The 65,134-nt window shown below is 42.6% G+C and overlaps 1 protein-coding gene across 1 annotated transcript; it reads left to right on the top strand.

Moving 5' to 3' along the window:
* Positions 1-2,253: 2,253 nt before the first annotated feature.
* NINJ1 (ninjurin 1) lies at positions 2,254-56,679 on the top strand. Its single transcript, XM_020981271.2, has 4 exons — positions 2,254-2,625; positions 39,246-39,477; positions 51,241-51,406; positions 55,477-56,679. The coding sequence occupies exons 1-3, from the start codon at positions 2,551-2,553 to the stop codon at positions 51,393-51,395; spliced, it is 462 nt and encodes a 153-aa protein (XP_020836930.1). The 5' UTR covers positions 2,254-2,550; the 3' UTR covers positions 51,396-51,406; positions 55,477-56,679.
* Positions 56,680-65,134: the final 8,455 nt, after the last annotated feature.

Genomic DNA, 65,134 nt, shown 5'->3' on the forward strand with positions numbered 1-65,134 from the left:
TCAGTCTTGTTTTTTTTTTATAGGCAGTTGGGGTTAAGTGACTTGCCCAGGGTCACACACAGCTAGTAAGTGTCGAGTGTTTGGTCTGAGGCCGGATTTGAACTCAGGTCCTCCTGACTTCAGGGCTGGTGCTCTATCCACTGCTCCACCTAGCTGCCCCCATCATTTCAGTCTTGTCCAACTCTTCCTGACACCATTTGGGGTTTTCTTGGCAAAGATACTGGAGTGGTTTGCATCTCTTTCTTCCGCTCATTTTACAGATGAGGAAACTGAGGCAAACATGGTTAAGTGACTTGCCCAGGGTCACACACCTAGTAGGTGCTTGAGGCTGGATTTGAACTCAGGACATCCTGACTCCAGACCTGGCACTCAATCCACTTTACCACCTGGCTGCCCCAGACATGCTTGACCTACTCCAAAAATTCCATTTTCAAATTACTTTTCTCCCCACCCTTTCCTCCCAAACAGAACTCCTACTCGGTGTCTATCACACCTATGTGTCAGAACCAAAGCTGAAATCACATAAATGTGTCAATGGTTGATACCACGGCACATATTTATTTTTTTTTAAATGGTGCCCGTTACCTAAAAGGGCTCTTGAATGGCTTCAAGCTACCAGGAAAGAGAAAGGAAAAATGTGAGCATTGTCCAGCTGATTGAAAGAGGAATTTGCGGGCAGGGGGATCCTCTATCTGGGCAAGCCTGTCCTGCCTGGGTTACTGCCCAGGCCAGCTCCTCATCACTTCTTCCAGACACACAGAATCTCTCAAAGTTTTGTGGTTTCTGCAAGGGCTCTTGCCTGTGTGGGAGTTGGGTGGGGCAGGGGAAGAGTGGTAGTGCCTTATATGCAGTTGTTTTTTTAGTTTGGGAACTGCTTATATTGCCTTAGTGTCCCAAAGTCACAGAACTTTAGAGCTGGATGGGATATGAGGCCTGGTATTATTTAACTTTGCATGCCTCAGGGCAGGAGACATCTTTGTCTCCCCACCTCTAGCAGTAGGACAGTGCTAGCACCATATTGGGCACTCAGTCAGTTCTTGGGGAATGACAGATTGTTTCTGAAACATATCCCACTCTGACCTCTCATGCACTGGAAACCCAGGAACTAAACTGTTGGTTACCCAGTCCTAAGGGGAAAGCAGCAAGAGGATTTCTCTAAGAAAAGAGCTGAAGGCCATTTTCTGGTAGGGTCTGAGGCCCTGTGATCTCCTGTGACTTGGAAAGATAATCCAGTTTGGAGATCTAGTTCTACCATTTAATAGCTGGTGAAGTGGTTTGGACCTCCTCCTTTGTAAAATGAAGGATTTTGGAGGAGAATCTTTAAGGTCCCTGCTTGACATAAACAGTATTATGATAATATGGAGCAGTCTGGCAAAGGTGAAAGAACAGCAGAGTGAGAATACTTACCTTCTCTCCCACTTCCTTCCTGGGAGACTTTGCATGTATTACTTTAACTTCCTAGGCCTCAGTTTCCTCATGGGAAAGAGTTAGACTAGATGACTTCTTTTTAACTTTTAATAGTTTCAATTAATCATTTGCTTTCTTCTCTTCCTTTCACCCCCCCAAAAAAAAACCCCCCAACAAACAAAAAACCTGTAGACAGTACTCAGTCAAGCAAAACAAATTCTCACACTGGCCTTGTCCAAAAATAAATGTCCCATTCCGCATATTGGACTAGATGACTTCTAAGTCCCCCCACCCCCCCACCCCAGCTTGAGGTTCAAGATCCTGTGAGATCTTAACGAGTTTAGAACGCTTTGGAAATTTGGACTTGACGTGCCACACGCCCTAGGTGATCTCCGAGCCCCTTTCCGATTGTAACATGCCACGGTTAATGTGGCCCCCAGGGAGCTCCTTTTGCTCCCTATTCTGCGGCCCTGTTGCCTGACAACACGGAAGGCCCAAGTCTGCTTGGCTCCATTTTGCCACTAGCTGGTATCTAGGCAAGCCATATTAAGCTGTTAGGGCCATCCGTTAAATGAGGAGGGGTTTGGACAAGTTACTGTCTGGGGCTTCTTCCAAGAATCTGAACTTCTGTGCGCCTCTGAGGTGGCAACAGGTGGTCCCCCTGGTCGGGCAGGAATACACTCTGATGGTGCCCACACCAGCATTCGGCACCCTCCTCCTTCAGCCCTCAGCCCAGCCTCATTCCTCTTCCTACTCTTCCCTCCCGCTTCATTCACAAGCCTATCTAGCCCCGCCCACGATTTTTTCCCCCTCCCTACAAAAATACAGAACAGTATATTTACATTTTATTTTCTCCGCCCCCAGAGAAGGAGGTGGTGGGTTTGGGGCTGCGTCAACCTCCTCCTCCTCCTCCTCCTCTGCCGGCGAGCGGAGCGGGAGAAAGAGGGAGGTGAGGCAGGCCCGGGAAGAGAAATCCATCCGGGGCTGGTCCTGCAGCCTCGCCGAGCCGCAGAGAGCCAAGCGGGCGCGGGAAAGGGCCCCAAGCTGGACGGGAGCGCAGCCCAGCCCGGCAGCCCTGCGGCGGCCACCAGCCCTGCGGAGCGCGCTCTGCTCCCCGACGGCGACGGGGACGCGGGCGGCGGCATGGATTCAGGCCCGGAGGAGTACGAGCTGAACGGGGATGTGGGGCCCGGATCCCCAGCCTCCTCCGGGGGCAGGGTGAGTAGGTGGCCCCGGGCAGCGCTGGGACAGGGGCCAGAGCTGCGGGCTCCGGGGGAGACCGGCCAGGGGAAATGGGAGGGGGCGGCGCAGAGGGCTCCCCGGGGTATGAACAGACGAAATGGGAAAGGACAATACACAGGGCTCTCTGGGGTCTGGCCAGAGGAAATGGGAGGGGGGCAGCGTAGAGGGCTCCCAGGGATCTGGCCAGACGAAATGGGAAAGGACAATGCAGAGGGCCCCCCGGGGGTCTGGTCAGGGCATATAGGAAAGGACAACGCAGAGGGCTCCTTGGGAGGTCCAGCCTGCAGAAATAGGAGGGGGCTCCCCGGGGGTCCGGCCAGGGGAATTGGGAAAGAACAACGTAGAGCGCTCGTTGGAGGTCTGGCCAGGGGAAAAGGGAGGGTGCAGCTCAGCAGGTTCTATGGGGGTCTGGCCCAGGGCTTGGTGGCCCCGAGATTTGACAAGTACGCAGGTGGTTACTGGAGCTAAGGCAGGAGGTTGGGGGGGAGTACAGGTGGTTCCTAGAACCAGGGCAGGCGATGGCGGGGTGGGGTGGGGGCAGCGCAGCTATCTGGAGCCAGGGCAGTGAAGGGGCAACGCAGCGGGTTTCTTTATCTAGGGTAGGAGGTTGGGAGGGCATGGGGGGGGTGGTACAGGTGGTTCCAGAAGCCAGCTGATTTCTGGAGCCGGGGCAGGAGATTGGGGGCAGCGGTGTGGGGGGGGCAGGTGGTTCCTGGAGCTAGAGCAGAAAATTGGGGGAAGGAGCAACGCAGCTGGTTTCTAGATCCTGGAGATTTTTCGGGGGGGAGGGGGTTGGAGACGGCACAAATAGTTCCTGGAGCCAAGGTAGGAGATTGGGGAAGGTGGCAACAAAGCTGGTTTCTGTATTCAGGACAGGAGTTGGGGGGCAGCACAGCTGGCTCCCAGGTCTGGCGTGTGTGGGATGCAGGCCAGCACCCGTTAGCTAAGGCTGGCCCAGGTTAGACTCATCTTCCCTAAGGCTACGTCCGGTTGCTGTGCAACACTGTAATAGTGGGGTGGTGGTGGTGGTGGTGATAATAGTGGTAAGGAGAGGGGCTGTGCCAGACTTCAGCTAAAGAACTCTCACCAACATCTGTCCTTTCATAAGCACTTTTCAAGTTACTTTTTTATTCCTGCCCACTGTGGTTGAGGTTGGTACCTTTTCTCCCACCCCCACCCCCTTCTTGTGCAGTTCTTGAATTTCTTCTCTCCACACCTTCTCACTTACCCATTAGCACTAGTTTAGGCCACTTCTGCCAAAAGTTTTACAGCAAAGAAGAGACAGAGTTGGAGGAAGAAAGAAGCAGAGAACCCTTGCTGGGTTTTGGGGAAAGTAGCATTGGATTTGGAAATCTGGATTTGATTACCTGCCCTGCTACTGATTACACCTGTGGCCTTGGATAAGTCTCTTCATCTGTGGGGGCCTTCAAGTATAAAATAAGGGTTTAGATCACTGAATCCCTGCTAGCTCTAATATTCTGTGATTCAAGCCTGGGATTGTGACCCCTTTAAAAGAAACTCCTTAGTCTCTCTAGGTGTTCCTCCTGAGTTTTCCAAACATGATTAAGGTGAATTTATTTCTTTTAAAAAATAACTATGCAAGGGGCAGCTAAGTGGTGCAATAGATAGAACGTTGGCCCTGGAGTCAGGAGGACCTGTGTTCAAATCCAGTCTCAGACACATAACACTTACTAGCTGTGTGACTCTGGGCAAATCACTTAAATCACTTTGCCTCACCAAAACCCCCCCCAAAAAACAACAACCCAAAAAAACCAACCAAACGAAAAAACCCGAAGCTATGCCAAGGGTTTTCTTTTTCTTCTCCCCCATGAGGGGAGAGGAAGCAGAAAAAAATTATTAATAACTTTAGAAAGTAAAATTTATTCTAAAAATTATTTTAAAAATAACTATGCCACAGAGTTCTTTTCAAAGAAAGGTGAAGCAGGAAATCAAAGAGGGTTAGGGGCCAGGCCTCTACAGAGGCTGGAAATAACTCCCTGAAAAGACATTGCCCCTACAATTGGTGATTTTTTTTTTGTTCACTATTCTTTGAAGCTTTTGACTTTGTCCCTGACCTCTTTTCCCCTTGAAAAGCTCTTCTTTTCCCTTCCTGCCTAACCAAGAGCAGAAGTAGCTGGAAATACAGATTACTTCTGTAGCAAAGATATCAGTGCAGGCTGGAGATGGGCTTGGTTAAAGGTGAAACCAAAAAGGTCCCTTGTTGGGCCTTTGCTGGAAAAGTATGAGGAGACACTGAGCAAATTTAAATTAGCTCTGATATTATATATACCCATTAGGTGCCAACAATAACAAGACTGGGGAAGATCCCAGCTCCAGACAGTTTACATTCTTTAGCTCTTGATTAATTTGTCTTAGGGGTAGTCGAGTGGAAAGATTATTGGACCTGAGTCAGCAGAGACCTGGGTTCAAATGTTTCACCTACTACTTAACTAGCTGTGTGACCCTAAGTCCTTTCAGCCTCAGCTTCCTCAACTATAAAATAGAGATGATAATCCCAGGAGTATTTAGCTCTTCAGGATGTTTTGAAGATCAAATGAAATGCCTGCAGAATGCCATAGCAGGTCACCTCCCTTTATACCTTGCCCTCCCTCTGCCCGACTTTTCCTTACCTAACCCTTTACTTGCTTTATTGTCCTCTGGTTATGGTTGCCTTGATGGCTCATTTGTATCTATCTTGTGCTTGAAACTCTTTCCTCATAGCCTGCCCAGGAGGTAGATATTGCAGGTGGGTAACAGCTTCTGATTCCAGAGTGACTCCAGGGGGAACCACCGAGAGCTGGGTCCTGGAGGCCAGAGGATACTGAAGGAGAACCTGGGGAGAGGGTAGGGTGGAGGAATAGAAAGGAGGATGAAGAATAGTGAGCAAAGAGCGTGATGGTTGGGAGGGAGAAAGGAGTAGGCTCTAGGTTTTGAGTTGGAAAACTCAAGTTCAGGTTCCTGCTTCATCCTTTGTGACCTTGTGGCAACTCTCTGGGCCTCATCTATAAAATGAGGGAAGTAGATGAAATGATCTCTAAGACCTCTTCTAGCCCCTGTGTTCTGTAATTCCAACTAATAACATTGTCATATAATAGCTGTGTGACCTTATTGAAGTCATTGACCCTCAGTTTTTTCCTCTGTAAAATTAGATCAATCAATTAATGCCCAGGACCTCAAATTACAAAGAAGGGTAAAAACAGCCCTTGCCTTCAAGGAGTAATCTCAGAGGTACTAGCATCTGAGGAGACCTGGAAAAGCCTCCTGCAGAAGGTGGGTTAATTAGCATTTATTAAACACCTACCGTTTACCAAGTTGGGCAGCTAGGTGACACCAAAGAGTGCCAAGCCTGAAGTCAGGAAGACTCCTCTTCCTAAGATCAAATCTGGCCTCAGACACTTACTAGTTCTGTAACCTGGACAAGTCACTTAACTCTGTTTGCCTCAGTTTCCTTATCTGCAAAATGAGCTGGAGAAGGAAATGGCAAACTGCTCCAGTATCTTTGTCAAGAAAACCCAAATGGGGTCATGAAGAGTTGGCCATAGCTGAAATAACTGAACAACAACAAATGTTCCAAGCACTGGGAGACAGGCACCCGCCCCCCAAACCAAGGCCCCAGACAGCCCCTGCTTTCACAGACTTGAAAAATCTAATGGGACAGAAGGATTTGAACTGAGTCTTGAAAGAGGCTAGGGGTCAGAGATGAAAGGGAAGAACATTTCAGGGACAGGGCACAGCCAGTACAAAGACATAGAGATTGGAGATGGAGTCATATGCAAGGAATGTTAAGTAGGCCAGTGTAAATGGATCTTAGAGTGCATGGAGAGGAATAAAGTGTGAGAAAATTGGAAAAGGGGGACAGGGCTGGGTTATGAAGTATACCCATTGTACAGTTTTTATGGGGTCCAAATGAGATGGCCAATTTGGAAGGGCTTAGAATGAAAACTGAAAAAAAATGCAAGGGATCCCTACACCTTAGCCTGGACTCAAATTTGTATTGCTTCAGGGTTGTTTAGGTAGTTGTTCAGTGTTATCTCTCCATTGAGGAAAGTGTCCATCCTTTGTCTCCTCAGGGAAGGAATGCATTCCTGTCCCTTTGTGTGCCCTCTAATAACAGGTTGTAATGTCTTTCCTGTGGGAAGTCAATGGTGGGAACTTAAAATAATCAAATTTCAGAGCTAGTTCCTAGTCCTGCCATGTTGTTTTTTTTTTCCCCCAGAAGAAAGTGAAGCCCATAAAGTGGGAGTGTCTCTTCCAAGGTCACCCAGCTAGTGAGTAGTGAAGTTGGGACAGGAATTCAGGCCTTTTAACTGCTACAAGCCCACATCCAGAAATTTTTGTAATACTAAATATAAAAGGAATGGAAGAATTGCCTTAGGCCTGAGCATGTTCCTTACCCCACCCCCTTCCCTCTCTTATTCCTTCTTCACCCTTTCCCACTCCTCAGCCAGGAGCAGTGTTTCTACGCGGTGTTTCTACAAAGGCCTGCAGCCTTTGGCTGAAGCTTAGGCAATACTTATGCTTCCTAGGTTAGCCTCTGGGCTGTTCCCTTGGGAGTTTCAGAGCTGCAGAATACTGTATGTGCTGGGTTCTCAGGTTTACTGGGCTGGAGGGTGGCTTGTATCCCCATGGGATTCTGGTTCTATAGGGCTTTTGGTTCTCCCTTCTATCTCATCTGAGACTATGTGGCTCGAGGGTTAGGGATGAACTCAATAGAAGGGTCAACCTAAACCTGGTGATAAGGCAGTGATAGTAACACAGAACAGCCATTCAAAAAAGACTGACTGGCTAACTCATTCTCAAGGAGGTAAACACCTTCCATGGGTCTCTAAACAAGCCTTTACTAAGTGTGCCAAGCACTATGCTAGGTGGGGGAGAGACAAAGGCTAAGATGAAAAAAAAAAGATGTGTCTACCTTCAAGGAACTTCCTTGGTTCACAAATAAATAAATACAAAATAATTTACAGTCACAGAATTCCATACAGCTGGAAGGAGATTCACTTGTCATTATAGACTCATAGCACCTAGAAAGACCTTAAAGAATAGCATATTCCTATCCAGGGGTTCTTATCCTAGGGGTCTATAGATTTCAGGGTGTCTATGAACTTGGAAAGGAATGGGATTTACACCTTTTTTTTTACTAACTTGGGTTTCCTTTTAATCCTATGTATTTTAGCTTATGCATTTAAAAACATCATTTTGAGGCTTCACTAGACAGTCAAAGGGAATCCGTGATAGAATTAAGCTTAAGAACCCTTGCTTTAGATTGACTCTATAGGGCAGGAGTGGGCAACTTGTGGCCTTGAGGTCTTGAGGCTGCATGTTTTCCACTTTTGCTCTAGGGTTACAGCTCAACTGTAACTTTGATTCTTGTGGAAGATTTGATTAAAATACTCTGAAGCTTGTTTTCACATGACTATAAACTGCTGCATTATTTTTATGGTTTCCTATGACTCCAAACTATTTCCAGACTGTAAGCCCAGCATCCTAAATGAAAGACGTGTTCCTTGCCAAGTTTCTAAAACTGTATCCAAGGTAGCCATTTTGAAAAAGTAAAAAAGCTTAATTATTTTTGGTCAGTGAGTGCCTTGGTGGCTGGGAGGGGGAGGGGTGAGGAATTAGAATCTGCCCAAAGGTGTCACTTAGCTATGTATTACTCGCTCTCCAAAAGCCTTCTGATTTTGCGGTCCAGTTAAGTTAGTGCTCTTGGGACATGTTGGGTTGCTACAGCAGCTGTGGCTGAGTGGCCATCATGAAAACTAGGGATGAGGCCCCGCAAATTATCTTGGTCCTTCTGTGGGGCTGGGGCAGACGACAGTTAAAGTAAATATTTGTTAAAAACAAAACAGTCACAACTTAAAGTGTGTGTGTGTTTGTTTGTGTGTGAAAGAGAGAGAGAGAGAGCCAAATGAACCAACCAATGAAAAAGTACTTAAAAATACCACTATCTGGCCTGTGTACAAACATGTTTCTTAGAACACCCTCTGACTCATTATTGTAGGCTTGGAACGGTGGGACACTATAGAGGGCAGGTTAGGGTTTTGTCTATGTCCAGGCTTGTTTTAGATATGCTTAGATGGGGATGCATAGTAAGAGGATTCAGGAAGGTGAGACATCAGTGTAGGAAATAATCGGAGCATAGGCCTCCAACCAGAAAGGTGCATTGGGATACTGATGTGGTTCTGCAGGTCCCCTATGCCCCCCTTTAGATTGGTAGCTCCCACATTTGAGAGCAGAGTCTTTATCGTATTTCTCAGTTCCATCTACATTTCCCAGTCCAGTGCCTTGTACACTTGTTCAATACTTAGGATAATAGATTTAGAAATGGAAAGGACCTTTGAGATCATATAGTCCAAACCCCTCATTTTATTAAGGTCATGTTTTGCTCTGAAAAATCAATTGAAAAAAAGTAGATAAAATACCAATAAGCAAATTGGGACCTTTTGTTCTCTACAACTTTTAGTCAATTACGTGATTGTCAATATGTGGTATACTGTGGAATATTGATCAAGAATGCCTGTCCCCTTCTTTTTTGCTTTTATTAAACTATTTTTTTTTCAATTAACAAGAATGTATTTTCTCTCCATCCTCTTTAGCCTTTCATTGGGGGGGAAAAAAGAAAAAGAAAACCCTTGTAACAAATATGCAGTCAAGCAAAACAAATTCCTACATTGTCCATGTCCAAAAATGTATGTGTCACTCTGCATCTTGGGTTCATCACCTCATTGTCAGGAGGTGGGTAGCATGTTTCATCCTTGGTCCACTTGAATTATGATTTGTCATTACATTGATCTTAAGTCTTTCAATGTTATTTGTCTTTATAATGTTATTGTTCTCATGTAAACTGTTCTCCTGGTTCTGCTCACTTCCCTCTGACTCAGTTCATACAGGTGTTCCAAGGTTTCTCAGAAACCATCCCTTTCATCATTTGACATGGTGTAATAGTATTCCATTACATTAATGTTCCCCAATTGATGAGTACCCCCCCCTTTAATTCTTTGCTATGACAAAAAGAGCTGCTATAAACATTTTTGTCCATTTGGATCTTTTTCTTCTTTGGTCTTTTTTTGGCTATAAGTCCTATAGAGATATCACTAATTCTCAGGGTAATCACAGGTTGGTAACTTTTGGAGCATAGTCCTAAACCATTTCCCAGAATCCACAACTCTACCAACAGTGCATTAATGTGCCTCTTCCTCCCCCCCCCAAGATTTGTCATTTTTGCCAATCTGATACAACCCGTTCATTTTATAGATGAGGAAATGAAAACCCATAGTAGTAAGGTGACTTGCCTCCGATCACAAAGGTATAATAGGTATAAAGGAAGAACAGGTATTTAAACCCAGCTCTTCTGACCCCAGATCCAGCACCCTTCTCCATGTACCATTGTGCCTTACTGTTAGATCTGTTTCTAGGAAGATAGTTTTGGCAGCTATGTGGAGGATAGAGAAGGGAGAGCCTGGATGCAAGTAGGAAGCTATTATTGCAACAGTCCAGGTGAAAGCTGATGAGGGCCTAAACTGAGGTGGTAATAGCTGGAAGAAGAGGGGATAGATGCAAAAGGCTGAAGAAATGTCAGAACTTGTGAGCTGATTAGATAAGGGCAAATTTATATAAAGCAGAGGAAGAGGTAGGAAGAGCATTTATGGAGGATCCTGAAGGGGTCTGGGCACTTTCATGGGCAGAGGTGGGTGGCCCATGGATCTGTGATTTCAGTGATATGCATACTCCCTCCAGTGATGTAGGTCTTTCATTATGCATAATTCTTGCCTGTGCCTTTCTATAAATATTCTACAAGGGTATTTTCAATGTCAGGGCCTTCCTCTGGTTCCCTTCACAGTTTGTGGATACAAATGGAGCATGTAAGCCAGGCTTGGGCTGGTAAATATTTAACAACTGGCTTTCAAAACAAAAGCATGTATATATGACACACTTTTAGATTTAATCTGCATTATTGCCATTTTCTCCATCACTTTCTTAAGTCTAGACTATAAAAACTCCCCCAATAAATCAAGTGTGTCCTGATTTCTGGCATATACACATTCACACTGCAAATTTAATAGTTGGCTCTGCTAGGTGAGCTGGGTAAGCTCTGCATTGGTTTCCCTTTGCTTTCAACACGTGAGTACTCTGCCTTGTTTTCCAGCTATGTACCTCTGATGGCATCTCTTCTGTTGCTGCTTCTGGGCAATTCTTGTTTTTTTAATGTGTTGTAACTTGGTCATGTCCACCATGCACTCTCTGCTGCCTTTTGGCAATAGAATACCACACATAGTAGGTGCTTAATAAATGTCTGTTGATTTGAATTCTGCCAGTTACTTAAGCTACACACTCCTTCTACCACGTTTTCTTCTACCAAAGTTCCCTAAAGAGAGTCCTCAGCTCACTTAAGGACTTACTGTTCGAACTGCCTTTCCCCCAGAGACTTCTCTGTTACTCCAAGTTCCCTTTTTAAGGTGTAGAAAAATGAAAGATAGCCCCTCGCAAAGTAAGAATTGATAGCAATCTAGGCATGGCTATGACCTAGGACTAGATTGTGTAGTATATGTTCTGTAGGAACTCAGAAGAGGGAGAGATCAAAGTGGGATTTGAAGATGAGTAGGATTTGGATACTTGCATCATATTCAGAGCTGGAAAAGCCCTTAAAGACCACTGAGTCCAACCCCTTCATTTTATTTTATTTTATTTTATTTTATTTTATTTTATTATTTTATTTTATTTTATTTTATTTTTTAGGCAGTTGGAGTTAAGTGACTTGCCCAGGGTCACACAGCTAGTAAGTGTCAAGTGTTTGGTCTGAGGCCGGATTTGAACTCAGGTACTCCTGACTTCAGGGCCGGTGCTCTATCCACTGTGCCACCTAGCTGCCCCTACAATCCCTTCATTTTAAAGATGAGAAAACTAAGCAACTGAGGAATTTAGTTATTTTCCCAAAGTCACCCAGGTATTAAATGGAAAGTCAGTATTTGAACCCAGATTTTCTTGACTCCAAATAAAGTAGTGTTTCCACTTTGTCATGCTGTTCTTTCTATTATGACACACTGAAGGGAAAGTGAGGTCTTTCTAGTATAGAAGGCAACAGTAGCCAAAGGCACAGCATTGGAAGTCTCCCGTTCCAGTACTGGTGAGAAGACTGGCTTGTCGAAGGACTATTAAATAGCCTTTGCATGGAGGGAAGTCAGAGGAGGAGTTAAGATCAGCAAGTAGAGTGGGACCAGATGAAGCAAGGCATTAAAAGCGAAGCAGATTGGCCTTAGTTTTAGTCAGAAAATAGAGGGGCAATTTTTATAGAGTACAGAGGACTTCACAACTATGTCTCAGCTGTCTTCTTACCCTGGAATATCCCTCTGCCCCTGGGGGGCATCCCTTGGTGAATTCTTCTCAGGGCCTCCATTTTGGAGAGGGACCTAGATTGGCCATTCTTCATTCCCAACTCTGTTTTTGACTCTCTGAACTTTGCCACCATGCCTCCACTCAGGTACGTTTCTTCTTCCCTGCTCTCCCACCTTCTCTTCCCTTTTATGTACAGTATTATCTTCCTCTACTACAATGTAAGCTCCTTGAGGGCAGGAATCATCTTGCTACTTGTACGTTGTGTCCCCATTGCTTATCACAGTGTTAAGTCCCTAATAAATGCTTGCTCAGATCCATAAAGGCCTGCTCTTTTAGGACAAATTCAAGCCTCACTTCTGGTATATCCTACTTTTTGTGACTGTAGGCAAGTCATTTCATCATCTAGCATTTCTAGCGGCTCACTAAGACTAATTTACATGTGATTTGCCCATTCTACATCAGTGGAATTTCTTCCCTGGGAGTTCCCATTCTGATGTAATCACAAGTCCAGAAGCCATCGTAGCTTCTTGAAAATCCTTTCGACTGGCCTGATGATTCTACTGTTGTCAGCTGCTTCCAGTCAGTGAACTCCCCTACAAATATAGATCGATACCTGCTTAGCTGTTTGTGATTTTAGAGAGATGCCTGGGAACCTGAGAGATTAAGTGACTGATCCAGGGTCTCAGGACCACAGATTAGAAATAGGGCTTAAACCGAGGTCTTCCTGTCTCTGGGCTAGCTTTCTATCCTCACTATTCTGTGCCGCCTCTTGAGTCTTTCAATAGGGGAATAATGTTGTATAGGGCAAATTATTCCATTTGATTCTCATGACAGCCTTCTCAGATAGCCAGGGCAGGTATAATTATCCACATTTAACCACTTGAGGATATAGTAGACGTTTATTAAGTGCCTAGTATGTGCCAAGCACTGTGCTAAGCTCAGAATGTAGGTCTTCTGACTTCTATTTCAGTGTTTTCTCCTCTATCTCATGCTGCCCATAACTTGAGGAAAGAAATATTTTAAGAAGATTAATGTGGTAGTGATATGCAAAATAGTTTAGATGGGGGAGAGACTGGAAGTGGAGGAGTTTCCATGTAGTGAAGGAAGTTCAAAAGGTTTGTTTTTCTCCCTACAGTCACATTTTTTCCACCCTCTTCAAGTAAGGAAAAAAAAATGAGGAAGGGAAACTGTGGGTGGAGGGTAGGGGCATCCAGGGTTATTGCAATGTTTGTAATATGTAGATTTCTAGAAAGTAAGACTTGGTGGGTAGCTGGCAGCTTGGAGGCCAGGGCCAATGAATTCTGGGATTTTTTTCCCATTAAAATTCAGTTTAAACAAAATATTATTTCCTTCTCCAGACTTAGACTTCGGGGTGGTTTTTTTCCCCCATGTGTAACATAAGCAAAAACTAATGGAACCCCAGCAAACACAGGAAATCATGAAGAAGAAAAGGGTGGTGGGCTAGTAGGAGTACAAGAGTTAGCCCCTGGACTGAGGCTTTCTTTGGCACCCTCCAGAGGAAAGACCAAATGTAGCCCATGAGGCTGGCAGGAGGTGTCACTTTCTATAGGGCCATTTGTATTATGGAACACCCCAGGTACGGGGCCAGGAAGATACTAAAGAGACAAAAGGACAGAGGACCAAAAAATGCCTATTTTATGGAGACTCAAACAGGGTTATAACTACAAAAAAGTCAATTACCCAGGGCAGGTAAGGCAGAGACAGTTTTGACCAGTAACAACAGATTCTCAGCCTTTTTTCAGGATAATAATAATAGCAATAGTAATAATAATAATGAGTAGGATTTATAAAGTGCTTTAAGGTCTGTAAAGTGGTTTACATGTATTATCTCAATTGATATGACCCTGTGAGATTAATCAAACCAAAAGCATTTATTAAGGCCCTACTATGTGCCAGGCATGGTACTAAGCCCTGGAGATACAAAGAAATACAAAAACAGTTAGTTATTACTGTCAAGAAGCCCCAGCTCTTGTGGGAGATACAACATGCAAACAGCTTTGTACAAACAAGATGTACAAACAAATGGGAGAATATCTCAGAGGAAAGGACCTGACGTTAAGGAGGACCAGGAAAGGCTTCTTGCAGAAGATGAAATTTTAGCTGAGACCTAAAGAAAGCCAGGGAAACCCTGAGAAGGAGATGAGGAGAGAATTCCAGGCATGGGGGGAACAGCCAAGGAAAATACATGGAGTTGGGCAATGGAGGGTTTTGTTTGAGGAACAGCAAGGAGGCCAGTTTCACTAAATTATTGACTATGCGGAGGAGAGTTGAGTGCTATTATTTTCCTCATTTTATTTATTATCCTCATTTACAGATGGGGAAACTGAAGTCCAGTGCCACACTTCCAGTAAGTGTCTGAGTCAGGATTCAGGCTCAGGTCTGCCTGATTTCAAGTCTAACACTCTATTCCCTGGGTCACCCTATGAAAGGGGCTGATGGGAAGAACTCGTATGTCTGCTCCGATATCTGTCAAGGCCATTGAGTCTCAGAAGCACACCATTTGCAAACAGCCACTTTTCTTCAGGCCTGGCATTTGTTTGGTTTGGGTTGAAAAGCAGTATAGTTTTGTTTCTTGGAGCAGAATTCCTGCCGCTAGGGGCTTTCTCCAAAAATACTCTCCAAAAAATGGAGGTGCCATAAACTTAAGCGCAGAGCCACCTCCCTGGCATGGACGAGCCAACATTCATCAAACTGTGGCTCTGAGACAGAGGTGGGTCTCCTACAGATGCCATTCCTGGGAAGGTCTGTTGGGAAATGTCTTCAAAAAACTTCATGAACAGTTAGAATAATATTTGCTCACTGAGGTGAAAACCTGGGTAGTTTTGCAGCAGGCCACAATAGACAGTGAGAACAGACTCTTCAAGGATGAACCGGTGTCTGAGCAAGAGAGCCGAATTCTGGTCCCAGTCGTGCCACTGGAGGGTGACTAGGTGGCTCCATACAGCACAGAAGCTGGGGCTGGAGTCAGGAAGACTCATCTTCCCGAGTTCAAATCCAGCCTCAGACACTTACTAGCTGTGTGACCCTGGGCAAATCACCTCACCTTTTTTGGCTTCGGTTTCCTCATCTGAGCGGGAGAAAGGAATGGCAAATCACTCCAGTATCTTTGCGAAGAAAACCCCAAATGGGGCCGCAAAAGAATTGGACGTGACTGAAAAACAACTGAATGACCTGTCACAGATTCATTTCTTTGGGAAAGCAAAGTAGTACAATAGGAAAAGCCCTAGATTTAGACTTATACGGTCTTGATTCTAATCCTGCCTCTACCACTTACTTCCTTTTCAGGATGTTACCAGAAGGCAGGGGCTGGGTGAAGAAGACGGTGTTTGGGGAAGATTAAGTTTGGGACCAATACGATTAGAGAGAGGGAGAGTGACCTGGAGGCCCCTCAGTGACAGCAATAAGGATCCTAGATGGTGTGGAATCAACTTTAAAGGAGGGGAGGGCATCACTAAGTGATAGCATGTTAGGGAAGAATGAAGTTGTGAGGGGAACAGAGGAGCTAACTTCATATCCTCTTGGCTCTGTGTGTGTGTAGTGGTGTAACAGAAGGAGCAGCCAGCCTTGGGAGGGAGCCAAGAGATGTAGTGCCTTACAAGAAAACTGGATTTCATTGAGCATCAGAAGATGAAAGGCATAAGAGAGGAGGAGATTTGAGAAGGAGATAACGGATTTGTAGCTGGAAGTGACCTCTGAAGCCAGCTAGTCTCAGCACCTTATTTGACAGATGAGGAAACTGAGTCCTGGAGAGGTGAAACATCTTCCTCTAGGTAACATGGATAAGTAAGAGGCAGAGCCAAGATTCAAACTCAAATTGTCTAGACTCAAAAACCAGCAGTCTTTCTGCTGTACCCCAAGCTGTCGGGGAATCTAAGAGAAGTCCCACTGAGGGGGGTAGGTCATACCCTTTAAGCGCTGTATCATCCAAATGACTTTGTCTTGATCTCTGTGAATCTGGATTGAAAGACTGGAACTGGGGGGAGGGGGCGATTCTTTTCTCTCTCCATCTCTTAGGTCTTATCATTTCACCTCTATTCAATAAACATTAGGAACTTTCTATTGCATTGAAGATAAGTAGACTCCTTTGCTTGACATTTAAAGCCTTCACTGCCTCTCTCCAGCCTATCTTTTTAGGCTGATTTCACCTTAACTCCCATCGCTCTACAGTACATTGCAGCCGACTGGCCTATTTGCTGTTCGCAGTACGTCTAGGCTTGTCTTTGCATGGGCCTTTCCCAGTTCCTGAAAGGCTCTCCCTTCTCTCCTGAGCTTCTTGGAATCCCTATACCACTTTCAGCATCAGCTGGAGCACCATCCCCTATAGGAGGCATTTTCTGAGTTCCCAGCATCCTTAGCCCCACCGTCTAGTTGTTAGCACTCACCTTCATTTCTCAACAGATTACTTTGTATGTATTCATACTTATTTGTCTGTGTACATAAGTATAGTTTCAGCCCATGTAATGTAACCTATGTGAAGGCAATAGCTCTTTCCTTTTTGACTCTATATCTCTAACACCTAGCAGTGGGCCTGACCACAACAGGTGCTTTTACATTGGATTGAATTAATTGAAACAGAGGAAGATTCCGAAGAGGGAGGAGAAGAGTGAAAGCAAAGGAGGATACTGAGTGGGGAGTGGGCTAGGGCTGAATTTTCTATGGGAGGGAGGGGAAGAGGGGTACTGGTAGTCCATGAAGTCAGAGGCTGCTTGTCCTCCCAGCTGGTCCTGGCATTCCTGGCACAGGGCCCCAGTCTAGGCTGCTCATTTGCCTGGGGATGGCACCTTAGGAAGGCATGAAGGACACAGGACCCTAGCAGTAATGGGCCAAGGTTGATCAAGGAAGCAAACTGGTCAGAGGGTGTTGGTATTTAGAGAAGGGGAGGGAGGGGGTGAATCCTCCTCTCTAAGATGTATCTGAGATGCTGTCTCAGTTATTCTGCACCAGTTCCAGCTTTGAAGAGGTTGGGCTAAATCAGGGGTTCTTGACTGGTGGTCCATGAACACTTTTTTTTTTAATTTTGAAAGCTATATTTTGATGCAATTGTTTTCCTTTGCAATCCTGGATTTTTTAATTTTATGCATTTTAAATCATTGTTCTGGAAAGGGATCCGTGGACTTCTCCAAACTGTCATAAAGGCCCATATCACAAAAACATTGAGCCCTTAGACTAATGATTTAATAAAATAGCTAAAATTTATATAGTACTTATTATGTGTCAGGCACTGTGTTAATTAATGATGATGAGATCTAACATTTATATAGCACTTATTATGTTCCAGGCACTATGTTAAGCACTCTACTACTACTACTACCGCCACCACCACCACCACCACCACCACAACCACCAATAATAATAATGATAGCTAATATTTGGCACTTTCTATGTGCCAGGTATTCTGCTACGTGCTTTATAATTATTATTTAATGTGATCTTCACGACAATTCTGGGAGGTAGGTGCCATTACTATCCCAATTTTATAGATGAGGAAACTGAGATAAACAGAGGTTAAGGGACTTGCCCAGGGTCACACAGTTAGTGAGTGTCTGAGGCTGGATTTGAACTCAGGTCCACCTGACTCCAGGCCCAGAGCACTATCCGCTATACCACCTAGCTTCCTAATTTCTAAGGTCTCTTCCACTTTGACATTCTATGCTTCTATAAGAGGCCATGAAGTAAAAGTTAGGCTTGGTAACATGGCTAAAATCATGAGACTTAATAGCTAGAAGAAATCCTTTTCACAGAGGCTGGTGACATAGTAGAAATAGCACTGGGTTTGGGAGTTAGGAGACCTGAATTGGAATCCTGTCTTGCACTACCTATGGGATTTTGGGCAAGTAATTTATTGCTTTCGGCCTCAGTTTCCTCATCTATAAAATAGGGACATTAATACCTTTCTCGTAGGGTTTTTGTGAGGAAAACACTTAGTAAACCTTAAAGGGCAATATGAATTGTGAGTTGTTCTATTGTTTGGTTAAGTACAAATTAGGTGGAAAAAGAGAGAAAACATAACTTCTTACTGGAACTGAGTCTAGGGACAACAATTATTTTTTCTATTCCTGTCCTGACCCAATTTAAAATGCAATCAATCAATAAGCATTTATTAAGCCCCTACTAGGTGCCAGGTGCCTTGCTAAGTCCTGGAGACACAGAGAAAGGCAAAAACAATTCCTGCCCTCAAGGAGCTTACATTCTGATGGAATACACTCATACTCTCTGGGTGGAATAGAAGAGGCCACAAGGACTGAGCTTGGATATGATGCCCAGAGACAGTGACTCAAGTTAGGTTTGAGCCTTCTTTCCTCTGCCCTCTTAACTGGATGTCTGGGTAAGTGGGAGAGGTGAGTCTGAGGCTAAGAGAAGCTGTACCTGGGCCATCTTGTTTGATTAACAGTCCTTCTTTGCATGCTCTCCAATTATGTTCAAAGAGGATTGGAACCTCCATTATAAAGTATATTTCCATCAGAGTTCCATGGGAGTGAATGTTTCCTTTAGTTTGTTTAGAAAGTGGCTCAAGGTAGAAAGTTCTATCTGATACCAGAAGGGTTAAAACTAGTAATAAGTGTCCCTCAAAGGCTACAGAGAGGCAACTAGGTCCAGAAAAAAAGTGAGAGAGTTTGAATAATCTCCTGGAGTTTGGGGAGAAGGAGCGCCAGGCAACATGGAGAACTGAGGATTTGAGGAGGACATGATAGATACCTTCAAGTACTTGAAAAATGGGCAGGGACACTTTGCAAATGCAGACAACTCTAGTTCTAACCAAAGGCCATGAAGAAAGTAGACTTAGACTCATCTTGCTTGGCCCAAGAGGGCATAATTAGGACTAGTGAGTGGAAGCTGTAGAGGGGACAATGTAGGCTTATAATATAATTTAATATATATATAATATAATATAATATAAGGAAAACTTCCAAACAATTAGAGCTATCCAATGAGCCAACTTGGGAGGTGATGGGGTCCTCATCCCTGAAGCTAGTAAACAGAAGCTGGATGATGTTTTTTAGACGTATTTCATTTTAAAGTATGGGTTGGACTAGATGGAAGGAAGTAAGTAAGCATTTATTAAGCACATGCTATGTGTTAGATGGGACACTTAGGTGGCACAGTGGATAGAGTGGTAGGCCTGGAGTCAGGAAGACTCATCTTCCTGTGTTCAAATCTAGCCTCAGATGTTTACCAGCTACATGACCCTGGACAAGTGACTTAACCCTTGTTTACCTCAGTTTCCTACTGTAAAAAATGAGCTGGAGAAGGAAATAACAAACCACTCCAGTATCTTTGCCAAGAAAACCCCAAATAGGGTCATGGAGAGTCAGATGTTACTGAAATAACTGAATGACAACAATAACAGATGTGTTAGATACTGTGCTAAGCACTTATAAATATTATTTCACTTAATCCTCACAGCAACCCTGAGATGTAGGTCCTATTATTTCCCCATTTTATAGTTGAAGAAACTGAGGCAAACAGAATTGCCCAACGTCACATAGCTAGTGTCTGAGGTCAGATAGGAAACCAGGTCCTCCTGAGTTCAGGTCCAGGGCTCTATCCACTGCACCACCTAGCTGTCTCAAAGATAGAAACTGAAGTCCCTTCCAACTCTGGAAATTTTGTGTTTCTTTCCATATGTTGTTATGTCATCTTTCTTTCCCAGCTGGAGCGAGTGTTTAATTCACTGGCTCTCTTTGTACCAGGCTGGGCAAAATTTCTGAACACATAAAACAACTGTGGGCCTGTTTGGTTAGAGTTGCCTGTAATTGCTAAGTGTCCCTGCCCATTAGTCTTTAGAAAAGTTGAAGCTACTATTCAGTTGTGGGATTTAGCTGTGTGCCCAAGGTGGCTGAAATGAGAAGGAACATTTCCAAAGATAATAATGTTGTCCTTGGCCTTCCTGGCACCAGCTTCTCTTCACCAGCCCATTCTTTATGCTGCTGCTGGGCTAATAGTCCTTACATGCCGTCTTCCTCGTGTCAGCCCCTTGGTTCCATGCCCCTCAATGGCTCCCTGTTTCCCACATTATCAAATATAGATTACTCTATTCATTTTCTTTTCTTTTTCTTTTTTTTTTAGATGCAATTGGGGTTAAGTGATTTGCCCAGGGTCACACAGCTAGTAAGTGTCTGAGGCCTGATTTGAACTCAGGTTGTCTGAACTCCAGAGCTGGTTTTCTATCCACTGTGCCACCTAGCTGCCCTGTATTCATTTTCAAGGCCTACCACCTTCCACACCCCTGCCCCGTCCATCCAAGCTTATTTCTCAACATTTCATACTATTATCTGTACACTTCAAGCTGAGATCAATTTTTTTTTCATGAATAGGCCTTGATCCACCAATACCTTGGGGTGAATGGTGGTCAGGGTGTTTCGTCTTTCAGGGTTATTTGTGTTCCAAGGTTTATTTGGGGAGAAAGTGCCATGGAGTAGAAAGAACACTGGCTCTAATGTCCAGGACCTGAGTTTAAATCCTGCTCTGCCATTATTAGCAATGCGACTGTGGGCATATCCTTCCCCTAGCCATCTAGGTATCACAGTGGATAGAGCTCTGGGCCTAGAGTCAGGAACACTTCAGTTCAAATATAGCCTCAGACACTTCCTAGGCAAGCTACTTAACCTTTATCTGCCTCAGTTTCCTCAAAGGATAAAAATACCACCTACCTCACAAGGTTGTTGTGAGGATTAAATGAGATAATAATTGTAAAGTCATTAGCACAGTGCCTGGCACAGAGCAGGTGCTTAAATGCTTATTTCTTCCTTCCTCCTTCCTCCTTTCCTCCCTCCTTCTTTCTCTCTCTCTCTCTCTCTCTCTCTCTCTCTCTCTCTCTCTCTCTCTCTCTCTCTCTCTCTCTCTCTCTCTCTCTCTCTCTCTCTCTCTCTCTCTCTCTCCCTTCCTTCCTTCTTTCCTTCTTTCCTTCCTTCCTTCTCTCCCTCTCTGATCCTCGTTTTCCTCACCTATAAGATGAAGGTAATAATACATAGTCATATACCATATAGATTTATAAGAAAAGTATAAAGCATAAATCTCTATATCAAAATATGCACAATTATTTATTTAACTGAGGAATGAAAACTTTGTGCCATGTGAAATAGGTTTCTGAAAAGGAAGGTTTGTGGGTTAGGGAAATCTTTCTAGAACCTCTGAAGTATTTTTAAAGGTAACTTTTATGATCAAGTTTATTATAAACTTAATGATCATCAATAAATGAAGTCAAATTCACAAGCAAAAAAGGAATAAAATGATACATTGGACTTTAAACACCAAACTATAGTTTGGTAAAATTGAAAAAGAATGTAAACTTAAAAAAATATTATCTTAGTTATTTCTCTATTCCTTCCTAAACTTTTCATTTGCAAACTTATCCAATTTTGCTCCTGCAGTTTATTTAATTTTTTTGTAACTGTTGCTAGTAAAGTTATAGGATTTATAGCTGGGTGGCATCTGAAATAGAATTTAATCCAACTTCCTCATTTTATGGAGAAGAGAAAGGAATCTCCAAGAGGCAACATGACTTACTCGATAGTGAGCAGAGCTAGAATTTGAATGCAGTTCCTAGTCTAGATGCATGTTATTCTAATTCTCCTTTCTTCTCTTGCCATCATTTGGTATGTCTTTCATAGTTCTTTGTATTTTTCATAATTGCTTTTTTATGGCTCAGTAATACTTCATTACCTTGTCATAAAACTATTTACATGGGGATTTAATGCTACCACAATTGATTCTGCTATTCCTCATTCACTAGTCATATATAGCCATTCTCAAGTCCCCCATTCCCAGTTCCTAGTCTTCTCATCTTTCTCTAATTATCTTGGATTTACTGATTTGTTTACTTGGAGTATCCCTCCTAGTAAAAACCCCACTTCTTTAGAGCAGAGGCTGCTTTGTTACTCTCTTTGTATCTTTAGAAACTAGCACAATGCCTCAGTGCTTACAAATGCTCATTGAATTGAATTTTCAATTGTCATGACAAATAAAGTCACTATGGATATTTTGTATTTTTACTATTTTTGTGGTTTTCCACAGTGGGAGAGTAATAGCATTCTTAGACTATATTAGCTATGGGATCACTGAGTCAAAGAGTATTAATAATTTTATAGGTTTTTATTATTTAGCATCACATTTTCCCCTTCTAAAGAGTAGGGCAGCTAGGTGGCCTAGTGGATAGAGCACTGAGCCTGGAATCAGGAAGTTTAAACTTCATGATTATAAATCTGGCCTCAGATACTTACTATGTGACCCTGGGCAAGTCACTTAACCCTGTTTGCCTCAGTTTCCTCACTTGTAAAATGAGCTGGAGAAGGAAATGGAAAACCACTTCAGTGTCTTTGCCAAGAAAACCCCAAATGGGGCCACAAAGAGTCAGACGTTACTGAAACAACAACACCAGTTCACAGCTTCATCCACAGCTTAATGCCTTGGTATTTTCTTGCAGCCTCACCAATACTAAATTTTATCATTTTAAGACCGTCTTTGCCAAGTTGATGGGATTTAGATGGCATTTTGCATTGTTTTAATGTGCATTTTTTTTCCTGATTACTAATGGTGTAGGCAATTTTTCAATTGATTTTTTTCAGTTAATGAAGATCTGACTTCTCTCCCACCTTTCCCCCATTGAAAAAGAAAGAAAAATAAAAGCCTTGTAACAAATATGCATAGACAGGGCAAAAACTGTTCAAAAGATTATTAATACTTTATATTCCTTAAAAAATTGCCTGGTCATATCCTTTGACCATTTATCCTTTGGAGGAAAGTGTATTACTTATAAAGGGCCCCTGAAATCTCATAATTTAGCTTATTCCTCTCGGCTGCATCTTGGGACTCTTAAGGGGGTTACGTTTTCTGCCATTATCCCATGTATTAGTCTAAATATTTTAAAATAGTATTTTTTCCCAATTGCATGTAAATACAATTTTTTAGCATTCATTTTATAAGATTTTGAGTTCCAAATTTTTCTCCCTCTCATGCCCTCTTCCTAAAATGGTAAGCAATTTCATATAGGTTATATATGTGTAATCGTATAAAACTTATTTCCATATTAGTCACAGGTGTGAAAGAAGAAACAGACCAAAAGGAAAAAAAACACAAAAGAAATAAAGTAAGCAAAAAAAGTATGCTCCTATCAACACTCGGAGTCCATCAGTTCTTTATCTGGACGTGGATACTACTTTCCTTTGTGAGTCTTTGGTACTTGTGTTGCTGAGAAGAGTGAAGTTATTCACAGTTGATCATCACACAATGTTGCTGTTACTGTGACAATGTTTTCCTGGTTCTGCTCTTTTCACTTTGTATCAGTTCATACAAAACTTTTAGGTTTTTCTGAAATCCACCTGCTCATCATTTCTTATTGAACAATAATATTCCATTACTTCATGTACCACAGCTTGTTCAGTCATTCCTCAATTAATGGGCATCCTCTCAATTTCCATAGTCTTAAGTATTAAAGTCCCAGGTGCCGCCCTCCTTCTCTCCTGAACCCCAGAGGGCAGCCTGGCACAGGAAAATTTGGGTTCAATTGACAGAAGTGGTTTCATTCAGTTGAAACATTGTAGAAGTGTTAGGAGCCTTGGAGCATATGAAATCCAACCCCTTTGGTAAAGGGCTAGCTTTGTGTTGCCTCCTTGACCTCAAAGAGCTTGCATTCTACTGTGGGGGTAGGAAGAGAGAGAGATATAACATGTACATGAATAATGAAATATGAAGTGATTTGAGGACAGAAAATGAACAAATGAATAAAATATTTATTAAGCACCTACTATGGGCAAAGCATGGTGCTAAGTCCTGAGGGTACAAGTAGTATCCAGACTGTCCCTGGTGTATGGGAGCTTCTTTTCTGGTGGGAGAGACAACACACACAGAGGGTTTCAGCTTCGAGTCAGATGGCAAGATCTGGTGGTCATTAGGGCACAGTGGTAAAGCAGATGGTCATGCTTTTTTTAATGTCATTTCCACTGATAAAATCATTTCTGCTTCTGATGTGGAACTATTTGACAAGGCCAAGGACAGGTGGCAAGAACCTTTTTGAGTGGCTGTGGCCATAGAAGCTATAGGAGCAGTTGCCAGGCTGCATCTCCACAGCACATTGCTTCCCAGGCTGAGGGCTGAGGGCACTGTACTGGAAGCATTGATGTTCCCAAGGCTCTTGGGTTCAGGGTTATCCTGAACATCAGGGTCTGACGGGAGGTGGTGATCAAGGTGGTTGTGGTGATATGACTTGCTTGGCACATTCTGCCCATCTTTCTTCCTCTATTGTGGCCCATTGACCCACTGAGTCTGGCTTATCTGCCCCATGTGTAGCAGTTGATTGGCAACTGGTGGGGATGACTGGCCCCTTGTTCACAGGAATTTCCATCCTGGTGCTGGCTATGAGGACTGAGCTAGGAGTGGGGTCAAAGATTGGGAAGTGTCACCATGCCCAGGGCTCTTGTGCCCATCATTAACAACTGGAGAAGAGATTTCATGGAGGAAGTATGGTAGCATCTGTGCTGAGCCTTTAAGGAAGAAAAAGATTGTGAGAAGCAAAGTTGAAAGAAGGATGCATTCCAGGTATGTGGGAGAGCCTGAATAAAGGGATGAAGAATGGAATAGAATGTCAGGTTATAATTTGGCTAGAATACTCTGTGTGTGTGTGTGTGTGTGTGTGTGTGTGTGTGTGTGTGTGCACGCGCGCGCGCACGTGCATGCGTGTGCATGTGTGTGTGTGCATGATGTGAAATAAGGCTCAAAGGTGGCATAGAGCCAGATTGTGGAGTGCCTTGAATACAGACTAAGTTCAGTTGTTTCAGCTGTGTCTGACTCTTCATGATCCATTTGTGGGTTTTTTTTTGTCAAAGATACTAGAGTGGTTTGTCATTTCCTTCTCCAGCTCATTCCAGAGGAAACTGAAGCAAACAAGGTTAAATGACGTGTTCAGGGTCACACAGCTAGTAAGTGTCTGAGGCCAGGTTTGAACTCAGGAAGATGAGTCTTCCTGACTCCAGGTTTAGCACTGTATGCACTGAGCCAACTAACTGTTTGTTACTTATCCTAAAGATAACAGGAAGCCACTGAAGATTTTTGAGCAGGGGAGTGACCTAGAATCATGGCTTGTTGGGTCTTAGATTTCAAGCTAAAAGTGACCTTGCAGGTCACTTCTTTCATCCCTATCTGGCTTTTTATAGATGGCACTGAATCCCAGATAAATGAAGCGATTTGTCCAAGGTCACATAGATAGTAAGTAGAAGAACTGAGATTTGAATCCATGTCCTCTAACTTCCAGTCAAGTGCTCTTTCTATTGCATCATGCCACCTGCAGTCAGGAAGATTATTTTGGCAGCTGTGTGGAAGATTGATTGGAGAGGGAAGACACCAGTTGCAGGGAGACCAATTAAGAAACTATTACAGTAGTCCAGGTGAAAGGTGATGAAGACTTGTACCAGAGCCAGGTGAACTAAGAGAAGTTAGATGGGTTTGAGAGACTATGGAGGCAGAATGGTTATCACTTGTCAACTGATTGGAAGAGGAGCTTGAGAAAAAGCAAGCCAGGGGCAGGTAGCTGGTGCAGTGGATAGAGCACTGGCCCTGGAGTCGGGAGGACCTGAATTCAAATTTGGCTTCGGACAGTTACTAGTCATGTGACCCCAAATACCTCAAGGAAAGAAAAAGAAAAAACAAATATATTGTAAGGCAGATAAAAAGGTAAACAGAGCACTGGGAGAGAAGAGAAGGGACTCGTGGGCACTTGCAGCATCTTTAGAGGCAGAGGTCGGGTTCCTATTTATGCCTAGTTTCCCCTATAGTTTTCCCTTTTCTCGATACAGGGCTGTCAGTACTATTCTTGGCCTTATTAAGTATGATTAAGATTCTTTGTTCTCTGACAAATGAACAGAGGAAAGAGGGGAAGAGACATTTCCCTGAGATACGAGAGTTGGGACAAAGCTCAAAGAATGGCTGAGGGGATCAAAGGGAGTTTATGTGTATGTATATATATAGGAGAACTTGACCGAGATAAGATGAAATGTGTTACGCGTCATGAAAGAAAGAACATAGGAGGACACAGCATTCATTCAATGAAAATTTATGAAATACCTACCATGTGCAACTAATGGTTCCAGCCATTATGAGGTGGGTACAAAGTTAAATGACAAGGTCTCTGCCTTCAGGAAGGTTATAATCCAGGAAAGTGAGACGAGGTCTGTTTGTAGATAAATATCATACCAATAACAGTGTGACAAATACATAAGGAGAGATAGCCTGGCCTACTGAATAGAGTCTGGGCTTTAGAGTCAAGAAGATTCCTGCCTCTGACATACTGGCTGCATGAAAATGGGCAAATCATTTAACCTTGCAATATCTTATGTATATACCATATGAATAAAAAGTATTATGGATCATGTGTGGAACAACCCTCCTGAAAGGGAAAGAAAAGAGATGCTAGGAATGAGATGTTGGGTTACCATATCCCAACATGGCAGAACGAATGTTTCTGTATAAATGAGGCAATTATGTGGTGCATTGAATAGTTTAGAGTCAGGAAGACCTGAGTTTAAATTCAGCCTCAGACACTTATTACCTGTGTGACCCTGGGTACATCACAACCTCTGTCTGCCTCAGTTTCCTAAAGTGTAAAATAAGGATAATAATAATACCTACCTCCCATAGTTATTGTGAAGATCTAATGATATAATAATTGTAAAGCACTTGGCAGAATGCCTGGCCCGTAGTAAATGCTATATAAATGTTAGCTATTATTATTATTATTATTATTATTATTATTATTATTAGTAGTAGTAGTAGTAGTAGTAGTAGTAGTAGCAATAAGCAGATAGATAAGCAAGAAGATAATAATAGCATCCACCTCCCTAGGTTGTTGTGAAGACCAAATGAGATATTTGTAAAGTGCTTTGTAAGTCTTCAAATACTCTAGTTCTAGCTATTATAAATGGGATGGGGAATTGGTGGAAGAAGATGGGCAGATAGTCCTAGGAGCTTCTGCGGGTGAAACCTGCTTTTAAAAAATATGGGATATTTGGAATTCATAGCATGTCTCTGTTTGAGGTTATTATGTCTTTGAGGTTTCTATGTCTAAATTAATGGCTAGGTAAAAAACAGATCTTGAATTTGGAAGGAATTGTATCTTGAGAAGTGAGGACATGGACATGACACAGGATTTTCTTCTAGAGTAGTTTTTTTTTTTTTGGCTAGGCAATGGGGTTAAGTGACTTGCCCAGGGTCACACAGATAGTAAGTGTTATATGTCTGAGGCCGGATTCAAACTCAGGTCCTCCTGCCTCCAGGGCTGGTGCTCTGTCCACTGCTCCACCTAGCTGCCTCCTTTTTCTTTCTTTTTCTTTTTTAAAAATGTTTATTTATTTATTTATTTAAAGTAGTTTTTTCCCAAGTCTATTTTGGGCCAACAACATGTCTACAGACTTTGCCCTGGACTATGAAAATTGTGTATATATATAATAAGAGACAGTGCAGCCTAGTGGAATATGTGTGGAATTAAAGCCTGAGCACCTGGGTTTTAGTCTCACCTTTAAAACTTCCTAGCTCTGTGGATGTGGTTTTTCATTTCCATGGAGAAATTAGTTGAGAATGAGTCCTATTCTTAATGACCATAGTGAATGAGGGTGATATTTACCTTATTTATCAAGTCATGGTTGTTTTGTTTTTTGATATATTGGTTGGTTTTAATGACTTATTTTTATTCCCTTAAAAAAAGGGACTTTGTCAAAAAATAGCAAGCTTGAGTATGGGAGAGAATGGATGTATTTGGAAACAAAATTATGGAAAATAAAAAAAATGACAATAGAAGTAAGATTAAAAAAACCAACAACCCTGAATTGTCTTAAAATAGGGGTGAAGAAAGGCTTTAGCACTTGAAAGTCAGATTTTATTGGTCTATTGAATATCTATTCATTACTAAACATGAAGTAGTAAGGTAGCACATTATCTCCATGTTGAAAAGTGTTTAATGAAAACCTGTAAATAAATTTGAAATTTTGTTTAGGCCAAAATCAGATTCTTTAGTTTATAGGTTTTCAGAAGGAGAAATCATTGATAGTAAAAGTTTGGCAGATGGGAGAAAATTTGCCACAGGCTTTAGAAACTTGGCAAAGACAGTCTTAAAACAATACAATTTAGTGTTGATGGGGCTATGGGGAGGAAGGTGCTGTATTATTATACTGGAGACCTCCTGCCAGAAAAGCAGTTAGGAAAGGCTATTTCAGGACAGTGGGAAGAGTGCCCATGATGGGTGAGAGGAGGTGCATGTCCAGGGCTGGAGGAAAAAGGGAGGATGCTAAGAAGGTATTAAAAAGAGAAGAAGGATTTGAGTTTGGAGAGATAAAGACTTTGAAAGAGAATACTTCAGGGCAGCTGGATGGTGCAATGGATAGAGCATCAGCCAGGGAGTCAGGAGGACCTGAGTTCAAATGTGACCCCAGACGCTTAAACAAGTCACAACCCCAATAGCCTCAAAAAAAAAAAAGACACTTGAAAGGGGACTGATTCGTTGGGGAGCAAGAGGGGTCCTTTCCATGATCACTGAAGGAATATCCACTGAAGGAATCAGTAAGAAACCATCCCAAAAGTAGCCCTCAGAGTCTATTCTATCTTTATATTGGTACCATTCAACCTGTGAATAGTCTTGGCAACATGACTTAAGATGGTTTATTCAGAGGGTAGTGTAGAGACCAGCCTAAATCTGTAAAAGTTGTGTGTTAGAGAAGAGAAGAGTAGGACCTTGCAATGATAGACTAGGTCCAGAGTAGAGAGAATGATGGCAGATGGAAAGCACCTAGTGAAATTACTGTTTACTCAAATGATGTTCTGACCTTTTTGGTCAGAGAAAATCTGAAATCCATCTGCAGTAACAGTTCCAGGTTGATTGGTCATGGGGAACTTCTGCTTTTCCCCATAAGTGTTTAATAATACAGGTGAGAGAGGCAGCTAAGTGGTACAGTGGATAGGGTGCTTGCCCTGGAATCAGGAGGACCTGAGTTCAAATATGCCTTTGGATACTTGACGCTTACTAGCTGTGTGACCCTGGAAAGGGTAGGTTTTTTTAAAAAAATAATTAGGAGACACAACCTGGTAAACTTGAAAGAGCACTCAGAAGACCTGGTTCAAGGCCAGTCTTTCCCTCTTACTAGCTGTTTGATGTTACAAGCCTTCTTATCTATAACTGTGGGGGTGGATTTAGATGATCTCTAAAGTCCCTTCTGGTGCTAATATCCTATGGAATTCTCCAACTCATGCCTCAATGAGAAAAAAAAATAAGAACTGAATTGTAAAGCAAATAATTACCAAATTTCATAAAAACAAGAAACATGACTGGCTAAATGCATTGGGGCCCTTCGAGACATATGTGTAGGTGTTTTGTTGGAATTATGTACTATACTTGTTGAGACATTAATAGTCATGGAAACTGCTTGATTTTCATGAAGTCTATGCATTCAGTGGCTGTAAAGTAAAATATTTTTCTTTACAGTGCCAAGCTCAGAGCACTGTCTATACTACATATTAAGTGAGTGAACGTAAACATTTGCATTGCTAAACTAGTGGAAAGAACGGGAATAGAAAGCAGGTTTATAGCCACTCAGTCCAATCTTTCATTATATCACACAGTCTTTTAGTTAAGATTGGCATTGATGTTTGGAAAAATGGGACCTAACCAGGGGTGTGCCAGTAAATATTTAACAACCAGCTCTCCTTGGGGGAGGGAAAAGAAACACAACATATATGCTAGCTACACTTTCAAGTTTAATCTGCATTAATGCTTTCTCTATCATTTTATTAAGTTTAACTAATCAACAAAACTCTAAATCAAACCCTGATTTGTAACTATTTGCCAATTCCTGAGGTGCAAATGCTCACGTTGAAAATTTAACAATCAGCTCTTGGTAGAAGTCAGATCTGGCTCCAGTACACCCTTTGCACCAAGCTCACCCAGGTAACTCTTTAGGGAGTAGACTTTGAATGACTAACAGAAGAACCACAGATCCTAGCCTATGACTTCACTGCTTTTTTTCCTCTAGGAAAGCTTCAGAAATCCTGAAAGCCCTAATATAAAGCCCCTTGCCATCCCATAGTATAGATGGTGCTGTAGGCTAGCTCATGTCCCTTATAACGATAACAACAGCTCACCTTTCTATGGTGCTTTAAACTTTACAAAAGGATTTCCTCACAAAATCCCTGCAAGATCAGCAGCATGAGTAGCATTATTTGTATTTGACTAATGAAACAGCGGAGGAGAAAGAAATAACTCACATTTATAGAGTCCTGAGGTTTCTCATGTGAGGATAAATCTAGAGGTGGAAGGGCCCTCAGAAGCATCTAATCCAATCCCCTCATTCTACAGATGAAAAAACTGAGGCCCAGAGAATTTAAGGAACTTGCCTAACATCACACAAAGTGATATCAGAGGCAAGATTTGAACCCTTCTGACTCTAGAGGCGATGCTGTTTGCCTGTGCCCCAAAGTACATTTAAAACAGCACTGGGAGGCAGATAGCATCTGTCTCATTGCATCTGTTTTGCACCTGAGAAAATGGAGAATCAAAGAGGTTGGCCAGGGTCATCCAGCTGGGTATTGGCACTGGTATTCACATTTGGGTCCAGTGTCCTTTCCATCACACCAGTGCTTTTGGAGGTGACTTACTCTGCTGAAACTGAGAGCCTCCAACTCACTTGGCCCCAGGCCTAGGCCACATCCCATTCGGAGGGCATCTTGGTTACAATGACAAGTGCTCCAAGGCGTTGGTCTGTTGGAAGCAGCTGTCTTGGCAGGACACCACTCACATCATGTCATTGCCAATGACATAAGTAAGTTAGTCAACAACCATTTCTTTGCTTACCTCATCCCTGGATTCTGGGACAGGGGTGTCATCAGAGGCAAAGAGGGAACACATTTATTAAGCACCTACTATGTGCTAGGCACTGTTCTAATTGCTTTATAGATATTTTCTCATTTGATCCTCCTAACAACCCTGGGCATTGGTGCTCTTATCTCTGTTTTTGTAGTTGAGGAAACTAAGGCAGACAAAGGTTAAGTAAGTTGCCCAAGGTTATACAGCTTGTAAATATCTAAGCCCAAATTTGAACTGAAATCCTCCTGACTCCAGGCCTAGCACTCTGTCTCACTTAAACCCTAAGAAGGGGCCCCTGGGCAAAGTCTAGGTGCCAGAGAGTTCTCTGGGCATGGGTAGAGTGATGTGGCCTGAGAGGGTTGATAATTGCTGCCAGAGTTTAAGCCTATCACAGAATGAGTGAGAGACACAGTGGGCTTTAAGCATGAGCAGGGACCTCATCAGGGAATTCAGCAGACTCTCAAGTAGACTTTGCAGACTGTTTGCATTGCTCTGGAAAAACATTTCCTGCCTTGCTCAGGCCTTTGCCCAGGGGCTCCTTCCTGTTTCTTCCCTTCACAGCAAGAACCAAGTGAAAGCTGCTCTAGCATGAACCTGGAGTCCTTTGGGACTTCTGCCCAGACCTAAAGACACTCCAAAGTTTTTTTTAAAGTCTAGCTCAGTTTTTGGGAGTTACACAAATTCTTAATTTTCTATTCTATTTTGCTGCCCAAGGGAAAGAGTTCTCTAGCCCCATTGCCTTCCACATTTGTTGTTGTTTAATAATTTTCAGTCATGCCCGACTCTTCACAACCCTATTTGGCGTTTTCTTGACAGAGATGTTGCATCAGTTTGCCATTTCTTTCTCCAGCTTGTTTTAAAACTGAGGGGAACAGGGTTAAGTGACTTGCCCAGGATCACATAGCTACTACGCGTCTGAGGCTGAATTTGAACTTAGATGTTTCTAACTTGACTGCAGGCCCAGTGCTCTATCCACTGCACCACCTAGCCGCTCCTCTATACATACGCAAGGTGCATAAAATCCTAGAGGTGCAAGGTCTAGGCATTTTCTCTGGCTATTTCCCCATGCCTGGAACATTCTTCTTCTTCCTCTCTGTCTGTTAATCTCTCTGGCTTCCTTTAAGTCTCAACTAAAATCCTACCTTGTGCAGGAAGCCTTCCCTAACCCCTCTTGATTCTAGTGCCTTTCCTCTTTAATTATTTCCCACTTATTCTGTATATAGCTTGCTTTGTATATGTTTGTTTGCATGTTGTCTTCCATTTTAGATTGTAAGTTCCTTAAGGGCAGGAACTGTTCTTGTTTGTATCCTCAGTGATTAGCACAGTGCCTAGCACATGCTAAGTGCTTAATAAATGCTTATTGAATTGATTTGAATTGAATTAGTTGAGTCCTCCACCTAATAAGGAAATACCTTCTATAGCATCCCTGACAAGTGTTCATCTAGCCTTTGTTTGAATACTTCCCCTGACAAGGAACTCACTCTCCAACAAAACAGCCCATTCCGTGTTTTAAATAGCTCTAAATTCCCCCTTTCAATTCACTGAATACTTATAGAGCACCTGTTACATGCTAGACCCTGTGCTAGGCTCTGGGATTGTAGACAAAAGTGTTCAGCCCTGTCCTCAATGAGCTCACGTTTTACTGGAGGGAACATGTATGCGGATAAGTAGTACAAAGTAAATACAAAAGAAATTTCCAACAATAAGATAACCACAGGGGGCAGCTAGGTGGCCACAGTGGATAGAGTACCGGCCCTGAAGTCAGGAGGACCTGAGTTCAAATCTGACCTCAGGCCAACATTTGACACATACTAGCTGTGTGACCCTGGGCAAGTCATTTAACCCCAATTGCCTAAAAAAAAAATGACGATAGTAAGTATTCGTAGAAGAGGTTTGCAAAGCGCCTTACAAATATTATCTTGGTTTATCCTCACAATCCTGGGAGGTAGGTGCTATTATTATTCCCATTTTATAGATGAGGAAACTGAGGCAGATAGAAGTTAGTGACTTGCTCAGGGTCACACAATATACTGTTCTTTTAAAAAATAAAACAGAATAAGATACAACCAACTCTTGATTGATTGTATAATTGGATAAAAAGAATAGGGGCCCTTAGTCACTTTCAAGAAGTTGTCTTTGACTGCTCTAGTTCATATTGCATTTATTAATGTCCAGCTACTAAATGTTTATTGAATTGATTTGAATTGAATTAGTTGAGTCCTCAGATCACAGATCTGACTATTCTCAGGAGGAGTGACCTGTGTCTCTTACTGATGATCTTTCCAAAACTGCGTGAAAGGAGTTCAGATGTTTTCTCAACACATCATAACCTAGCTCCCTCCACAGGGCCTTGAGGACCACCTCCAATCATTCCATGAAGCATCAAGACACGTTTTGTAAATCAAGCTCATGCAAAACATTATAGTAATATGCAGCATTTATTAAGTGCCTAGTGAAGACAAAGTTTAGCTTAAGACAGATTCCTGTTCTCAAGAAGCTTATAGCCTAATGGGTGATGAAAAACCAGCTAAAATGATTGTCATACTACGTGATAAGTACATGAAAAAGTTATAAAACAGAATGTTTTGAGAGGTTTGAGGGAGAAGATCATCTGTAGGGTGTGAAGAGCACCCAACCATCATCATGGGTCACATCGACATTTGTTTTGGCAAATACACAAAGACACAGAGCAATGCGGTGTTCAGTAATAGGAAGAGCGGCGAGCTGGGCATTGAGAAATGTGGGCTCTAAGTCTGACTGCTACTGCTTTGCTGTAAGGTCTTGGACAAGTCCCTTCCCCTCTGCGGGTCTCAGTTACTACATTTATGAACTCAGGAAGTCCCTTCTAGCTCCATTGGGTTGTGTGGTGCTCCTCCAAGCATGTGTTTTCTCTCTCTCTCCCTCCCCCTCCCTTCCTCCCTTCCTCCCTTCCTCTTCCTCTCCCCCTCCTCTCTCCCTTCCCTCCCTCTCCTCCTTCTTCTCTCTCCCCCCTCCTCCCTTTCCCCCCATATCTCTCTCTCTGTCTCTCTCTCCCTTCCCCTCCCCCTCCCTTCCTCCCTCTCTTCCTCTTCCTCTCTCTCCTCCTCTCTCCTCCCCCTCCCTCTCCTCCTCTTTCTCTCCTTCCCTCCCTATCCTTCCTCTTCTCTCTCCCCCCTCCTCCCTTTCTCCCTATCTCTCTCTGTCTCTGTTTCTCTGTCTGTCTGTCTCTCTGTCCCCCCCACCCCCCACCCCAGATTTCAGCAGGTTGGCCAAGGAAAGAAAGTGCTGGACTTTCTCCTAAGGAGATAATCACATAGATAATGAAGAGTTGGTTGTAGATTTGTTGCTTTAGCCATTCCTGCCTGTGATGCCCGGCCAGAGGCCACAGAGGGATGTGCCATGGTTGCTGACACATTGTTTTTTCTTCCCTTTGATCTTTAGAAAACAGTCATCTTTGGTAAAATCACTGCAGTCTAAGGCTTGCTTACCAGCCTCAACATCTCTGCATTCTCTCAGGGAATATATCCATGCCACATTCAAGTGTAAACAAAACAGGAAACCATAAGGAGGCGTTCAAGAATTTGAAACACATTTATTAAGTGCTTACAGTGTGCTGGGCTCTGGGATTACAAATCCAAAAATGAAAAAATGAAACCAAAAACCAATCCTTGCCCTAAAAGGGCAGCCATTGTCTCAGGGGAGACAGGGAAGGAAATACAGGATAACTTGAGGGGGAAGGAGTGTTAACGTCCAACAGTGTCATGGGTTCCATGGAGAAGAAAATGCTCAGGAAATTATAAAGCCTTATTCAAAATATGGTGTTAGAATAGTAGATTGTATATAGACCGTAACTTCAATAATATGAATGGAAACCACAATGACAAAAACTCCTAAAAACTTCACACTGTGTTATAATATTCAAGCTTGGCCCCAAAAAGGAGCAGAGGAAATAGACCTCTTTCTTTTCTTTATAGAGGTGGGGGACCAAGGGTGTGGACATTACACACACTGTCACATATAGTTTGTGTCTTGGTTAGTTTTGCTGAAATGGTATTATGTTTTTCTTTCTGACAAGGGATGGCTCTCTGGGGGAGGGGAGAGGGCTAATGTAAAAATAAAATATATTACCAATAATAGATATAATAATGACTAGCATTTATATAGTGCTTTGATGGTTTACAAAGTGCTTTATACATATTATCTCATTAATCCCCACAACAGTCCTGTGAAGTAGGTCCTATTATTATCTCTGTTGTACAGATGAGGAAACTGAGGCTGGGAGAGGTTAAATGATTTGCATCTGAGGTAGGATTTGAATTGAGGTCTCCCCCCCCCCCATATGCTCTCTTTCTCTCTCTCTCTCTTTCTCTTTCTGCCAGTTGGGATTAAGTGACTTGCCCAGGGTCATACAGCTAGTAAGTGTTATGTGTCTGAGGCTGGATTTGAACTCATGTCCTCCTGACTCCAGGGCTGGTGCTCTATCTACTACACCACCTAGGTGCCTCAGGACGTTGTCTCTTTCTCTTTCTACACTTTAGCTCCTACTTGGTCTAGGGGTTCATTAGAATCCAGAAACTTCTCATTTTCTATGTAGGAGGTTTGGTTTAGGAATTCTTCAATTAGATGTCTCCCCTTCCCCTTCCTCCCTCTCCCCTGCTCCCTTCCTTCCTCCCAAATCCTCACCAATTTCTTTCCCTCTCATTCCAGGTCTTCCTTTGGTCATGTGAATCTTTATGTACTTTGGGGCTGTTTGGGCTCTGCTTTGAAAGTATCTGTGTGGAAAGAGAAGTGAGTGCTGATACAGGAAACTAATCAATGACCGAGCCTGACCAGAATCATTCTATCCTTGACTTAACTAAGCAGATCTCAGTTCCTCAACTCTGATGAGAAAAACGACTTTTATAACCTGGAACCTTCCTCCCTTTCCAGTCTTTTTATAATGTAGCCCCTTCACACACTGTGATCCATTGTCACTGGCCTCCTTGCAGTTCCTTGTTCACACAACTCTTCACCTCCCAAGTCTCTCTGGCTGTCCCCCGTAATTGGAATATTCTCTCTCCTCCTTCTCCTCCTGGCTTCCCTGGCTTCCTTCAAGTCCCAGCTAAAGTCCCACCTTCTACAAGAAGTCTTTCCTAGTCCTTTTTAATCTTTGTGCTTTCCTTCTGAGTCTACTCCCAGTTTATCCTGTATAGAACTTGCGTGTTCATAAATATGTGCATGTTTTCTCCTCGTGGGATCTCAAGCTCCTTGAGAGCAGGGACTGTCTTTTGTGTTTTGTTTAGCCTTTGTGCTTAGCACAGTGCCTGGCACACAGTAGGCACTTAATAAATGCCTGTTGACTCTGATTCCTCTTTGGCTCTGACTAGCACCTTTATTAATGGATAATCCAAGCAAACCAGACCTATGGGGTCACAACCATCATCGAGATTTCAGGTACAAATGAGAAGGAAAGAAAATAACAATAATTTTTAAAACATTTCTCCCTTGGAGAAAAAGAGTTATTCATTTCAATTCAATAAGTATTTATTTAGTGCCTCATACGTGTCAAGCACTATTCTAAGTACTCAATTGAAAAGCAATAATTGAAAAGATGTTCTTAAAGGGAAATGAGTTCCGCTCATACATGATTGATTTTCTCCTAATTTATTCATCTGGCTTAAAAATTGATTAAAAATAAAAAAAATTCTGTCTCCCAACATTACTGAACTGTATAGTACTCAGATATTCCTGTTGCAAGGTCTAGTCACATGCAAAGTCTTTCTTCTGTCCCCTTGACTTTTGGAGTCCAAGGTAAGTCAAGTGGCTTTTGGAGTGACAGGGTACATTTAGTTAATTGGTTCTCTTGGAATGACTCCCCATTCCCTACAGGATAAAATCCAAACTTCTTAGCTTGGCATTCAAGGCCTACAATGATAGAGATACTTCCTAGCTTTCCAGTCTCTCATTACTGAAGTTGACTTGTGTGGGGTCACACAGTAAGTGTCAGAATCAGGAATCAAACCCAAATCCTGACTGTGAATCCAGGGCTCTCTCCACTTTACCATAATCTGATTTTACTTTTTGAAAAATGCTAATTGCACTCACTTAATTACTGCATGATTCTCTCCTGCACCTACAAGGCATACCAGCTAACCTCCCTGGTAGGACCAACCTCTGAATGTTTAGGGGATGTGGTGGGAGGCTGTCAGTCCCACTGACCAATGGAGGCTTGTCAGGTCAAAAAGATCCAAAGATCATCCAGTGTCTTTAGGTTGTGTGGCTTGATGGTTAGGCCAAGAGAGAGTCCCTTAGACTTAAGATAAATGGGAACCCACATCAGTAATAGGAAGCTCCACAGAGAGGAGCAGTAAGGTTTACAGTTTGGCAACATTGAGCATTATGCATCTTCTGGCTGCCTCAGTCTTTTGGGAAGGTTCCAATGTTATCTATACTCCTCTTTCTCCCCCCACCCCAATGAGATACGGTTTCTATTGTAGACATTTTGTGTCACTCAACCCCACTTGAGTCTCAGTTTCCTCATTTGTCAAATAAGGATAATAATAACAATGCTCAATTATTGTATGATTCTTTGATGACAGATGTGAGGAGGTAGGAGATTGTTATGAGGATCAGATGAGATAATGTATGCAAAGAGTTATGCAAATTTTGAAATATTAAATAAATATCAGTTATTTTTATCATTATATGTGCACATGTTTTATCTACCCTCCCACCCCTCCCCTGAGTATAAGCTCTTTGAACAGAGCCAATCTCTTTATTATTTTTGGATTCACCATAGTGCTAGGCACAGATCCTTGGATTTAGTAGCTGATCAACAAATTTATGTTAAGGCTGGTTGTGGTAGTGCATGCATGTAGTCCGTGACATTGGGGGAAGCTGAGGCTGGTGGACCACTTGAGCTTGAGAGTTCTGAGCTGCAGTAAATAGGTCAAAAGCTGATTGAATGTCTGCCCACGTCCAGCACCAATATGGTGAGCTCCTGGGAAGGGACCAAATACCAAATCATGTTAAGCAAATGAATGAATTCAGTGCTGATGTTTGAGGAGAAAGCCCCCATGAGAAAGCTGAGACAATGCCTCTGCAGAAGATAAGGGCATAATTTCTACCTCTTACAACATTGTTGAGGGGATAAAGCTCTGTAAGCTTTTGAGTGGAAAAGAAACATTTAAGGAATGTTGTTCTCTAAATTTTACACGCATTACAGGGTATCCTAAAGTCTTAGGGCAGTTGTAAGCTAATGAGGCACTATGACTTTTGAGACATGCTACATTATCTCATTTATCCTTATTATAATCCCTTGAGGCAGGTACTACAGGTGTTATTATCCACATTTAACAGATTAAGAAAACAAAAACCTAGAAAGCTTGTATCTACTTTAAGGTCACAAAGTGTCGAACCAGGAATCAAACCCTGTGTTCTCACCATTATGTTATACAGTTTCTTTCCCTCACTCACTTTTAAAAGGAGACTTATTGAACTTAGTTAAGAGGCATCTTGGGGCATAATGAAGCTATTCTCAGGCCATCATGCCACATAAAGAGGAGAGAATACCCCAAACATTACCCAAGGATCATAGGTCAAGAGTTAGGAGGGACCTCAGAAGTCATCTCGTACAACTCCCATATTTTTTGAGAAAGCTGAAGCCCCAGGAGCCTAATGACTTGTGCAAGGGTCATATAGATAGTTGGCATCAGAGACAGGATTTAATCTCATTCCTCCGATTCCAGTCAATGCTTTTTCTGCTGTGCTGCTTGGTCTGCTGGACTCCTGTCAATTTGCCTTGGTGGCTTCCAATTTCCTACTAAGAGAAAAAGGAGGAAATAACTAAATATTCCATTTGATAATATATTTCTGACCCTCCTGATTTTTTTTTTTGCCATGTCTATTTCAAGGAGGTGTATTTGTCCTAATTCATATTTAAGAAACAAACTGTATGGGGGTAAGCTTGCTAAAGAAAACAATTCCTGTATGCTTGTGGAATCTAAGACAGGTTCAGGCATCGTAGTGTAGAAAGGGGAAAAAGCGGTTTTCTTCAGTGTCTCAGTTTCAGCATTTATCAACCATTCAGGTCCTTTTCTCTCTCTGAGCCTCAGTGCCTTCATCTGTAAAATGATGGTGCCATGGAAAAGTCAGCGAATCTGGGATTAAATCCCAGCTCTGCCACTTATTTATCCAGGTGACTTTGGGCAAATCACCTCATTTCTCTGGGCCTCAGTTTCCTCATTAAAAGGTGAAAGTTGTCTCCAGTTCTAAAGCCATGTTCCTATGATCCTTGCACTTGCAAGCCAAGTCTTGGGTAAATCATGAGGTGGTGTATAAGTGTGAGCTATTAGCTGATGCCGCAGTGTTGTCTTTCAGCTTTTCAGTTTTCTGAAACTCTACACATGTTCTTTTCTTAACTAGTTCTTTTTCCCCTTTTCCCTTTCAGTCTGTTGCTGGCTGGGGCTGGAGAAACAGATCCATCAACATGAACCACTATGCTAACAAGAAGAGTGCAGCTGAAAGCATGCTGGACATTGCCCTGTTGATGGCCAATGCCTCGCAGCTAAAGGCTGTGGTTGAACAAGGACCCTCCTTTGCATTCTTTGTCCCACTCATCGTACTCATCTCAGTCTCCCTTGTACTCCAGGTGGGAGTGGGTGTGCTGCTGATCTTTCTGGGTATGTACTCAATTTGTTATCTATTGCAGAACATTCACAGTTTATAGGCTTAGTCCAAGGAGTAACTAAGGTAGAGTAATAGAAGCTTTGTCCCAGAGGATGGAAATTTAGAGGGCACTAACACTTTCCTTTGATAGAAACAGTTAAGTTTAGCCTCTAGTTAGCATGAAATTGGAAGCTACCAGATGGTTTCTTTCTGAAGCCCTGGTGGCTACTCCTTAGGTAAGCTCTATCTCAGCTTGGCCTGATCCGGACATGCTCCTTGTTTTCTGTCACGACTTTGCTAGCAGTGCCCTGCCAGGGTACTAACATCACTGCCAGCCTCCAACATCAACTGAATTGAGATACAAGAGGCAGTGCAGTGTGGTAGGCAGATTCCTGGATTTAAGGTTGGAGGGCCTGGTTCAAATCTTGGCTCAGTCACTTAACTAGCAGTGTGATCTTGGGGAAATCACTTAATTCCACTGACCCTCTGTTTCCTTGGCTTGTAAAACGTTTTATATATCTTATTTCATTGATTCTCACAGAAACCCCATGATGTAGATGCTATTATCAACTCCATTTGATAGCTGAGGAAACTGAAGCTAAGAAGTGAAGTGACTTTCTCAGAGTTATCCAGCTAGCACATGTCTTAGGCAGCTGACATCTTCCTGATTCCAAGTTGAACATCCTATCCAATTAGCCACATGGTGTAGTGGAAAGAGCTCAGAAATCAGAATATATGGATTTAAACTCTAGAATTGCCTCTTATTACACATGTGACCTTGGATAAGTATTTTCCCTCTTTGGGTCTCAGTTTCCTTATCTGTAAATGGGGATAATTACACTTTTGCTGCTTACCTTCTAGGGTTGTATCAAGTAAGTAAATAAGGGTATTAAAGTCCTTTGTAAAATGGAAAGTGCTATATGTACATTGGTCATGAGACATATCAATATAGCTAAGTATGGGAAGGATACGTGTTCTTCTGTGGGCAACTCACATTGCTGGGCAATATATATGATTATTAAATGAATTCCTAAATTGTTGCTCAGACACTAAGATGTTAAGTCATTTGTCCTTTATCAGAAGTGGGATTTGAACTCAGGTGTTCTCAATTCCAAGACTACCACTGCTGCTATTATATCATGTTACTTCTCATTACGTTAGTAAGTGGGACCCAAATCCAGGTCTTCTGAAGTCCAAAGCCAACATTCTTTCCCCTGCATCACATTGGAGTGTGTGGGCTAAGGGGGAAGGAGAAGCTCTCAGAGGAGGTCCAGTCTTACACACACACACACACACACACACACACACACACACACACACACACTTGCATAATCTGAGGTTTGTGGTTATGGGTCATAGCACGCCTACTACAGCGTACTAGTCATGCATGGAGCATGGAGCCTTTGCTGTGGGGACAACCTGGGCAGGTGATGAAATGCAGACAATAATCTCTCTTCCTTAGGCCAACATAAATGCCAATGATTGTAGGTCACCTGAGTGATGACACCATATTTTCAACAGCCCTAAAGCTCCTGGTGCTGACCCCTGAAGTCCCTATCTCCACATGTACTAAGGACATGGTCCTTGTCTCCAGGCCAGGAAAACAACCAAATAGTTAAACCTGGGCTCAGGGGCAGGAAAAGTCAATTTGAGCAAGGAAGGGGCATTTGGAGTGAAGCAGTAATGAAGTCAAGGTGCAGGGTGGGCTAGAGATAAGCCTAGATTCCTGAGTGGGAGCAGGGAGACCACTGGTGTTACTGTATGGGGGAGGAATTCCAGCTGCTATGATTCAAGAGGGAAGTATTGAGCCCAGGCACCTGCAGACATGTGAATCATTAACCCAATCAAATCTCTTAAGTCTTTCTTGTTTTATACACACACACACACACACACACACACACACACACACACACACATATATATGTGTATGTATATATATCTTATTTTTATTGATACACACATATATATATTATTTTTACATCTTCTTCATTTCCAAATATATCCTACTCCCATCCTATACCTTTGTAACAAAGATAAAAAACAAAAACAGACAAAAGCTGTTTAGCAAAACCAACCAACACGTTGGCTGTGTCTAACAGTAGACGCAACATTCTATACTTGTAGCCTCCCACCTCTGCAAAGGGGAGGGAGCCCCAAGCCTGTTTTTGTAAGGCAGAGGATGGGAAGGAAAAGCTACCCCTGAGCAGCCCCAAGCAGCCAAATGAGGCACTCACACAAGCCTGGGGGATGCCGCCGTACAGGGTCTGGATCTTGAAGGCCAGCTGGGTTAAGGCTTAATTCTTGGGCTCCTGCATTGGACTTATTAGGGCTGGACTGTGATCTGAACTCAACAGGCCTCAAATTCCAGACTGCAAGGATTATGTTAGTCAAAGGGCAATGTCCTTAGACTTGAATAATTTGAAGGAGGGGAGGAAGTGTGTGCTCTTAGCCAGTGGTGGAATTGGTAATAAAAGAGCAGAGATCCAGTACTGTGAGGTATATAGGAGGCAGCATGGTGCAGTGGGAAGAGAGTTGACTTGGAGTCAAAGGACCTGGGTTCAAATCCTAGCTCTGCCATTTATTTGTGTGACTGTGGGTGAGTTTCTTAACCTTCCTCATAAAGGTTAGGTGGTACAGTGGGATTGGACTTTGAATCCTATCTTGGAGACTTATTAGCTGTGTGGCCCAAGGCAGGTCACTTGAGCACTATCTGCCTCAGTTTCCTCCTCTATAAAATAGGGATAATAATGGCATCTACTTTATAAAGTTGTTTTGAGGATTAAAGGAGCTAACCTGTTTACACACTTTGCAAACCTCTTGTTTTTATTCCTGGGCCTCAGTATCCTTATCTGTAAAATAATGGGGTTGGATAAGATGGCCACACCTAAATCTCAGATCCTATAATCAGAAATGAGCTTGCAGTAGCAAACCTCTAGTTTCTTTTCTCTATTGATTCCATCATTTGTCTCTCTGTGTTGCTCTGAACCTCCCTCTTCTTTCTCCTTTTCCTGCTTCCTTCTCCCCTGCCTCCTCCTCCTCCTCTGGCTATCTCCTTGTGGCCTTAGCCCCTCTGAGAAGGCCATTTCCTCCCAGTTCCTGCTTCAGGGAGATAATATTTGACCTGATTCAAGGATCAAGCACATTCCTGACCTAGTTCCAATGTTAATAGAAGCTTAGTGAGGGCTTGCTTGGGCTCTAAGCAGAGCTAGGGGATTCGCCAGTGCCAACTGATTGTTTGGAAGTAAACTGAGAAGGGGAATTCAACCCTCTTTTACCCTGGCACACAGTAGGCACTTAACAGATGAAAAATGGAATCAAATTAAAGCATAGTACAGTGGCAAAAGAACTGGATTTGAAGATTATAAGACCTTGGCCTCTGCTTCTTACTACCTGGTCTTTCTAGGTCTCAGCTTACTCAGCTTCCAAATAAGTTATTTTTGAAATCCCAGTGATGATAGATTAGTGGGGTGAAAGTGTAGATCCAGAAATCCATGAGGTTCACAGATCTAGGAGGTATGGTCTGAGTCTGAGAATAAGAGATATGAAGCCTCCCCACCCCTCCTGGACTTGCATGCAGAGAAAAGGCAGGAAAGTACTTGGGAGGGGAAGGCAAAGTTGCTAGAGTGTTGGACCTGGAGTCAAAAAGACCTGGGTTCAAATCTCAGCTCAGACATTTACTAGCTGTTGGCTAGGAGTAAATCATTTAACCTCTTTGGGCCTCAGTTTCCTTTTATGTCAAATTAGGCAGGGGACTGAATGACCTCTGAGGTCCTTCTTCCTCTAGATCTAGTATCCTTTGGATACTGGTGGCACATTTACTTAAAAAGTATGATGGCTGAAGGATGGATGATATATGCTTTATTAGCATACTGTATCAGCTGGGGAGGGCTTTGGTTGTTTCTTCCTCAATGCCTAATGCTTATGAAGTTGGATGGCCCAACAATGGATTTGGTATCAGAGGACCTGCATTCAAATTCCACTTCTTCTGTGTATTCTTGTGTGATCTGAGTCAGTTACTTAACTTCCCTAGGGCTTAATTTCCTCATAGATAAAATAAGGGATTGGACTAGAGAGTCTCCAAAGGCCATTTTAGCTGGAAATCTGTGCTCCAATGATCTCTTCCCAAATTGAGCTCTGCCTCTTTTTCTTGAGAAGGCCTGCCTATTCTTGGCCAGCAACCACCTTTTATGAATTGTCAACAGAATTTTTAATAACTCCCCAAGGAGAGGAAGACTTGGGTTAGGTTTGTTATATCCCTTTCTGAAAAGACATATGATCCTGCTGTTGGCCAAAGCCTTGGGTTTCTCTATAGTCAAGCAGGCTTTTGAGCAATGGATAGCTATTTGGAAAATTGAGCATTTTATAATGGACTGTGGGAAGATTTCATGGAGAGCCCACAGATTGGCCTTAAAGCAGAGAGGCCAGACTGCCAAGTCTCTTCCTGAGCTCCCTCCACAAAACAGGCTCTGTGGCTTCCACCTCTCTTCGTATTGACTTCTGGTTCCACTGGTTACTCTGACACTTCATTTAGGTCTGAGGAGGAAAGTTTTTCTTCAGATGTGGCCTGGAGAAACCTGAGCAAATAATTCCCTGCCTCATCTCCACAGGAGGGGCCAGTCACAGCTCATTCAGTTTCTAGGTGCCCTCTCTGGCCAGTTAGATTGGCACCTGCACAATACTTCCTGACAGTCCCTGTCTTCCACCTTCTTTTCTGCCCACCACCTCAACACTTTTATGTGGTTTGGATCTCTGTGCTTGGCATTTAAAAGCCACCTCTGCTCCCTGCCCTATTCTGACTGGAGCTCAGGAAGGCTACCATATGAGCTCTGTACAGGTAAATTCATTTCGCCCCTGTATTCAATTAGGGGAAAGAATCAAGGAGTCAAGCTAGCACAGGTGCACCTGCTATGTTTGAGGCACTGCATTTGCATCAAGGGCTTACCTTGGCTCCTAATTATATGTCTTTACTACTTATTTCAGTAGCTCTGTGGATTGGAGTCAGGAAAACCGAAGTACAAATCTGGGCTCAGATACTTATCAGCTGTATACCCCTGGGTGAATCTTTTAACCTCACTCAGTTTCAGTTTCCCCATCTATAAAATGGGGATAATAATATCACCTACCTCCCAGGGTTATTGTGAGGACCAAATGAATTAACATTTGCAAAGCACTTTGCAAACCTTAAAGTACTATTTAAATGCCAGCTATTAATTTTATTTCTAAAACATGTACTTTACTCACCTTTCCCTTTAGAATATAAGCTCTTTGAAGGCAGGGAATGTCTTCCTGGTAATTGTGTCCCTAGCATTTAGCACAGTGCCTGGCACATGGTGAGTACTTAATAGGTGCTTTTTCATCCATCCATCCATCCTTCCATCCATCCATCCATCCATTTCTGGGACCACCTCCTTTTCCAACTGTGCATTTCCTAGATGATATCTTTTGCATTGTATCTGGTGCATGAGTCAGAGTTCGTGAGATGCTGCAGCCTCCATATACCCACCATATGTCTCTCCATTGTCCTTATCTTCAGGGGGTTACTCTTCAGAGATCATGGTGTTCCGTGATAACACAACCAGCCCAACTGGACAACTTGGTATTCTTCCAAAATATCTGACCTGCTCAGCTTCCTTCTTCTTCTGTGCTTTTGCTCATATCACTCCCTATGTCTGGAATGTTCTCCTGCATATCTCAAAGTATTACATCTCCTTCCAGGCCCAATTCAAATGCCACCTCCTCCATGATGTCTTCCTTGATTCCTGACTTCCCTCCCCTCCCCTTCCCCCTCCAAAGTAACTGATGTTCGGAGCACTTTGTATTCAATTCAATTCAATTCAACAAAAATTTATTGAATTCAGGGTATGGGTCAGACACAATTAGATATCTGAGATTTTGAATTTTTCTCTTTGTAGGATCATGGGATTAAATATTTGGAGTGAGAAGGGACCTTAGAGGTCATTGAATCTTTTTTTTTTTGAGTTGGGCAGTGGGGTTAAGTGACTTGCCCAGGGTCACACAGCTTGTAAGTGTTATGTGTCTGAGACTGGATTTGAACTTAGGTCCTCCTGAATCCAGGGCCGGTGCTCTATCCACTTCACTACCTAGCTGCCCTTCATTGAATCTTTTAATTGTAGTTTTTATGGGGAGTTCCAGAAAGACTAGCACATTTGGTATGAGGGCTTGCCGAACCCTTTTCAGGGATGCTTATCCACCTTTGGTGTCCACCTGTCACCCGACTCTTACCTGTGGCTCCAAGAAGCTGTAGTATGTACAGTAGTCACACCCTCACACCCTGGTAAAACCCTCTTGGCAGACAGGCTAAACCAGGTTGAGGGCAACTGATGGGCCTCAAACCTGTAGTGAGTTAGGGGGATGTCTATCCCAGATATTTGACGACTTCCCCCAGCAGACTGGTCAAATGATAACATTTTCTTCAACACTTAGAGCTTGGTCAGACATTGAAGATGCCAAGGTCATTTGATACATCCCAGGCCATCACCAGTCTTCCTGACTTTGTCTTGCTGCTCGACTTCAGTGATGCTGGAAGAGAGAGTGTGAGGCTGATGACTGTGCATCTCTGCCTCACTTAAATCTAGCTCTCACACAAGTCAAGACATCTCCCTGTCCTCTTTGAAAACGAAGGATGAACAACATTAGTATACGCTTCTTGTCTTCCCAGTTACATGGTAGCCTTCATAAGGTCAGGGATTGTCTTGTTTCACCTTTCTATGTCCCCTGACATGCCTCACATAGGTTCAATATAGTTTCAAGGTTTGTTGAATGATTGAATAAATGAATCTTGTCCTTCCCCAGTATCTTTTGTAAACCCTGGAAGCCTCATTCACTTTACCCTTCTCCCACTGATTCTTCAGTCTCTTTAGGAAGTCATTAAGAGGAGACTAGAACATATAGAGATATAAAGCTGGGGTTGTTCACCTTGAGTGAGGGTGGGAGGACAGTGATGGTAGTTCCTTCAAGCATTTGAAGAGAGGGCCTATGGGAAGAGGAGTCAACTTCTTCTTTTTGGCCCCAAAGGATAAAGTGGAAACAATGGATAGAAATGACAAAAAGAAAAAAAAAAGAAATGACAAAAAGACAGAGTTAGGACTGATGGGAAAGGGGGAGGGGAAAGAATAAGCATTTATTAAGTGCTTAGTACATGCCAAGTTTTTTACAAATATCTCATTTGATCCACCCAGCCACCCTGTGAAGTAGATACTGTTATGTTCTCCATTTTATAGGGAGTCAGAGGTTAAGTGACTTGCCCAGGGTCACATTTCTTAATAATTAGAGCTGTCCTCAAGTGGAATGGGCTGCCTTGGGAGACAATGGATTTTGCCTCACCTTTAAGTCTTAAAGCACAAACTCCCTGATCATTTGTCATTAATGATCTAAAGAGAAATCTTGGTCTGCTATGAGTTGGACTAAATGACCTCCCAGGTCCTTTCTAGATCTGAGATTTTGTGATTCTCTGAAAGGAGAGAGAGAGAAGGGCCCTCACACTAAGGAAAAGCATATTGACACAGCTAAGAAGCTTTAATCCTTGCTGGACACTCCCCACTTTTATCACCTTTGGTTTATACCCACTGGAATAGCTCTTTCCTAGGGCAGGGGCTCAGAGAATTCATGTTTCTCTTAGTGAAGGCTCCAAATTGGAGCTCCCCTGGCTAGGCCAGCAGGTGATTTTCTTTCTTTTTTTTTTTAAATTAATTTATTTTGATTTATCAACAATCACTTCCATATTATGCTTTTGAGTTTAAAATTTTTCTCCCCCTTCCTTCCCACCACACTCCCCAAGATGGTGCACAATCTGATATAGGCTATACGTATACATTCCTATTAAACGTATTTTCACATTAGTGATGTTGTAAGTAAGAATTAGAACCAATAGGAGGAACCACCAGAAAGAGGAAACAAAACTCAACAGAAGGAAAAAAATAGCAAATAGATCTGCATTCAACTCCATAGTTCTTTCTTTGGATGTGGATAGTATTTTCCATCACGAGGCCTCTGGAGATGTCTTAGATCCTTGTAATGCTGAGAAGGGTTAAGTTTATCAATATTAGTCATCGCACAACGTGGCTGTTTTGTGTACAACGTTCTCTTGGTTCTGCTCACTTCACTCAGTATCAGACCATACAAATCTTTCCAGGTTTTTCTGAAGTCAGCCTGTTTATCATTTCTTATAGCACAATAGTATTCCATTCCATTCATATACCACAACTTGTTCAGCCATTCCCCAATTGATGGGCATCCTCTCAATTTACAAATCTTTGCCACCACAAAAAGAGCTGCTATAAACATTTTTGAACACGTGGGTCCTTTTCCCATTTGTATGATCTCTCTGGGATATAGCCCTAGAAGTGCTATTGCTGGGTCAAAGGGTATGCACATTTTTATTGCACTTTGGGCACAGTTCCAAATTGTTCTCCAAAATGGTTGGATTATTTCACAATCAGGAGGTGACTTTCAAAGCTGTAGTTGGCGAGACCACTGGGGAAATCTTCTCTACCCCTGGGCACTGGCTACATTCAGATGCCTTTCAATCTGAGAAATAACTTTTGGTTCTTAACCTTCAGAAGATTTCATAAGATCAAAGGATATAAAGCCAGAAGAGACCTTATAAATCAAGGGAAGGTAGGGAAATAAACATTTATAGAGTGCTTTATTTATGTAATATCTGTGCTTTTTACAAATATATCTCATTTGATCCTCACAACAGCTAGGTGCTATTATCACCTCTATTTAATAGTTGAGGAAACTGAGGCAAAAAGAGGTTAAGTGAATTGCCCAGGGTCACACAGTTAGTAAGTATCTGAGGCTGGATTTGAACTCTGATCTTTCTGACTCTAGGCCCACATAAATCAGACAATTTTTGTCCAGACCAGAAAAGTGAGGCTCATGGAAGCTGATGACTTACCCAGTGTCATTCAGGGAATTAGTAATGGAGCCAGGGTTCAAACCTCTAACTCCATTGCTCTTTTCCATCAATTAATTAATCTCTCATTTAGAAGCTGCTTCAAAGACATATCACTTGTATCTGTGCATCTGTTTTGTCCACCCAGCGCACAGGACGACTTGACTTAGCACATAAAATTTCACCATAGGCATTGATTGACTTTTTATTTCCTACCACCACTATTACAAAACAAAGATGGCCCTTAGGCCAACTTCCCCCACCAAACCAAGACCAGAAAACCTCAAGTGAGGAACACAAAACTGCCCAGGCCAAAATGAAGTGAGGACGTAGCAACAAGACTCGATGGATGCTGGTAGGAAATACTTTAAGTGAAACTCTCCCGTTGCAGTAGAAGTGTGTGTGTAGTGGAGGAGGGAGAGGGGGCTGTAGGGTGAGGCACTTGTGTACGTGTTTAATGGGAGTTAGAGAGGATATAAACCATAGGGATCATCTGGTAATAGGAGCATAGGTTTAAAGCTGGAAGGGACATTGGAGACCATCTAATCAGGCCTTCTTGTTTTACAGCTAAGAAGACTAATGGACAGCTAGGTGGTGCAGCGGTTAGGGTGCCAGGCCTGGAGTCAGGAATAACTGAGTTCAAATCCAGCCTCAGACACTTACTAGCTGTGTGACATGGGGCAAGTCACTTAACCCTGTTTGCCTCAGTCTCCTCATCTCTAAAATGAGGTGGAGAAGGAAATGGCAAACCACTCCAGTGTCTTTGCCAAGAACACCCCAAATGGGGTCAGGAAGAGTTGGACACGACTGAAACAACCGATAACAATGAGACTAAAGGCCAGGGAGGTGGTGACTTGCTTAAGGTTATTATACAAGTAGTAAGGGTCAAAAATATGATCTAATCCCATGTCCTTGGACTCCAGGGTCAGTGTTCTTTCCTTTGAACTCCTACTCCAATGCTTATATTTTACAGAGAAGTAAACTAGTCTCAGTGAGTTGAAGTGATTTGTCCAATATCACACAGTAGCAGAACAGAGATTTGAACCCAGGTCTTTGATTTAAAGATCTATTGATACCATGCTGTGTCTATGCCAAATCAGTGGCGAATGAAATAGACAACCATGAGTCGTTTGGCAGTCATGAGATCTGAATTCCAGTGTCTAGGTCTCTAAAATACATGGTATTGAGGTTAGGTTGCAGTTCCCTTGTTCCCATGTCATTGATGGGATAATAGTACCCACAGAAAGCTGCTTTTCTTTGTGGAAGACAGTGTGGTGTAGTGGAAAGAGTGCTAGGTTTGGAATCGGGGAACCTGGGTTCAAATTTTGGCTCTCCTTCTGTATCTCACCTTTGTGTCTGAAGCCTGTTGGCAAGCTACTTCATTTCTCTGGGCCTCAGTTTTCCCATTTGTAAAAGCATAGAGTTGGACTAGATTATCTCTTGGGCTCAAAAGTCAAAGCTCATTACTCAGGATGGTAATAGAAATAGAAGCATGGTATAGTGGCCACAGGAATGATTTTAGCATCAGTAAGATTTGGATTCAGGTCCTACTTGTGATACATGGTAACTTAGTGACCATGGACTCAGTGCCCCCAAGCAACTCTCAAAGACAGTTACAGAGAGCTGCTGATGATATGCACCAGTTAACAGTTTTTCATACTCCCCAGTCCTCCTTCCTCCCTGGCCCCCACCCCAAACCCAGTAGCCACTGTAGGCTATATTCTCTAGTAGAGTGACAAATATTTAGGCAGGAGAAGGAAAACAGTGATAGCTAGGAAACGTATTTTTTTCCCCCACCATCATGGTAGCACCATCTCAGTTCTCCTTCAGGAGGGTCTTTGGCCTTGTAGGTTGGTAAATTTCTCATTTTAATCCCAGTTGAAATTAGCTCCATCTGTGGGAAGGCTCTTTTAAAAAATTTAAAGAATGATTTTATTTCATTTTTCTAAATTGCACGTAAAAACAGTTTTAAACATTTGTTTTTTGTAATTGTTGAGTTACAAATTCCCTCTCTCCCCTTATTCCTCCTTGAGAAGACAAGCACTTTGATATAGATTATACATGTGCAGTCATGCAAAACATATTTCCATATTAGCCATGTTGCAGAAGAGAACACAGGCCAAAATACATAAATAAATGAAACTGAAACAAGAAAAAGGAAGTAAAAAAAATCCTTCTATCTGCATTCAGACTCCATCAGTTCTTTTTCTAGCAAGTGGATAGCATTTGTCATCATCAGTCCTTTGGAATTGTCTTGGATCATTGTATTGCTGAGAATAGCTAAGTCATTCACAGTTGGTCATTGTACGATATTGCTGTTACTGTGTACAATGATCTCCTGCTCACTGCAAATTTTTGTTGTTGTTCAGTCATTGTTCAGTTGTGTCCAACTCTTTGTGATCCCATTTGAAGTTTTCTTGCAAGGATACTGAGGTGGTTTGTTATTTCCTTCTCCAGCTCATTTTACAGATGAGGAAAATGAGGGAAACGGGGTTAAGTGACTTGTATAGGGTCACACAGCCAGTAAGTGTCTGAGGCCAGACCTGAACTCAGAAAGATGTCTTCCTGACTCCAGGCCTGGCACTCTATCTACTGTGTCACTTAGTGGCCCTCACTTCACTTTGCATCAGTTCATAGAAATCTCAGGTTTTTCTGAAACCATCCTGCTTGTCACGTCTTATAGGGCAATAATATTCCATCACAATCATATGCCACAGATTGTTCAGCCATTTCCCAATTGATGGGCATCCCAGGAAGGCTCTTTTTAAATTTAAAAACTAAAGTATTTACCAAGACAGAGGATGTATGTATTTGGATAGAAACTAACTTGTTTCTTTTCTCTTTTTTCCCCTTATTATAGTGAGGTATGATCTCAATAATCCTGCCAAGCACGCAAAACTGGATTTCCTCAACAACCTGGCAACAGGCTTGGTGTTCATCATTGTCGTTGTCAACATCTTTATCACGGCGTTTGGAGTTCAGAAACCATCTGTTGATATTTCTGCCCAGCAGTAGAATTTATTCAGGTGAGTTGTTGGGAAATTCTTCTCCTCTGTCATTCCTTTGCTCTCTCTCCTCCTTAATCATTACTAGCCACCCCTTTTTATTTCTTTGAAGGAACTAGGCTTCATTTAACTCAAAGAGATCTATTTTAGATACAGAATAGATATGGCTCTGTGAGGGTCAGGGTTGTGGTTCTCAAGTAAACACTTCTGTGTGTCCTGCCCAGCTGGATAGTAGGGTTAAGAATATGATCATGTTTCTTAGCACTGACTATTTTCTCATGGGAAAACAACAGCAACAACAAAAAACTTCCCACCGTGTTAAGTAGCTTGAATAGAGTTTGTGACATGAATACAAGGTTCTTCAAAAAATAGCCATCAAGAGACCAGCCTGACCTGTCTAAGCCCTATTTTCAGATGCTTTCTGACAAACTGGGAAAAGAACTCTTTCTCCCTAGACCCTGGTAATTTCTCAAGTCGCTACCTCTTATCCTCTAAGACATATCTCTTAGAATTTTCATTCATTGACCAGTCATTTATTAAGTGTCTAATAATAACAATAGCCAACATTTACTTTGCTCTACAAAGGACTTTACATATATTATCTGATTTGTTCCTCATCACAGCCTTGAGAAGTAGATGCTACTATTATTCCTTCTCATAAGTGAAGAATCAAGGCTGAGAACAGTTAAGTGACTTGCTTAGGGAGAAGAGAAGCATTTATTAAGCACCTACTATGTGCCAGGCACAGTACTATTTGCAAACATTATCTGATTTGAGCCTCATGATGACCCCGTGAGGTAGATGCTTTATTATCCCCTTTTTATGGTTGAGGAAACTGAAGCAAATTTAAGTGACATGCCCAGAGTCATGTAGCTAGGAAGTGTCTGAGGCTGGGGTTTAGTTCAAGTCTTCCCTACTCCAAGCCCAATGCTCTATCCATTGTGCCACCACCTTCCTTGACATAGCAAGTAAGAATCTGAGTCAGGATTTGAACTCAGGTCTTCCTGACTCCAAGTCCAACACTCTACTATGCCGCTCAGGTACTTGTGGCAATATATGTAATGTACTTCTAAGCCGGCTATAAAGATTCAATTCAATTCAATAAACATTTATTAAACATATAAAGAGTATGGAATACTGGGATAGGCAGTGAGAGAGAAAAAAATCCAGCTAACATTGAGACTCTGCCTTTCTGGATCCTACCATCTATTTGGGGGACTTGACTCAGACAAGGGTAATTATGATACACAGGGCTGCATGATAAGTGTGTTGGGAGATCTGATGAAGTATTAGCAAAGGCTTCTTGTAGGAGCTGGAATATGAGTTTGGTTTCAAAAAAGATGTTGGAATTCAATAAGCAAAAAGAAGGAAGGACATCATACCAGGTTCAGGGATTAGGAAAAGCAAAACTAAGCCAGGAATGCAGAGTGTGTTCAGGGCACAGGGAGTAGTCCAGTATGGCTGGAGTGTAGAATGTGTTGAGGGAATAGAAGATAACATGGGAAAGGTAGATGGGCTTCAGGTAGGAGAAGGCTTGGAATGAATGTCAAGTTCAAGAAGTTGGAATTTGATTTAATAACTTATAGGGAGCCATTGTAGACTTTTGAGCAGATGAGTAATGATGGATTGTTGGTGATTGATGCAGAAAAGATGGATTGGAGGGTAGTGGGAAGGCTGGTTATGAGGCTGTTAGAATAATCCTGGTAAATGACAATGGAGGCCTTTGCTAAGGTGGAAGCAGTGAGATTAGACAAGAGACAGGCAAAATATTGACGAATTAGACATTATCACTTCCCTTGAGGAGTGTGTGATGAATAGTCAATCAACAAGTATTGATTAAATGTTGTTGTGTGCCAGGTACCGTGAAAGGTACTGGACATACAAAGAAAGGTAAAAGACATGTTCCCTGCTCTCAAGGAGCTCATGTTTAATGGGGTGATAACATGCAAATATACAGTGTAAGTGGAAGGACTAACAGTAGGGGCAGAGGCCTCTTGCAGAAGGTGGGATTTCAGCTGTGTGTTGAAGGAGACCAGGAGTCATAGGCGAGAAAAGAGAGCATTCCTGTTATAGAGGATAACCAGAGGCAGAGACGACAGCTGGAGTATGGTTTGTGAGGAGTAGTAAGTAAACCAGTACAGCTGCATTGCAAAGAATGAGGACGGGAGTAAAGTATAAGAAAACTGTAAAGGTAGGAAGGATCAAGGTTGTGAAGGACCTTAAATACCAAACATGTTTAATCCTGTGAGTAATAGGGAGCCACTGCAATTTATTGAACAGCATAGTCAGACTTAACACTTGAGGAAAAACACTTTAGAAGCTGAGTAGAGTACGGATTGGAATGGGGAGAGATGAGAGGCAGGAAACCACTTAGAAAGCTACTGTAGTAATCTAGGTATAGCATAGGAGGCCTATACAAGGGGAGTGCCTGTGTCAGTTGTGAAAGTAAAAATGATAAGATTTGAAAACAAGGGTGAAGAGCCATGGACTAAACGGAGGTTCTAAGTGTGGGTGGCTGGGAGAATGGTGTTCTCCTTGACAGGGGGAGGGAAGTTGTGAAGGGGGAAATGTTTGTTTCTTTTTTTTTTGTTTGTTTTTGTTTTTAAATTTATTCACTTTTAGTTTTCTACATTCACTTTCACAAGATTTTGAATTCTAAATTTTCTCTCAATCTCACCCCTCCCCCCACTCCAAGATGGCATGCATTCTGAATACCCATTCCCCTAATCTGCCCTCCCTTCTATATCTCCCCTTTCTTTTATCCCCTTCCCCTTCTATTTTCCTGTAGGGCAGAATAGATTTCTATACCTCATTTCTTGTATTTCTTATTTCCCAGTTGCATGTGAAAACAATTTTTTTTAACATGTGTTTTTAAAACTTTGGGTTCCAAATTTTCTCCCTTTCTCCCTCCCTACCCACCCTCATTGAAAAGGCAAGCAACTCGATACAAGTTATACGTGTGTAGTTATGCAAAACACTTCCATAGCAGTCATGTTGTGAAAAACTAACCATTTTTCCCTTAATCCTAATCCACCCCCCGCATTTATTCTATTCTCTCTTTTGAACCTGTCCCTCCTCAGAAGTGTTTACTTCTGATTACCCCTACCCCAATCTGCCCTTCCATTTATCATCCCCTTATCCCCTATTTTCCTGTAAAGTAACACAGATTTCCATATCCAATTGAGTGTGTATGTTATTCCCTCCTCAAGCCAAATCCTATGAGAATAAGATTCACTTACTGCCTCTCACCTTCCCCCATTTCCCCTCCACTATAAAAGCCTTTTCTTGTCTGTTTTATGTGGGATAATTTACACAGTTATGCCTCTCCCTTTCTCCTTCTCAAGGGGGAAATGTGTGGAGGAAGGATAATGAGTTCTGTTTTGGACATTTTGAGTTTGAGCTGCCTACAGGACTTCCAGCTTGAGATGTCCAGAGGCAGTTGGTGATGTGGGACTGGAGCTCAGGAGGGAGTCTAGCTTCTATTCCCAAGTACAGAGATCTAGGAAACACCTGCATAGAAACAGTAGCTGAACCCACGGAGTTGATGAGATCAGCAAGCAGACAGTATAGAGGGAAAGAGAATAATAGGTGTACAAGATTTGAGTTAGAATGTGGGATTTGCATATTAATATGTCTAAGATCCATGATTTCATTAGTGTGGGTACTGCTCCCCCCAATATGAATCAATTAATATCATTTATTAATTGCTTACTAAAAATCAGGAATTTTGCTAAGACACTAAGACAAAAATGAAATAGTCAGTGTAGACCATACCCTGCCATGCCTTACCAAATGGTGTCATGAGTAGCTGACCTTCTGGTGATGAACCTCTCTAAACTTGGCTAAGGCTGGTCTTTTGAAAAAAAAAAAAAGACAGGCAGCCTGTACTTCATGGAGCCTGTACTTGGGTTTGACATATACCTAAGGGGAAGTATAAAGTGCTGGAGAAATTGCTTCTGGCTGGGGAAATCAGAGAGTTTCATGGAGAAGCTTATATTTGAGGTGGACCTTGAAGAAAGGATGAATTGTCAGCAAGTGGATGTGGGGGAATATGGGATCAGTCTTACTTTTCTCCTTTTCTTTTCCAACAGAAAACATCATTCCCTTCTTGCAGTCATATGGTGTAAGAAATTCACCAAATCCATGGCTTCTCTCTAAAGGCAAGGAGAAGGACGTCGGTTTTTCCTAATCGAACCTTCCTCTCCCTCCATATTTTTCCTGAGTGAGCTCTTCTGGAGCACATATCATCATTACTCATTGGCACATGTACCTGAACACATTGTCTTAGATGGGTGGGGAGGGTGGGGAGGCATTTCATTCAGTGTGCAGAAGAAATCTTACTAGGACTCTGTCCTTTCCTTCTTGAAGAAATTTAACCCAACAAGCATTTATTAAACACTGACTGTGTGCAAGGCACTGGGCTAGGAACATAAAGACCCAAACTAAGATATTCCCTGCCCTCAGGAAGCTTACATTTTACTAGGTGCCTGGCCACAGGATGGGCAGCCCTCTGAGAGACCAGAGAGTATTCAGAGTGGCAGAATACCTGCAAAATCACTGGACAGCAGATAGAAGTTCTCATTTCTGTTGCAGAAACCAGGGCTTTTCCATGTGTGGCTTGTCTGAGTCCCTGTGGGCCCCATCCCTGGCTGTTGGAGGCTGTCTCCCTAGAGGTGCTGAACAATTGGACAGATTTGGAGAATCAACCTCAGCACCCCTGTGCCTTCTGAATTTCTTATGCCACCGTGTACTTAAAAGAAAATTAAAATGCCCTTAAAAATCAAGCCTAGGATCTTTCGAACTTCAGCATCTCCCTTCCCCTGTTAAGAGCAGAAATTGGGCTCTTTATTCCATAGAAAGCAGCTTGTACCATTGCTAACCACAGGGTAGCCTTGGGGCCTGACCTGCAGTATTTGCCAAAAGGCCTTCTTCCTTCATCCTGTTTCTGAGTCACTGTTCAAATGGGAGACTTGCTTTGGCTGGACTGCCTCCTTTCCTAGGCGAACATTGGCACTCACCCCTTTGATGGCAGGCTCCCAGTCTCCTGTCTGCTGCTTACATGTAGAACCCTCATCCCCAGGCCAGGCTCAGAAGAGACAGTATCAGAATTTTTACCTGTTCCTTAGGTTGGCTGAGACCTCTGCACACAGGGATATTCTTTCATCCAACCAGGAGCAATGAGAAAGAAAAAGAAAACATCTGAGTCATTTCTTGCTGTGATTAAAAATAATGTCCTTTCTGAAAGAAAATGTAATTGTAAATAAAGCTTCTCATACTCTTATTTCCCAAGGAAACCTTTTGTTATGACTGTTTTCTTATGACACATTGACTGGCCTGTCAGTGATAATCTCTAGTGAGTGTTGGGGTTGTGCCTTTGTGGTATCAACATTCATGGAAAGGAAATCCAACTTTCTACCACTACAATGTATTAGATTGTAAATATAGTAGAAAGAGCCCAGATTTGGAGTCAGATGACTCAAGTGTAAACCAACTTGCCTGCTCTCTGTTGGACCTTGGACATTCATTTAAACTTAGCTTAACAAGAAAATGAGGGGCTTACCCTAGGTGAGGAGTTCTTAACTGTTTTTTCCTATGGACCTTTTCTCAGAATAAGGTTTTTAAAGGCATAAAATACATAGGAAACTAATTATGTTGAATTATTTAAAAAAAAACAAACAGGTTTATGGACCCCAGGTCAAGGACCCCTGCTCACTTGATGATCTTTAAGGTCCAAGGTCTCATTCTGAAATAACAGCTAATATTTATGTATTATGTACTTACTGTGTGTCAGGCACTGTGCTGAAAACTTTTACAAATATTATCTCATTTGATCCTCACAACCACCCTGGGAGGTAGGTTTTATTATTATCCTCATTTTACAGATGGGAAAACGGAGGCAAACAGATCAAGTGACTTGCCCAGGGTCACAGCTAGTAAGTGTCTGAGGCCAGATGTGAACTGAAATCTTCCTGTCTCTAGGCCCAGAGCTCTATCCACTATGCCACCTAGCTGCTCTAAATCCTGGGGTCCTTACAAATGAAGATGACTTTCCTATCGTATCCTTCCAATGGCAGGAGGAAACAGGAAGAGGCATCTCAGAGCAGCATCTCGGCCATCTCACCTACATTTTCAGGACAGAAGTGATTCATAGGTGGAGATGATTTGCTTGGTCCCTGAGCACGAGGGCTAGAAAGAGACCTGCCAAGGCTTGGGTTCTCCCAGGAGAGGGAGAGAATTGGCCTTGGGCCCCAAGAGTGGTTATTGTGGGGGGCAGGGAGCTCACCTTTTGGGTAATACGCTGTAAGTTTGTGATGTGAGACAGGCCCCAGAGCCTTCCTATTGCACTGGCTTCTGGGCATGCATTAAGAATTAGAGCTGATAAGGACCCTAGAAATAACAGTCCCATTTGTTCATCGTACAGATGAGGAAACAGAGTAGGGACAGGACTTGTTCAAGATCAGGCAGCAAGCTAGTGGCCAAAGCTGGGGAGGATTGTGACATCTCTTTATTTCAAAAAATTTTTTTTTGCCCGAATCATCCCTTTATTAAGGCTTGAAATTTCTCAAACAGAGCCAGAAAGAAGCCATTTGTTCACACACAAGAATTTCCAGCTCCCCTCTCAACTTTTCCCCATTCCTCTACTCTCCTTGATGTAATGCCACTTTGTGTTCCTCCACCGTCCATTGGCCAGGTGCTTATTTTCTGCCAAACTTGGCCCCCTGGGACCTCCAGCTCTTTCCTCGCTTTGGAGGAAAGGGCTGATGGGAAGGGAGAAGAGTCAGGCTGCTCTTGGCTTCTCAGTCAGCCCAAAGGAAGATGACCACAGAGCAGATACCTGTGGTAGAGGGATCTTAGAAGGACCAGGTATGCCCACAGCTGATAAAGGTTTGACTCATGGGGTCAGATAAAACAGATTCCAGGGTGCCTGGCCTGGGGAGGGATGCAGGGAGGGCTTGGAGGGATGGAGCTAGCATTTCACAAACTCCTGCCCTGGAAGCACATGTCTCTGTTATCCTCTTACCACTTCAGGTGAGGTGCAGAGGGATGGCCCTTTGTTATATTCAGCTTGAGCAATGGCCTTGGGGAGAGAAGAATGGGTTCAAAGCCCATCCCCACCTAGCAGATTGACCAAGGGTGCTCTGGCCCTGTCCACCTAATGCCCATTGTGCTCCTTCTCCCTGGTCCTCCTCAGATCCTTCCCAGGATAGCTCATCACTCCTTGGAGCACAGCCTTACAGGATGGACAGTGACCTCTGCCTCTATGCTGAGCAGAAGCAGGGTATCAGGTGGCCACAGGGAAGTTGATAAGCAGACACAGTTTTGTAGTAAAGAAAAAATCTGCTATGAAAGGTGCACCCAGGACCAGGCTGCTGCAGCCCTGTTTAGACTCAGTACCTGAACTCTAGGAGCTGCTGCTGGCATTCCCTGCACTGAGGAGCTGTGGCCCAGTCTTTGTCAGGCAGCCCATGAAGGACCAAAGTTAAGGCAATATCCAAGCTTTCTGATCATTTCTGTTCACAGGACATGGCTCCTTGTTGTAGTGAATTCTTGGTCTCAACACTGGGAGGCAAAGGTTTATTACTATCTTTGCAGCTAAAAAGGCAGCATCCATGCATCAGAAGCAGCCTGGGCCTGGAGAGCCACCAGGGTCACATCAGTTCCTGGAGAGCAGGTGGGCAGTGGCAGATCTCACGGGGGCACAGCAGCCCCAGTAACACTGCTTCAAATGCAAACACACGCTGAACACCTATTGTGTCCTGAGCATAGCTAGGCACCAGGAAAGAAGACAAACCCTTGCCCTGGTGAAATTTCTAGTTCTTGTTCCCTTTTCTTGGGTTATTGCTTCCTTCTTCTCTACTTGTTTCCTGTTATCCTGCTTTGATTTCACAAGTTTAAAATGAGTCACTTAACAAATACATTCTAATCCATTAGGTGAGAAAGTTCTGGTGCTCCTATAATTGCTCATGAGGATCCACACCATTCTCACCCTTCACCTCCCACCCCAAATCTTGGGCACATATTTAATCGTTACATTATTATTATTAGCTAGCATTTATTATATTACAATTAGTCTTTAAGACATTCCAGACATTATCTCATTTCATCCTCACAACAGCCCTGTGAGATAGGTGCTGTTATCACCCTCATTTTACAGATGCATTTAATTCATTAAGATGCATTAAAATTGATTTTGTTTTGAGAATTTGGTGGCTCCCCGTGGGATGAGCTAGTGATTCCAAAAATGGGAGGCATTGAACCCAAAGGCTTCTGCCTCTCAACAAACTTCCTTGTCCGTACAAAGTCAAACAACTGTTGTCTTTTCTCTTGCAGTCTGATTGTAAACAGCATTCAGGAGAGCAAACTATGCTCATAGCTGTGTCTCTCCAGTTCTTTTTCCTGCGTGCTTTATGGAACTAGACTTATTTTCCTGTGGTTATGGGAATGTGGTGGTGACATGTGGGGGGTAAGAATTGGCAAGATATTAGAAGAAACCCTGTTTTCCAGTGCTAACGCCCAGCAAGCAAGCTGTGTCCTGAGCTTGCATAACAAGAATCCTTTGCGTTCACCCTCTTGATGGTCTCAACGACAGCAAAATCCCAGAACTGTTTCTGGTCGTGAAGCCCTGCTATGAATCAAACCTGCCACGTTGTTGCTCTTACCCCTCAGTGTCAGGGCTACAGCTCACTGTGCAGCCGTTAGTATAAATATGGAGACCTCCCCACACTAAAGCGGCAACCCTGCCCCGCCCAATGGGGGGGGGCTCCGACTTGAATTCTTGCTTGAAAGCCATTTCCCTCCCTTTGAAATTAAACTTCTGTTTGATTCTGACTCTCCTGTTTCTAGCTTGCTCTGTTCAACTCCAATAGGTTAGAGGCCAGCTCTGTTGGGTTGACAACGAATTTTGGAAGCTGAAAACCTGTGTTGAAATCCCAGCTCCACAACTTATTAATTTCATGATTGTGGACAGGTCACAGTTTTTAGGAACCTCAGTTTCCTCCTCTGTAAAATGGGAGAATTAAGGTACTTCCTGCTTCACTGATTTGTTAAGAGCCAGCCAAAAGGAGCTTCAGAAATCACCTCATTAACCCCGTTATTTTACAGATGAGTTCTAGACAGGTGAAATGATTTGCCCAAGGTCATTTGCCCAGGTGGTGGTAGAATTGGAATCTGAACCCAGGATTTTGAACTCTGACCTCAAATGCAGTTCATTTTCCACTATAACATGCTGGACCCTATAGAGAAGTGAGTTGTTCTTTTTCTTCCCATTATTTGTGGTATTCTGGATAGAGTGCTAGATGTGGAGTCAGGTTACTTGGGTTCAAATCGTGACTCTGTGTAGCTGTGGAGTGAGTTCCTTCTCTCTGGACCTCAGTTTTCTCATCTATAAAATGAAAGTTGGATGAGGTGACCTCTTAGGTCTCTTCCAGCTTAAATGTACAAATGATGAAGTCTGTAACCTATGGTCTGAACTGAATATAACAGCCGGTTGATCAACAAGCCAGAATGAAAGAACAGCCGGAGAAGTGGCTTTGTCAGGGGGGCTTTTTCAGTGAGCTTTTTGGGATTTCCCATAGGGAAATCCTCTGTCCAAGTTAGCTCAGCATTCTGTGTTTCCTCCGTCGCAGCTCCGGTTACATACTCCCTTTTTAAATCCCTTTCCCACTGAAGTAAGTTGTTACATCAACTCCATAGGAACAAGCCAGTCCTTTGAAAAGTGAGCTTAGAAATACTCAAGAGAACAGATGTTTCATTGTGTTTAATGGATGCATTTCCACTGAGAGAGAAAAGGCCTCATCCCTGCTCTGAATAAATTATCTACTGTTTGGGATTTGCTTGAAGAACAAAAAAAAGCAAGTTAGGGCCGTATTATAAATGTTGAGGGATCTTTTTTGGTCTCACACACACACACACACACACACACACACACACACACACACACACGGTATCACGTAACCTAAAAGGCTTCACTAAATCATACAACCACAGCGTTGTGGAAGGGGTCACCTAAACCTCTGCTGATAGAAGACTCTCCAGAAGATGGTTTTCCAACTTCTGCATGATGAGCACTTTTAATGACAGGGAGCCTATTACCTCACAGAGCTGAGGTTTTCTCCATCTCCCAGTCTATGATCCTATGAACAATCAGAGATATCTAAAAGTGGAATGGGGGCATCCAGGTGGTGCAGTGTATAGAATGCTGGGCCTGGAGTCAGGAGGACCTGAATTCAAATCCAGTCTTAGACATTTGCTAGCTGTGTGACCCTGGGCAAGTCACTTGGCCTTGTTTGCCTCAGTTTCCCTATCTATAAAATGAACCAGAGAAGGAAATGGCAAACCAGTATCCTTTGCCAAGAAAACCCGATATGGGGTCACGAAAAGTTAGTCATGACTGAAATGACTAATAACAACAAAAGCAGAATGGGGGACCTTAGGAGGTAATGGGCTTCCTCTCACTTCAGGTCTTCTAATAAAGGTTGAATGACAATTTGTCACTTATGTTGTAGAGTAAATTCTTTTTTAGGAATAGATTGGATTACGTGGCCACTGAGGTCCTTTCCAATTGTGACATTCTATGAATCTTTGACCCTTGCATCCCCCCAAGTCTTCCTGACGCAAGGCATCCCTAACTTCATGCAACGTGATTCATATCCTCTTCATCATCACCAAATACAAAAAATTGAGAAGAAAATGCTGAAGCCTCCATTTGGTAATGATAATTGTTAGAATTTACATAGTGCTTGAAGGTTTGGAAAGTGCTTTACATGTGTTATCTCACTTGACCCCAGGCTGTACAATCTCAGGCTGATCCACCGGAGGAAGGGGTATGTCCAGAAAAAAGTCAGGATTCTGCCGAAGTGAACCAAACTGTGATGAAATCACTAATCTCAATAACAATGGACAGACGGTCTCTGCAGCGAAGTCATGGGAGCTTTACAAGATTGCACATTTTCTAGCCTGACAAAAGCTTCTTTGAGTTCAGTTTAGACTGAAATTGCAGCATGTTCAGATCATCTGTGGTCTTTAAGATTCTAGTCAGGACCAGGATTTTACAGAAAAAACCAAGCAAACTAGGTTGTTAGGAAGCAAGCAAGCATTTTTTAGGCATCTAGTAAGTGCCAGGCACTGTGCTAAGCCCTTTAGACATATTATCTCATTTGGTCTCCACAATAGTCCTGGGAGATTGGAGCTATTATTATCCCCATTTTACAGTTGAAAGTAGACAGAGGTTAAGTGACTTGTCCAGGGTCACATAGGCAGGAACTTATGTCTTCCTGGCCCAGGACTAGTGCTCTGTCTTCTGCAGTACCAAGCTGCCTAGGTTATAGCTATGAGAGTTAGTATCCAAATATTGACTTTGAGTTCCAGCTGTCTCATTAATTATCTTCATCCTCAGCAAGGCTTTCCCCATTTCTGGCTTTGTTTCTACTCTAAAATGGAGGGATTTGGACCATTAGACCACAGGATTGTAGCATTATAGACTTGGATGTCAACCCCCTGATCATTTTATAGATGAGGAGAAGGAAGGACTTACTTAAAAGTCACATGGGAGAAGAGCCACCCTACCCCTTGACCTTCTATTCTTTAGTTTGCTCATCTGTAAAATGGGTGTGATAACACCACTAGTCCCATCTCACAGAATTCTTATGAAGTGTGAACGAGATGATGGACATAATCTCCTTTGCCAGTTCTAAGGTGTAATATCTCAGCTTCTTTCTCTTTTAATTGGAATGCTGGACTATGGTTTTTCCAAGATGAGGCTCAGCCAATTGCCCCTAATGAATAGATAAGGGTCTTGTTTGTAATTAGCACATTCATGTATTTGAAGGTATGAGACTAAAGGCTGACAATCTATCCTTTTAATTCTGTCCTCTTCTAAGATTAAATAATTCCCCTGACATCTTGTTTAAACTGCTAATTTTCCTATATAGTAGGAAGAACACTGGATTTGGAATCTGGCTCTACTGCTTACCAACTCCACAACCTTGGGCAAGCCAATGACTTGTGCAAAGGTGTAAATGGAATGATTTTTTAAAATTTGCAAATGAAACAAAGCTGGGAGAGATTGCTTAGCACACCTAGATGACAATTAAGATTTAGAACTCTCTTGATAGGCTAGAACATTGAGCCCAAATGAATCCAATGAAATTGGATAAATAAAAATTCTAATACTTAGGTTTGTAAAAAATCTACCTCACAAATACACATGGGGGAACCATGGTTTGGCAGAAATTCCTCTGACAATAAGGTCTGAGGGTTTTATGGACTGAGAGGTCAGTATGAGGCAAAGGTATTATATGGTGGCCTGTAGAGCCAAGGCAACCTTAGATTGTTTTAAGAGAGGCATAATGTTGAGTAGTATGGAAGTGATTATCCCATGATAATCCCCTTGGGGTCTTCTTGTAGAAGGTGAGAATTTACCTGAGACTTGAAAGGTACTAGGGAAGCCAGAAGGTGGAGAGGAGGGAGATAATAATAGACATAGGGGACAGCCAAAGAAAATACATGGAGATGGAATATTTTTTTGCATGAAACAGCAAAAGGCCAGTATCCCTGGATTACAAAGTATGTGGAGGAAAATAAAGTATAAAAAGACTGAAAAGATAGTCAAGGGACAGGTGAAGAGCTTGAAAAGCCAAGCCAAAGATCATATATTTGATCCTGGAGGCAATAGAGAGCCACTAGAATTTATTAAGGGGGTAGGGAGGTGCCATGATCAGATCTATGCTTAATTAAGGTGGATCACTTTGATATCTGGGTGGAGGATGGACTTGAGTCGGGAAAGACTTATGGCAGGACAACCAAACAGCAGGCTATTTCAATAGTCTGGGCATGAGGTGAGGAGGGCCTGCAGCCAAGGTGGTGACAATGTCAGAGGAGAAAAGGGAGCGTATAAGAGATGCTACAAAGGTAGAATTTGGCAATATATATTGACTAAAGGTGAGAGAGTGAAGAGTCAAGGAAGACATGTATGTTGTGAGCCTGGGCGACTAAGAAGATTGTGCTATCCTTGATAGTAATAGGGAAGGCAGGAAGAAGGGAAGGCTTGAGGGGAAAGATAAGAATTTCATTTCTGGACTTGTTGAGTTTAAGAAGCCTGCAAGACATCCAGTTCAGGACAACCAATGGGCTGTTGGAGACATAAGACTGGATGTTGGAAAACGGGTGGAGGTTGGATAAATAGATCTGGGAATCACCAACATTGAGATGATAACTGAATACGAAGGAGGTGATCACCAAGCAAAACAGTATAGAAGGAGAAGAGAAGCAGGTCCAAGATAAGGCCTTGGGGTACAACTACATTTAGTGGGCATGACCTGGATGAACATTCAGCAAAAAAGAATGAGAACTGGTCAGACAGATAGCAGGAGAACCAGGAGAAAACAGTGTCATGAATACCTAGAGAGAAGGCAGTATGGAAGAGAAGAGGATAATTGACAGAGAGATCAAGAAGGATGATGACTGAGAAAAAGCCATTTAATTTGACAATTAAGAGATTGTTAGTAACTTTGGAGACAGCCATTTCTATTGAATGATAATTGTCAGAAGACAGACTTAAGAAGAGAGTGAGAGGAAAGGATGTGGAGGCATCTATAGTAAAAGGCTTTCTCAAGGAATTTAGACACGAATGGGGGGGGAGATAGCAAGAAGTGTGACTACTGTGTAATTTTCACGCAAAAAAAATCAGTTTTTACACTTTCTAACAATAACCACAATTTATATTTATGTAGACTTTTATAATTTACAAAA

Source organism: Phascolarctos cinereus, unplaced genomic scaffold, assembly GCF_003287225.1.
Source record: "Phascolarctos cinereus isolate Bilbo 61053 unplaced genomic scaffold, phaCin_HiC Scaffold_4;HRSCAF=312, whole genome shotgun sequence".
NCBI lineage: Eukaryota > Metazoa > Chordata > Mammalia > Diprotodontia > Phascolarctidae > Phascolarctos > Phascolarctos cinereus.

Bases quoted from the DNA above. Each gene is read 5' to 3' on its own strand.
- NINJ1 (XM_020981271.2), top strand. From the start codon at position 2,551: ATGGATTCAGGCCCGGAGGAGTACGAGCTGAACGGGGATGTGGGGCCC. The intron at 2,626-39,245 runs GTGAGTAGGTGG...TTTCCCTTTCAG, and splicing joins CAGCCTCCTCCGGGGGCAGG to TCTGTTGCTGGCTGGGGCTG. The intron at 39,478-51,240 runs GTATGTACTCAA...CCCTTATTATAG, and splicing joins TGTGCTGCTGATCTTTCTGG to TGAGGTATGATCTCAATAAT.